The sequence below is a fragment of the Rhinatrema bivittatum genome, chromosome 5 (genome assembly GCF_901001135.1).
Source record: "Rhinatrema bivittatum chromosome 5, aRhiBiv1.1, whole genome shotgun sequence".
Lineage (NCBI taxonomy): Eukaryota > Metazoa > Chordata > Amphibia > Gymnophiona > Rhinatrematidae > Rhinatrema > Rhinatrema bivittatum.
The window spans coordinates 109433316-109505404 of NC_042619.1; the positions used below are offsets into that span (position 1 = coordinate 109433316).

The 72089-nt window shown below is 46.8% G+C and overlaps 1 protein-coding gene across 1 annotated transcript; it reads left to right on the forward strand.

Annotated features, from left to right (window-relative positions):
- Nucleotides 1-1160: 1160 nt before the first annotated feature.
- RFXAP (regulatory factor X associated protein) lies at nucleotides 1161-42951 on the forward strand. The gene is made up of 3 exons (XM_029602722.1): nucleotides 1161-1679; nucleotides 39735-39845; nucleotides 42614-42951. Exons 1-3 carry the CDS (start codon nucleotides 1287-1289, stop codon nucleotides 42719-42721), a joined length of 612 nt encoding a protein of 203 aa, XP_029458582.1. The 5' UTR covers nucleotides 1161-1286; the 3' UTR covers nucleotides 42722-42951.
- Nucleotides 42952-72089: the final 29138 nt, after the last annotated feature.

Below are 72089 nucleotides of genomic sequence, written 5' to 3' on the forward strand. Positions count from 1 at the left end.
CCCCAAAACTCACAGATCCAAAAAGGCAAAAATTGGCATTTCTTAGACTTTTTTACTTGAACAGAACAAAAGCGATTAGAAAATCTCCTCAGTTATTTGTCTCTTATTCACCAGCAACACTGGGTAATCCTATTTCAAAGTAGACACTTTCTAACTGGATAGCCAGATGCTAATATCAAATGCACTCCAAAACATTGAAATCCAAAGTATCAGCCCATTCTTTAAAGGCTAAGGCAACTTCTCTGGTGTTTTTAAATGGTGTCAACTCTACTGAAATTTGCAGAGCTGTCACTCGGTCCTCTTTTACCAGTTCTTAAAACATTATGGTACCACTTCTTGTTAGGAACCCAATGAGAACTTTGATACAGCAATACTTAATGCTGCACTTCCTACAAATCAACTACCTTGTTTTAAGGTGTGTCTGCGCTTTGTAGTCTGGGCATGTGGAGCTGTTTTGTGCGCCTCCACAGAGAAATCAGAGTTGCATACCTGTGACTGGAGTTCTCTCTGGACAGTAACACAAAATAGCCACACAGTCCCTCCCTCTTCCTAATAGTTGATATCTGGGTATTATTTGTTTGTATATTAACATTGTTTCAGCATTTCACTACCTGAGGTAACTTTTAGGCGGTAACTAGCTGTGGGTACCACAGCCCATGCTCCGAAGTGTAGTCTAGATTCTTCGGAGCTAGAGAAGGATTGGTCTGCACTCGGCGTCTTCAGTGAGGTCACCCAGCATGTAGGGCTGCTTTGTGCTACTGTCCAAGGAGAACTCCAGTCACAGATATGCAAGTTTGCTTTTTTAGTCACCGCGCGGTTGAAAGCAGCACTTGAATAATTCCAAAAGTTTTTCCCGGTGAGCAATTCGTGACGTCTCTAGATGCACAGGAGTACCAGTTCCTTCCCCACTCTTCCATCGCCCCGCAACCTGCCTTTCTGCAGCGTTGGACAGAACTGAATAGAAGGGGGAAAAGTTGTAACTCTTTGTAAACTACAGCATAGTGAAAACCCGGCTGCAAAGAAGGAAAAAAAAAAAACAAACCCTGTCTATAAATTTAAAACCCAGCCAAATTTGGCGGGAAAAGCGTCTACTCTGAAACATTGGCTACAAGTTCTTGGCGCGCGCTCTTCCTGCAGACTGTAATAGGAAGTAAACATCAGTGGCGCATGCGCAATACTGTCTTTCTTGGGCGAGCCTCACGGGCAGCATCTGTTGTTGCCCGAGCCTGGGATTGCAAGGAAGAGAAGAGCCGGTGGGTCTCACGGGTGGCCGGGTGTTGTTACTCATGCAGCCCTGCGAGGAGGAGGTGGGTGTCGGGCAGCGGCTAGGGGAGCTTTCCCCGGCGGAAGAGGATGGCGGCGGGGTGCGGGTGTTGTGTAGCTTGCTCCCCGTCGGGCCCGAGGAAGAGGCCGAGCTGTTGGACACGTCCGACCCCTTGGATAGCACGGCCAGCCCCGAGGAGCTGGAGGAGGAGGAGAACTCTGGTGACAGCGGAAGCGGCGGCGGGAGCAGCCGAACATGCACCTACGAGGGTTGCCGGGAGACGGGTGGCGGTGGGGCACAAAACGCCAAACAGCGTAAGCCCTGGATGTGCAAGAAGCATCGCAACAAAGTGTACAAGGACAAGTACAAGCGCAAGAAGAGCGACCAGGCCACGGCTAGTGGCGCCAGAGCAGCGGTAAGGAGTCTCTCACCTGCTGCCCGGTTCAGAGGGGAAAGCTGTACTGGTACTGGGGATCGAGGGTCTCACGAGGAATTCCTGGAAATGAGGGCATGTGGGTTTGGGTACAAAGCCGTGATCCTAGCACAGGGTCCTATGTAATCTCGATTCTGTGTCCCCTGATGAGTGAGTTAGGCCACTCGGGCAAGTGATGGACTCTTTTCTTCCGCCAACAACTTGGGACGATTCCTGCCAGCAGGTGTTTTGCAGTAGATTTTGGAATTTGCGGTACCGTTATTAGTAGTTGGCACTTAGTAGTTGTATGTCACTTATCGTTTCTGGACTCTCTAAGCAGCGCTCTTGTAGTTCTGGCTACTACCAGTGTTGCCAGATGCCAAAAAATGTTATAGCCCAACTAATCACAAAATCTAGTCCAAAAATATCCCACGTTATAGCTCCTATTAAACATAGAGGTCGATATTCAAATGCTAGATAGCCGGATAAGTAGAACTTGTTTGACTATGTAGCAGCTGCTGAATATATGATTATATTCAGTGGCTGCTACCTAGCTGGATAAGTCACTTATCTAGTTAACCGGACAAGTTATGGGTGGAATGGGGCAGCGCTACTTAGCCGGATAAGGGAATAGCAATATTCAGCCTTAGATGGATAACTTATTTGTCTAAGTTAGACACATAAGACTTATCCATCTAAGTAGCTGCTGAATATCCCATCAAAGTTAGCCAGATATGTCTATCTGGCCTACTTAGCTGAACGACTAGGTTTTCAATGTTGACCTCTATAATTGTATCCCTGGTACTAGCTGCCCTTGTTGCAAACAATACTTTTATGTACTGTAATTCTTTAAAGGACAATTTATAACTTAAAATGTAATTTTATAATTTATAAGCCCCCTCTTATGCATGCACATGGTAGTAGTAGTAGTAGCAGCATCTACTGAAAAAGCAGATCAAGTGACAACCACAGCTATCTCCAGCCGCAGAAGAGCAAAAAAATGAACGTGCCACCTTCCTTTTAGACACACTACTCCCTTCTCCCTCCCCACCTTCTCACCGTTATAGAGCATTTAACTCAAGATAGACAGACATAAACCACACGCATTAAATATTCGCCTTAAGTTTCTCTCCCCCTAATGCCTTAGCCTCAAACCACACTTAGTAGGGCACAAGCCTCTCCCAGACAGCAAACTTCCACGCAAAGCAGCCGTGTTGCTCAAAGGGACCTGGATGAACTGTGTGCACACCCAAGCCAAGGTAGTAAAGAGAGAGAACAGCAGGGTTGCCAGGTTTTCATGAAAGAACAAGCACTTTTTTCCAAAAAAACACAAGCCAAAAAAAAGTCCAAAACACGTGAAATTGAAACACCAATGTTTGTGAGTTGCATAGATGACAAAGGTGCTTAACTTTTTGCATGTTTCTCTGTTTTAGCATGTGCAGAAGGTCTGCATGATGTGCACGAATGTCACACTTACAAAATTTGCACATAACCTTACTCTCATTCCTGAAAACAGGCTGAATCCATGCTTTTAGTTCACGTTCCTCTTCCCACACTTTGAAGTACTTTTTACCGTACTTAGCCCAGTTCTTTACTTTAGCCATAGTAGATCAAAACCATTAAGTAGTGTAGCAGCCAAGGACAGAAACAGTAGGTATGGCTTTCAGACAGGCCGATATAGTAAAAATCGCGGGAGAGCAGGCGAGCGCCCGCTCTCCCGGCGCACGCACAGGGCGCACTCCTGTGCACGCGATACAGTAAAGTAATTTATTTAAATTAGGGTCCACGGCAAAAAGAGGCGCTAGTGTGTCCCTAGCGCCTCTTTTTGGACAGGAGCGGCGGCTGTCAGTGGGTTTGATAGCCGATGGTCAATTTTGCCGGTGTCGGTTCTTGAGCCCGCTGACAGCCACGGGTTCGGAAACCAGACGCTGGCAAAATTGAGCATCTGGTTTTCAAGCCGCGGGCCCATTTTAAATTTTGTTTTTTATTTTTTACATTTAACTTTTGGGGCCTCCGACTTAATATCGCCATGATATTAAGTCGGAGGGTGCACAGAAAAGCAGTTTTTACTGCTTTTCTATGCACTTCCCTGGCGCCAGCAGAAATTAACGCCAAACGCCTACCTACCTTTGGGTAGGCGCTAATTTCTTAAAGTAAAATGTGCGGCTTGGCTGCACATTTTACTTACTGTATCGCGCGGGAATACCTAATAGGGCCATCAACATGCATTTGCACTATTAGGTTTGGGGGGAGGGGGGGGTTGGACGCGCGTTTTCGACGCGCTATTACCCCTTACTGAATAAGGGGTAAAGCTAGTGCGTCAAAAATGCGCGTCCAATCGTGGGTTAACAGTGCGCTCCACACAGGAGTGTGTCCACCGGAGCGCACTGTACTGTATCGGCCTGTTACAGAGGTGATCTGCTGCAGGAAGAAGAAATGAAAGAAAAAAAGTAAAATTTGATGAAAGCAAAAGTGGTGTAGAATAAAAGAAAATAGCATTACAAGTTTCCATGTCACATTTTTTACCTGTAGTCAGCGGGTATGGACAAGGTTTCTTTTTTCAAAATAAGGATTTTTTATAAAGGTGATCTGCTGCAGGGAGAAGAAATGAGAAAAAAAAATAGATGAAATCAAGTGGAGTAGAACAAATTAAAAAAAACACATGCCCCTCACACTCATTCCCTCCTCTGAGCACATCTGTGGCTCCCACATTCTCATTCCCCCCTCCCAACATACTAATTCCTCCCCACCTGATACCTGGCTGAAGTTGCACAGTCAGAATATTCCTTCTCTGTTGCTTGCTGCAAAGCCGTGCTGGCCTTCCAGGTCTTGCCACGTGCGATGCTTGTGCATGCTGTGCTGGTGCTGGGTCTGACCAGAAATGTATCCTGTGAAGGTTTGCAGCTCTGATTGGTTTACTGCTGCAATAATTTAGGGTGATAAATTATTATTGCTGCTGTGATAAAGCCTGCTATGGACAGGCTTTATCACAGCAGCAGCCAATCACTGCAACATCAGAGCACAAGTCCCGCCCAACAAGCCCAAAAAAACGAGACTGGCAGGAAAAATAGCCCAATTAAAAGCAACCCGCGAATCGGAAAAAAAAATGCGAATGATTAGGAAAAGAAGCCAACTCTCGCAGTAAATAAGCAAGGTTGGCAATACTGGAGAGCAGGTTGTTGCCTTCTACTGAGTTAATTGTTACAATTGCTTCTGATTGGCTGATGCCTGATGAGTCATTACTCTACAACTGCTGGCACAGGAAGGACTTCCTCAGACAGACAAAAATGACTTGCATTACTATGGTAACTCAGCCATCCTATCGCCCAGATCAAAACTAGCCTAATCCGTATAACAGATTTATTTCCTGCACAACAGAGAAAAACTAGCCCAATTGGGCATGAAATCCACCCAACTGGCAACACAGTACTAGATGCTATAGTTAGGCAGGGGGATTTATGACATCAATTACATCACACAAACAGCATGAGATAGTATACCAGCGTGTGATGTATTTTGCAATACTGATGTAACCCCTGGGCAAATAGTCCCAAGGGTCAACATCTCATATACCATCATCAATCCTTTAACTTCCCATGTTCAATTATCTTAATATCCAGGATTCCCCGAGCAGGGAAAAATAGGTCTTTTAGACCCTGTGCATTGCCATTTCATCAAATCCCATTTCACAGTTTTTGTAAACAGCATTGATGATCCTTCTGAAATTCAAATTGCAGAAATAAGTATGCTGGAAGCTATGATTGTTTCCAGCATAATATTTTCTGAAGTATACTGCCTTCATTAAGATGTTCTTTACAGCTGTATTTCCCAGTTATGATATTACACATTTAACTCTTAATAAATTTGTGACTTGTTTTCTGTCTTTAAATTAAGAAATTTCAATAGTCATTTCCCAGTCCTTTATTTAATCTTCCTCCCTTCCATCATGGTTTAGGGCCAGTCTTAGCTTCCCTCCCCTGTGGTTGGAAATTTGAGTTTATAATCTAATGTAGATGTTTCCAAATAAACAGTCACATATCTCCTACCTCTCCAGTACTTTTCCCATCTTTTCCTTTTTCATTGGGAAAACTGATCAAATCTGGTTTCTACAAACTGTGAATCCTGAGCTGATTGAAGCCCCTACTAAGCAAAGCAGATTTCAGAACAGTATTACAATCTCTAATATTCTCAGACCTTGATAACTGTAATTCCTTACTACTAGGACTTCCTGCTAGTCACTTAAAACCACTACAAATTCCACAAAATGCTGCAGCCAGACTATTGTCTGGTAAAAGGAAATACGATCACATAACCAACTCTGATCACATTGCATTAGCTCCCTGTACAGTCAAGAATATTATACAAAGTACTTCAATAATTTTCAACAACATTTATCCGAACAAAGATCTGATGGGAATAACATTTAACCGCATATCCCCCTTGAGCATTCAGATCCCAAGACAAAGGCCTTCTAGAAATCCCGACCATAAGAAACACTCATCTAATGCAAACAAGAGACTGAGTGATATCAATTGCTGGCCCAAAGCTATGGGGCCATGCCTGAGGACCTTAGAACAATATCAGATAATAAGAAATTTTAAGAAAGAGTTGAAAACCTGGCTATTCAGAAATGTCTACTGTCTGTCTGTCAAACCACCAACTCTCCTTAACTCAAATAACCTAAATAGGCCTGAACCATACCCCCACACTTCTTTTTTTTTTTTTTCTTTTTTCTTTTCTTTTTATAATTTTCACACAAAAATCCTCTTGTACAGCAATAGGGAGAATATCATATAGAAATACACATCTTTAAATCACATACCATCACAAAGTTGTAGAAAATATCAAACATGAATTCTCCAAGTAAAGAAAGGAAAAGGGAGAGACAAGTATAATCATAGCGGTTACAATGTACAAGGAAAAAAAGAAAATATCCCATGAGTACCCCGCCACATAATTCTAGTACCTAACCCAAATACAAGGGAGTTCTTCAGGAGTGAGCGTCAAGAAATACTCGTAATTGTGTAGGTTCAAAAAACACATTTTAAATCTGAATAATAAACTAAACATTTATATGGATATCTCAACAGAAATTTAGCTCCTCGAGATAACACCTCCAATCTCATTTCAAGAAACGTTTTCCTCCGTAACTGAGTGGCCCTTGCTAAGTTGGGGTAGATCCATATTTTTTGGCCATAAAACAAAGAAGAACGCTTCCGCAAGAAAAACCTTAATACAGCATTTTTATCAGACATAAAGGTAAATGAAACTAACAAAGTAGCGCAGTTAGTTACCACAGTATCTACAGACATTTCTAAGATATCAGAAAGATTTAAAGACTGCTCAGATTGTTGCTGATCAGCAAGTGGCACTTGATTCTGTTGATTTGTAGGTAAATAATACACTTTTGAAATAGCCAGCACGTTATCTAGAGGGAATCCCAATACCCGAGTTAAGTAAGATTTTAAACAAATCAGTAGGTGAAATCATTTTGACACATGGAAAATTAAGTACGTGAACATTTAAAGTATTCAGAGTATTTTCAATGTTTTCTATCTTCCTTATATGAACCAGTTCAGATTGTACTAAACCATGCTGAAGACTCTCCACAGATGTTAAACAGGTATCTATCTGCCCCACTTTTTCTTCAAGAATGTTAACAGCTTTATCCATAGTTGGTATCCGGTGATTAATATCCAAAGCTATATTCGTTAGAGTAGAGATTGCCAACTCCAAAGTAATCACTGGAGGTTTTATCAAGGAGATTCTAGGCACAGAGCATACTTTCAAGACGAAATCTCCTGCTCCCGGGGAGATGGTATCACCATCCCCAACTCCAGAGGGGCCGACTGAGGCCCAGCCAGGGCTCTCAAGCAGCGTTGCTGAAGGCTCCACCCTTCCACCTCCAGGGCCTTCCAGCTCGAGATCTTTCTCTGACTTCGGGGCAGCACTCTGGTCAAGATTGTAAGGTTGGATCGTTAGCCCAAACGGTAGAGTATCAAATGGTGGGGAGGGTGTTAAAGGTGCACTGGGGCTCAACAACACTCCTTCAGCCAGCAATGTTGATGCATCGTCAGTTGCAGCGACTGCTCCTTCCAACAGCATTGTTAGCGGGGCTGCAAAAAAGCTATCAATCTGCGGCTGGTGATCATCAGATATGGGAGAGAAGACTAAATTCTCCCTTATCATAGCTTTACTTTTTGTATGAGGCAGGACTAAGGAAATATATCTCCCAGGATAAAGAAAAGATTGAGAGAGCTCTTTAGTGTGTTTCACAGGTAGCAGCCACCCTCACACTTTTTATCCCCCTAAAATCAGGTCATGTTCTTCCTTTTGTGTCTGTCGTTGAAGTGCCCCCTTGTCCCTGAATGTTTACCTTGTTTACTACCTGTATGAATACCTACTTCAGTATCCCATTATTTTCCTATGAGTGTCAAACCTACCGTATTTATCATTTATTTATCTCATCATTTATTTATGAGTGTCCTGTAAACTGTTATGAACTAGTGATTCTCATATGGAATGGCGGTATATAAAACATTTAAATAAAATAAATCCCTAAGTCCCTCAGAAGCTGTACCCCTCAAACAAAATAAAATGAGGGACAGCCATGACATGCTGCCCCTGGAAGGGTAACACTAAATTTACACAAGGTAAAATGGTTGCAGTGGGGCTTCACATTTACCCTCTTCCACATGGTAGTCCTGGGGAAATTCTGTGCTACTGTGGAGCACAGACTTCCCCAGCTATGCAAAAATTCAGTTTTCTGCACAGAATTTGGCAGGCCCTGGCATACCAAGAGCGGAGCCTGTCCCGCTCGCAGCAAAGGTGAAGCAGGCCCCAGCATGTCCCGCTCGTGGTGAAGATGAAGCAGGCCCAGATGTGCCGGAAGTGGAGGCTGTCCTGCTTATGGCAAAGATGGAGCAGGCCCTGGTGAGAGTGTGTGTGTGTGTGTGTGTGAAAGAGACTGCAAGCCTGGGGGGTGAGAGAGAGAGCATGGGTGTTGGTGCCAGAGAGAGGAAGCCTTTGTGAAGGAGTGTATATGTGTGTGAGACAGGTGTATGTGAAGGTGCTTGTTTGTGAGAGAGGGAGCCTGTGTGAGGATGTGTGTATGTTAAGAAAGAGCCTGTGTGAAGGGATGTGCATGTGTATGAGAGCCTGTGTGGGGGGGATGTGTGTGAGCGAGAGGGAACCTGTGTTGGGGGGGGGGGGGGAGTGTGCGTGCAAGAGGGTGCCTGTGTGTGTGTGGGGGGGGTGCACTAGAGAGAGGGAGCCCGTGTGAGCGAGAGGGACAGAGGGGAATCTGTGTGAGGGGCAGTACTGAGAGACGGGTCAAACTCTGGGAGTGGAGGTAGAGTGCAAGGGATTGAGCCTAGAGGGAGAGGGGGGAAGAGAGTGGCAGGTGGAGGAGGGCCTTAGATGGTAAAGTGAAAGAAGACTAAGTAGGGAAGAAGGGAAAGAGGGTGAAAGAGACACTTTTACAATGAACTAGGGAAATCCTGCACAAAATATTTAAAACTCTGTATCTTTAAGTAATAACTTTTTTCTGTATTACATTTTAAATTAATTACTTAGTGTCATGTATATTGTTATTTTGACCAATATAAAGTACGCAGAACTTTGCAGATTTTTTTTTTTTTTTTTTTTGTTGCGCAGAATTCCCCCCCTGGAATGACATGGGGATTTAACCACTCACACTACTGTACCTCCCCAAAACATGAGCTGGATCAGTCCTTTCTGGTATAGATTTTCTAGGTCTCTACACTGATACAAGCATGCCTGCAGTTATCTGATGGCATTGGACAAGTGTAATTTCAGTTTGCCTCATTTTAGGAACGGCAGGTCCATGTTTAGTAATCTAGTTAGTAGACGATATCCGACTAAAGTTAGCTAACTTGTCCAATATTAGCAGGGTAAATATCCCACTGAATATAACAAGTCTAAAGTTATCTGGCTACATATAGCCATAAGAACATAAGAAAATGCCATACTGAGTCAGACCAAGGGTCCATCAAGCCCAGCATCCTGTTTCCAACAGTGGCCAATCCAGGCCATAAGAACCTGGCAAGTACCCAAAAACTAGGTCTATTCCATGTTACCATTGCTAATGGCAGTGGCAACATGGAAGATATAACCAGATAACAAAACCCTAACCGGCTGTGTTTGAATATAGCCAAGTAATTTTTTGTTGTCCAGCCTTGTGTGGTTGGATATTGAGCTACTTAATCCCCCATCCCTCTACCCCTCTCTATCCTGGTCTATACCTCTTATTTCTGTGCCAGGAACGAGGGACTCTGCCCGCTTCTGGCTCCTCCAGAAGGTGCTGGCAGCAGGCCAGATACCTAGTAAAATAGCGCATTATTGGGCTACACAAGGCTGGATAACTTTTAGACTTGCTCAGAAGCAGGTCTAAAATTCCCAGGCTAACCTAGCCGAATATACCCAATATTCGGCTAGGTTAGCCAGATATCTCAGCCCCTCCCTGGAACTTCCCCAAAATGTTCCTATTTTATCCAGCTAAATTATAGCCAGATAGTTACTTATCCATCTGTAATTTAGATGGGTAAGTGACTGAATATGACACATTTGCTATTTAGATGGATAACTTTTGAGTTATCCATCTAAATGGCTTTTGAATATGTTCCTTGGCATCTGTACTGTTCCAAACTGCTATTATTGTAGTATATAAAGCAATAACAAACAACTGTATACTGTCTTGGGTTTTTTGTTTTTTTAATCTGGCAATTTCTTCTTATTCATTTTGGGTTTCTAGCTCATTTGGAACCAGGACTGGGATTTGGTGCCATGAGCCTTCATTTGCAGCTACCTGGGGCATTATTTTGCCTATTTTTTATATTACTCTCTTTATTAGATTTTTAGAATACATAAATCAAGAAAACTTGAATTAGAGCCAAACAAGTGATCATATAAGCAACAAAAATATAAAACAAAGAAAATGAGTTCAATATGTGCACTAGTAATAGCCCATAATAGGGGCAGCGAATTATAAAGAAGAAACAAATCCAACCCAAACAAAATGTATTTATTTATTTATTTAAAAATGTCTATATATACCGCCTTTATAACGATTGTTGGTCAAAACAGTTTACAGTAATTAAAATATGCATAATAAAATAACATAAAAATAGACATATCAAATCACAAAAATAAACATACAAAACAAACAGTAAACATTAAAACCTGGAGGGAGGACTGTCTCAATGTACATTAATGAGCATATGGATTAACCTTATTGAGAAGTTGAAATAAAAGGCATCCTGTTAAATAGTCTATGGATTAACTGTTCTGTTCTAGAGAAATTTCTCAAGCTGCTCAGGATCATCATAAAGGTATTTTACATTCCCTAATATAATATGACACTTGCATGAAAATTTTAATTAAAAAACAAATTGCTCTCAAATACAAGGTTTGTTTGGTGTTTTTTTTTGGGGGGGGGAGGGTTTATTAAAGAAACCGCTTATACCTATGCTGAGTTGCTCTGGACATCATCAGGAAAAATGGCCAATTTATTATCAAGAAAAAACTTTTCTTTAAGTCTAAGGAACTGTTTTAGTGTTCAGTCTTTATCAAACACCTGCACATAGGTAACTAACAATATTGCACTCTGAAACTTCTTCCTGAGAGTCCAGAAAAGGGCAGGTAAATTAGTACTTTCAGCTGGTACATCAGCTCCAGCTAAAGAGCTAGCAACAGGTACTTCAATCCCCTTAGTTGGAAGATAAAAAGCTTTAACCATAAAGGGAACAAACTCAGGTGAAATCTTTAATAATTCAAGATAAAATGTATTTATTATGCTTATAGCAGAAATTGATGACTTGAAAATTTAGAAAGTGCAAATTGAACCATCAAGAACAAGGGTGAGCAAACAGACAGTTTGGCCTGCAGGCCAAACTGGCCCATCAGTATCTATCTTCTGGCCTACCTAATACTTCCAGAATAGAATTAGGTGCCAGTCCAACATCATTGAAGGCTCAAAATGTCACCTTTGATGACGCACTGAAAAGCTTGATTTTGGGACCTTTGATAACAGCAGGCATGCGGGTGAGCAGGCAGGTCAGTATAAATGCAGCAAGGCAGCCTGGGCTGGAGATGCGATTGGCTCTTTTATCTTCAGTAAGCCAATCGAAACAAGTTGCCTTCTTATGCTTGCCGCAGCAGAGGTGTATCAGCATTGCAGCTTGCACTGAAGAAAAGATAGTAGCAGCCACAGGGCTGATTGAAGTGGAGCCAAAGTAAAGGATGTTACTAGGCCCAGAGTATTCTCCGGCACAGATGGTGTGACCAGCTGTAGCCGTTCTAGCCTCCAGTGCTGTTCCTCCCCTGCTGTGCAATTGATGCCTCAGCTGTTTGGGCTCTGTGGGCTCCGTAGATTCAGGGGCTGCATGGTTCAAGCGATTAGGGTGTGGGCCATGTAGAAGGGGGAGGAGCAGTGCCAGTGGCTGGAGGAGCTGCAGTTACACACACTATCTACCAGTGCAGGGATGCTGAATGGGAAGGTGGGTGGAGAAGTGGGGACTTGGTTTGGAGGATGTGGAAACTCAGGGGGACAGTGAAAACTTGAGGATTGGGTGGGCGACAGTGATAATTAATTTAGTTGTGTATTTTATAAGTGTTTTGTTTTATATTGATATTATGAATGTTATCTGTAAACCGTTGTGATCTAAATATGGAATGACTGTATATAAAATGTTTAAATAAATAACATGGAAACTGATATGACTGGTGAGAGAGTGTGGAGCTGGATTGGGTGAGACTTTGGGGGAAGAGTAGGAACTCAGATTGGGGATATGGGAATTGGGTGGGCTTGGTGGCAAAGTGGAGACTTAGGGATTGAGTGAGGCTTTCCAGGAGGTGAGTGGGGAAATTCATGGATTGGGGGAATGGGAACAGAAATAGAAAAAGGATTGAGAGTGGAGACTTGGATTGGATGGATGGGGATAGGGTGGGAAAGTAGTAAGTTAGTGAGGACTTGAGTGGAATGGGGAAGAGTGCAGACGGAGATTGGAGAGAGATGCAGGGATGGAGAGATGTAGGAACTCTGGGATGGGGAGAGCAGGGACTTGATGGATTAGTGAGATATTGAGTAGTTGACATTTGATTCGGGGGGGTATGCATGGGAGATTTGCTGTGAGCTCTATGTAAATGAGATGTTGTAAGGGAAGGGGGATTCAGAATAGGGGGAGAGGCAGTGGAAAGGGATGGGGAAAGGGCTGAGGAGGGGTGAAAGGCAGTGCAAACATGGGTCTGAAGTGGGTAAGAGTGGAAAAGTGGCTGGGAAGGAGGTAAAAGGTATAATGAGAGGCTGGATGGAGAATAAAATAAGAGGGGATAGAGGGCATTAGCATCAAGGAAGGGACTGGTGAGGATATGAGAGCAGAAGAAAGTTGAGAGGCTGGGGAAGAAGTGAGTACAGAAGAATTTAGAGACTAGGGAACGGGTAAAAGGGGAATAAGGCTGGGAAGAAGTGAGAGGTGGGGGGAAAAGGATCACTGGGTAGGGGGTGTCAGCATGGAGAGAGGGGCTGGGAAGGGGGCATAACAGATGAAAAACTGGTAAGTAAAAGGGAGACTGAGGACTACAGGGAAGGGAGGGTAAAGTATAGTTATAAGTAGAAAAAGAAATGAGAGAGATGTTGGAGACAGAGGAGAAAAAAATAGAAATTGTAAAGGAGACCCTGGAAAAGGACTTACAAAAAGACAGGGGAAAGTTGAAGAAAGATGACATGATTAGAAAATTAAGATGCCCAGACAATAAAGGTAGAAAAAAGCTTTTTATTTTCTTACATCTTTCTTTATTCACTACTGAAAGATACAGTTTTATGTTTCTGTATTATCAATTTTCTTGTCTTTCATTACTAAAAGATGCACAACCATACAACTGTATTACAAATTTTCTTCAGCCTCTATTTCAATTCTGAAAGATGCTCAGCCATAAAACTGCATTATTCATGGCTTCTGCATTTTTCAGTATTGAAATAGACTTAAGAAATTGTGTAATTTCTAGCAAACATTCTTCGTTATAACTGTCTGTATGCCATATACTGCAACTAATATGCATACAATGTGAATAAGAAAATCTAATTTTCCTTTACAAAAAAATACTTATCCTATCAAACAAATTCTGTGTATATCATAAATATCCCCCATCCATACTCCAACCATTAAACTGAATATTAATTTTTCTTGCTCTCTCTCAAAAAGATCCAAGAAGGATCACCCCCTCCTAGCCCCAGATGTAGACAAGAACTTGTGGCCACAGTAAAACAAACGTTTCCTCACCCCTGGTTTAGAATCGATCTCCCTTTCTCAAGTTTGCATTGCAAAATCTAAGTCTCTAATCAAAGCCAACAAAGAATTCTGTAATGTAATAATTTGTTTATCAACTTCCATCTTTCTTTCGGGTTCTTGAAATAGCTAAGAATGAGTACCAACTTGAGAATGCAGTTCCTCAAAAGACAATATAGTTCTATCAGTCCTGTTCACAAAAGACTGCTCCTGAACTATAATGGCATTCCATAGAGTCTTTAGCATAATGAGGGGATGAACATGTTAGGCCCTGGATTCCAGGTACACTTGCCACATGGGTAAACCCAGTTTCCAAGCCACTCATCCCCACAGTACTGGACACAATTTGGGGAGTAGAATCTGAAAACTGCCTCTGGTATCTGACTACTTCCCTCCAGGACCAAATGCTTCTCCACATCTGGAGAAGGTGGAGACCAAGAGACTGGGCTGAGAGAAATAGTTAGCTCAGAGGGAATAGAAGTCGAGTCCTCAAGTTCCTCAATCCCCAAAACTTGATACTGGTTGGAAGAAAACATCCAGACTTGCCTGGGAAGCCAAGGAAGGAACAGTTGCCTTCATTGGGAGAGTATGAATTGTTTCCTTCCTTTTCTTCCCCATGGATTCAGGCAAACGGGAGTGGGCTGAAAACTGATCCTAGAGGTACACCCTTTTGGTGTGCATGCCGGCAGCTGTATGTCACAGACTTGAATTTAAGATGCATGGGGATGCCCTCTGATATCACTTGCCATTTTGAGCTGATGCCCAGTTTCAGTGCTTTACAAGGCAAATACAGCCTCTCGCTCTGGGATCCCCCTGTTTTGCTTGTTATGTATGATACAAACTCTCATTTATTTTAGTCCAGTCATTGCAGTGACTGTCCTTGGTGGAGGGTCCATGGGCGATGCACCATGCCTCATTTTTGGAATCCTGCGGTCATGGGCCTTAAATCCAGCAGGGGCTGTGACTGCTGCCTTTGTAGCATCATCTACCAACCCAGAGAACCAAAAACCTGAGCTTGGTATTGGAACTCCAGGTCCCCCTGGATGGCAGTGTGCAGCTCTGCCACCGAGGTAGCCCTAGAAGTTGTGTATTCCAACACAAAACGGTTTCCTTCTTTTATCCTTAAGTTTCTGATAATTTCTCAAATGGCATATTATTTTTATGCAAGATAAATATAACATATTAAATAGTAAATGATGACAGATAAAGACCAAATGATCCATTCAATCTGCCCAGCATTGCTTATGGTAGTAACTGGTGCTCTGTGCAGGTTACCCCCCATGTAGAAATGTTAACACAAAGTATATAATTCTGCATTTCAGCAATCATAGGAACAGTTATTTAGAAGAGTTGTTGCTAATGTGCTTATATCTGGAAAGCTGCATATGACAACAGGGATTGAAGTAAGTTTTAAAAAAAAAATTCTGATTTTATGTTCCATATGCCATTGGCGGTATGGCTGTTTAAATGAGCTCACACACGGAGACCAATAAACAAAACCATTTCCATGGGTAAAACAGTACTATACCTCAGAAATGGAGTGTCTGAAAATTGCCCACACATTGTGCACATGACATGTAAGTTTACTTGCATTATTTGAAGATCTTTGCAAGAATGTATTTGTCATGAGAGGGAAATAATGTACAAAGATAATATTTTCAAGTCTAGGCTGGTTATTTCCAAGAGGAAAAACACCCACAGAAAAAGCAATAATTAAAGCAGAACTGTGCACTTAATTTTGCTTTGGTGCAAACCCAATGGATAAAAAGTATCTTTTTGCATCAATATGGATGGCTTGTCTAATTTTTGCCCCCTTGGGGGAACAGATGCATCCCCAGAGGTTTGGGCCTCTTGGAGATGAGTAGCAGCTGAATATCTGTTTGTCCCAAATATGTACTGTATGTAAAATGGATTTCCTCTTTGTCCTGCCAGACCAGTTGTCACAGAGGGTTTCATCCCCCTTCCAGCAGATGAGGGCAGAGTTCCAGACCCCTTCCCTGAGTCACTCTCCTATATAGGCTGGTTCAGCAGGGAAGAAGTCAATAGTGCTTTGCCTCCAGCAGATGGTAGGTGGAGCTGGTTTGGCAGGGGCAGCAACCTCCCTGAGGTTGCTTTCTCCAGGGAAGCACCAGGGCAAGGTTGGGGAACTCCTCCTCGGGACAACGGCTCTCCTAGGGTCGTCTTTCCCTCCCCCGCACCGGGTGATGAGGCCAACGGCCTCACATTTCCCGAGCAGCAGAAAATGAAAGGAAGCGACGGCAGTAAGTAGGCCTAGTGCCTAACACTGCGGATCTTCTGCCCCGAAGGTAAGAGAGAGAAAGTGATAGGAGGTATCTTGACTGCGGTGTGCGGCAAGTCCCCACCATCGTGGGCTCCTTCTGCTGCAATTGTGATGGTTCAGTGAAGAATGCCGCAGTAGAGGACAGCGGGGGGCGCTTAGCGGGTCCTCTTTCCCCTAGCTAGCCCAAAGTTGCCTATAGCTGAAACAGAGATCGCTGCCGGTCAGAAAGAAGAATATTCCCTTAGGGCAGCCATAAGGGAGAATTCCGGGTAAGCCGCGCCTCTACAATTTAGTCAGCCCCCTCACTGCGAGGGGCAAGAGTCTGCCCAGTTTCTGTCCCCTCTCCAGCTGTCTTTTAAGGAGGAAACTACGGATAGGGAGGAGGTCTCTACAGGTTTGTGCTATTAATGCACAAATCCTATAGGGAGATAAAGGGGAAGCATATGGACTCAGGAGACCCCCAAATAGAAACCCACCTAAAATGATCCCTTCAGCATGGAAGAAGCAGACGCTGTAAGCCAGAGAGGGGGAGAGGCCCAGGCCCTCACAGGAGTCTGTTTCGGAGTAATCAGCAGGCTCCTCACAGGGAGAGTCCTTGGAGGAGACAGAGAAAGGAGGAGCTGGGGCCAGAGCAAGATGACTTGGCGGGCCGATTATTCAGGGCGGATGAACTGGGAGCCCTTATCTCCAAGTTCTCTCAAGTCCTCAGGCTCTCAGATGAACAGCCTAGAGACCCTAGGCCGAAGGGCAACTCTATCCTCACTGGCATTAAGAAGCCAGCAAAGGCTTTTCCTATATACTCTGCAATCCCGGACATGATCGCAGTGGAGTGGACCACTCCAGACATAAGAGTACGGAGTAGAAAGAATATGGAGAAACTGTACGCGATGGACCAAGCAGAGAGAGAGTCTATTTGCCCTCCCTAGAGTAGATGCAGCAATGGTGGCAGTCTCCAGAAAGACCACCATCCCAGTGGACAGGGGTGCGGCCCTCAGGGACCTGCAGGACAGAAGGATTGAGATGCTCTGCAATCGGGTGGTGGGGGGGGGGGGGGTTGTACACAGCAAGGGCATTGCTCTGTACACTGCAGCCACCCCCACAGACAGGTAAGTCGGAAGAGTCCAGTAACCAAGAAATGGCGCAAGCAGAGTTGGTGGCAGCCTATATGGCTGATGCCCTCTATGATCTCATTAGGATCACGGCCAAGTAGGCTGCCACAGCATAATGGCCAGGCGCCTGCTATAGCTAAAAAAAAACTGGGCAGCAGAATCTGCACAAAGGCCAAGCTGAGTGAACATCCCTCCAAGGGGAAACTATTCTTCGGAGAGGACCTAGAAACACTCATGAAGAGCCTAGAATCTAAACCTCTGAGACTCCCAGAAGCAGGAGACCGTAGAGAGGTGGCATTATCAAGCTAGACAGCCCAGATGGTTAAGGTTTCAGCCCAGTAGGGAGGGCAGGTCATACGGATAACCCTTTCATGGGGCTACGGCATGGCTTCAGAGACTCTGGCAACAGAGGTCCAGCTCTCCAACAAGGAACACAATGATGGTTAGAAGGTCCATTCGGTGATCCCACAGATCGGAAGCAGATTGAGAAGGTTTAATCACGAGTGGGCCTCAATAATAATAGACCGGTGGGTACACAGTGTTATAGGAGAAGGTTATTACCCAGAGCTAAAGAGTATCATAAAGGAGACGTTCATCCTGTCACCATGCAGCAGGGCAAAAAGACAGGCAGTCCAAGACTCTGAGACCAGGCTGCTAGACCTGAAAGCGATTATCCCAGTCCCCAGCCAGGAGATAGGAAGAGGCACTTATTCTATATTCTTCACAATACCAAAAAAGGATGGGTCACACTGCCCAGTATTGGACCTCAAAAAAGTAAACCAGGTGCTGAAGGTCCTGCATTTAAGAATGGAATCTTTGGGGACGGTCAAAGCAGCATTAAGAAAGGGCAGGTTTCTCTCCTCTCTGGACCTGATGGAAGCTTATCTACTCCTATGCAGGAAAGCTTCCAAAAGTTCTTATTTTTCAGCACTACCAGTTTCAGGCTCTGCCTTTTGTGCTGGCAACAACACCAAGAACCTTCACAAAGGTCCTAGTGGCAGCCTCTTTATGCAAGGAAAGAATCTGGGTCCATTCTTATCTGGACGACTAACTAATAAGAGCAGACACAAGGCAGGAAGGGGTTTTGGCAACAGAAAGAGTCTTACAACAGCTAGAAAGCTTGGGATGGATGGTAAACAAACTCAAAAGCCATCTGTGCTCATCCCAGACACTCGAGTATCTGGGAGCTCTCTTTGACACAAGTAAGGGGATACTGGTCCTACCAAAAGAGAGAATAGCCAATTTATAGCAACAGATGGAAGTATTGCTTTCCACCAAAGATCTCAGGGCAAAATCCTACCTATAGGTACCAGGGTCGATGGCAGCAGCTATTGAAGCAGTACCTTAGGCAAAAGTGTACAAGGCCACTCCAGGAGTATCTCCTGGCCAGCAGAGCTCTACAAAATCTGGATTTCAAGCAAAGGCTTCTCCTGCTGCCCCACATAAAGGAAAACCTCCAATGGTGGCAAGTGAAGGGCATCCTGGCCAAAGGCTCCAGTTTAGAACCCCCCCCCCCCCCAATAGATCCTACTGATAATGGACGCTAGCAACAAGAGCTGGGGGGACACACTGCAACGGACAAGTGACACCGGGTTTCTGATTCCAACAGGAGAGAAAATTCTCCATAAATAGGTTGGAGACCAGGGCGGTCTACCTAATCTGCTTCAGAGCATGGTTGGAAGGCACCCAATCAGTGGTCCCCTCAGACAATGCTACGACAGTACCCTATATCAGCAGGCAAGGAGGAACCAGGAGTCCGCAGGTGGCGATAAAAGTAGCCCGGCTAATAATATGGGCGAAATGCCACCTCCAAGATATCTTGGCAGCCAACATAACAGGTATGGACAACATACAAGCAGACTCCCTAAGCTGACAAAAGCTTGACTTGGGGGAGTGGGATCTGTCGGAGGAAGCTATTCAGCAAATAGCCCACTGGTGACTCCCCCAGTGGGACCTAATGGCCCAGAGAAGCAATACCAAGGCAACCAACTTCTTCAGCAGGAGAAGAGAATGGCAGTCCAAGGGAATCTGTGCGTTAATCCAGGAATGGCCCACTGAGTTCCTTATCTGTGGTTTTTTCCCCTCTGACCTATGATAGGAAGAATCCTAAACAGAATTGTGAACCACCAGAGACAAGTAATCCTGGTAGCACCAGGCTGGCCAAGATGTCCATGTTTTGCAGACCTAAGTAAGTTAAGGGCAGAGGAGCCAATCAGGTTTTGCCCAGCTCCAGGCCTCCTAAAGCAAGGACCAGTCAAAATGGAAAATCCAGCACAATTCTCTTGTGGCATGACTATTGGGCCAGGTTCAAGAAAAGATATTATTTTCTTATGTACATATAGAATGTACATAACTCCTGCCGTTTTGTAAATAAACCCCCATTCCCCCCCCCTTTTCCCAGCTTACCCTCTTAGTTCCAACTTACTGCCCTGCCCCGTCCCTTCCCTCCCCCCCCTGTTATAATATCAGTTACAATGTAAAGCCCTGTTGGCTGAATTTGCTGTTATCTGGAAACCGATGTGATGTCTCGTGCGAATGTCGGTATAGAAAAATGTTAAATAAATAAAATAAATAAATATTCCACAAGGGTTTCAAAATTACTATTTTAGCAAGAAAAAGATTCAACTTCTTTAGCTTATGCAAGGACTTGGAGACATTTTGAGCACTGATGCTCCCAGAGGGATATTTGCCCAAGGAAGGCTGATACAGCAGCAATACTGCAGTTCTTATAGAATGGCCTGGATAAGGGTCTGGTGGTAAGTTCTGAGAGTCCAGAGAACTTACCACATGCTACAGGGGGTGGATCAGAGGCTCCTCCATTGCGTCACTCCCGAATATTGTCACGATTCCTCCAAAGAGCAAAGCACATATGGCTGCAATGCAAGACGGTAGTTCCAGTGAGGGACCTGAACATGGTATTGAGGGCACTAGCTAAAGCTCCCCACGAACTGCTCAAGAAGATCTAATTAAATGATCTTACCTGGAAGGCAGCCTTTTTGGTAGCAATATGCTCAGCAAGAAGAGTATCGGAAATCCAAGCCCTGTCTTGCCAAGAACCATATTGCTCCTTTTCAAGAGAAAAGGTGACGATTAGACCAGCCCCCCCCCCCCCCCTTCCAAAGGTGGTGTAGGAATTCCACCTTAGCTAACCAGTCTCCCTGCTGGGGTTTTAGAAAGAGAGATTGTGCAGATAAGAGGAAGAACTTTCACTTTCTGGATGTCAGAAAAATTCTTTTGAAGTATTTAAAGGCCACAAACAAGTTTAGAAGGTCAGACAGACTGTTCATTCTGTACACAGGGGTCTGGAAGGGGGAGGCAGCCTCCAAGTTCTCAGTTGTGAGATGGATCAGGGAGGCTTTCACCTCGGCATACAAAATGTGTGCCAAGGAGGTATCGCGTGGTCTGAAAGCATACTCAACAAGGACGCAAGCCGCCTCCTGGGTAGAATGTAGATCAGTGGCAACAATCAACAGCTGCAGGGCAGCCATGTGGGCCTTGGTGCCACATTTACAAAATATTATAGGCTGCATCTCCAGGAGAGAGAAGCAAGGTTTGCAGTAGGAGTCCTGGAAGCAGCCCTGGGGTCTTTCCCACCTGGGATGACGACAGCTTAGGTACATCCCACTGTGAAGATTGGTCTGGCAGGATGAAGAGGAAGGTACCATTTTCTTTCCTCAAGTCCTGGCAGGACCAGTCCAAAATCTCACCCCAAGTGGTATAAAAAAAAAAGATAGAAGAATATTCCCTTAGGACAGCCATAAGGGAGAATTCCGGGTAAGCCACACCTCCACGATTTAGTCAGCCCCCTCACTGCGAGGGGCAAGAGTCTGCCCCAGTTTCTGCCTCTTCTCTCTCTTTTTTTTTTTTCAGGCCATAGGGCAGGCCACAGTTTAATTTGCAATTTACGTTCAGGCTACCCTTTTCCTGCAGATAAGCAGGCTGTATTAGCCAAACTGTCTGGGATGTCCCTCCAGGGCAGCTGAGGCAGAGCTTCTCAAAGATCACAGAGCTTGCACTCTTCAATCCAAATTTATTTTTCAGCTAAAAACAACACTTTTCAGTGGTCTAGCATGGCTCCAAGACTGCCTGGCTTTAAATTCTGCCAGTGCGGGAAAACTTTGTCCGGTACAGTCAGATGTCGCTCTGGACCCAGCACCAATGTGTGCTGAAAATCACCTGCCTGAGAGAAGAAAATTTGGGGTTCTATGCCTGCCATCAGAGCGCTTGTCGGCCCACTCATCACCAAGCCGTGCTCGGATCACCCAGAGAAAGCTAAGAGGGCATCCTCCCTCTAGCCACCTGAGAAAAAACTAGGCCAGGAGGGTCAACCCCCCACGGTGTCCACACGCACCCATGCCTCCCTACAGAAGAAGGCATCAGGAGACATGCAGCCAAAGCCCGCTCACAAGTCCGTGGTGGCCATTGACAGAGGATCGATGCCACGGTCAAAGCACAGTGCCCGCATGGCGTTGCCGCCAACTGACACAGACATCGAAACACCGATGTCTGTGTCAGTTGGCGGCAACTCCCACTTGAAACGAGAAAGAGAGTCGGCCACGCCATTAGCAACTCCAGGCATGCGTCGGGCCCATATTGTCACGTTTAACGACATACAATGCATGATTAGTTCCCGCAAAAGTTCGGATACCATTAAGCACCGTGCCGCCCCGTTTGTTGATAACCTTGACCACCCCCTGTAACCGCAAACCCCAAATATGAAGGGCCACCACAATGGGAAACAATTCAAGGAACGTGATATTTCTTGTGGCCCCAGAAGTCACCCACTCTTCTGGCCACCTAGCCGCGCACCACGAGCCCTGAAAATAAGCACCAAATCCCATTGAACCGGCCGCATCCGTAAACAATTCCAAATCATGGTTGGAAAACGGGCTCGATTGCCAAAACGCCGTCCCGTTGAAGGCAACTAGAAAATCGTCCCAAGTCTGCACGCATCGGTACGGACACGCGAATCCGGTGATGCCGCTTCCGAACCCCAGCCATCGCATGCGACAACCTCCGCAGAAAGACCATGCCCATAGGTATCACCCGACATGCAAAGTTGAGACTGCCCACTAGGGATTGTAGCTCCAAAAGTGACAGCTTGGGCCGACTCAACGCCTCCCGCACCAAACCACGCAATCGTTCCACCTTATCCGCCGGTAACCGTGAAACCCTAGCCACCGAGTCCAACTCGATCCCCAGGAAAACCAACTCAGTGCTCGGACCTTCCGTCTTGTCCGCCGACAGAGGGATCCCAAACTCGTCGGCCACCCGTTGAAAACAGCTCAGTAATCCCAAGCAATCACCCGAATCGGCCCGTCCGACGAACAAAAAGTCATCCAGGTAATGCACTATGTCCCGGGTACCAGTTCGCTCCTTCATCACCCAATGGAGGAACGAACTGAACACCTCGAAATAGGCATACGCGATAGAACAACCCATCGGCATGCATTTGTCGAAATAAAACGCCCGCTGAAAGCGAAAACCCAACAAATGAAAACTTTCCGGATGAACCGGCAATAACCGAAACGCCGCCTCTATATCAGCTTTAGCCAACAAGGCACCCTGACCGCATCGCTTAAGCACACGCACCACTGAATCAAAAGAAGCATACCGAATCGTGCACATTTCTCTGGGAATACCATCATTTACGGACCCGCCCTCCGGATACGAGAAATTGTGGATCAGCCGAAATTTCCCCGCCTCCCTCTTCGGGATTACTGCCAAAGGCGATAGGACCAAGTCCGGGAATGGTGCCACCTCGAATGGACCCGCTATTCGGCTGAGCGCAGTCTCCGCTTGCAGCTTGTCCCTCACCACCGAAACCAACCGTTTCACGGACGGACAATTAATCCCACCCCCCACCATACCCCGCACCGAACACGGAATCTGGAAACCCGCATTAAAACCCTGAGTCAAAAGCGCAGCTGCCCGCCCAGCCGGGTAACGCCACAGCCACGGAAGCATTGCCATTAACCTGACCGGAGTGTCCGCCACCCTAGACCAATCACTTGCTCGGGCCCTTGGCAACCGGGGCGGGAGCCAGACCCTCTCCCTGTCGCTTGCCGCATCTGGCTGCGGGATGGCCTGCCCCGCAAGAGGAACAGGCGTGCCGGAATTTACAATCTGGGAAGAGGCATGTGGCCCAATTAAATCGCCAACACACGTCGCTGCGCCCCGCGCTACCCTTAACCGCACCGCCCGCGGGTAGCTCCTTCTGAAAGGGCCGCTCTGCACTGCTACCCGGATATGCCCCCAACCCCGCACTACCCGTAGAGACCTTAGCGGCCATCTGCCATAATCCGACGTCCTGGGTACCCCACAACATGAATTTGTTACCTTCCATGCGGTCCCGAAAACGCTCGTCGTAGTTTAACCACGACCAGCCTTCATAAGTTTTACTCGCCGCCAAAATTGCATCCGCGTACGATAACAAGGGCCCATACTGAGTCGGGTTCCAATGTCCCACTACACTCGCCAAACACAAAAAGGCTCGCATCCAGTTATGGACGTTCCGCGCCACCTGCTGTGCCCCTGGGAACCGCTCGCCCTTCCCACGCTTCTTCTTCCCCTTTCTCTTGCCCCGGCGACCCTCCAATAATTGGAAAATGTCAATAAACTGTCGCCGCCGAATCCGCCTCCGGATTGAGCGCGGTACCTCCTCCCATAATTCAGTAAGGGCTACCAATGCAGGGGCCCCATGCGCGGCCTCCCCCCCACCAGCGCTGCCCTTCACGGACGCCGCTGGGTCGGAAGAGGTGGAAGAGGAAGACGATGATGACGAATCCGACGAACTAGACCGTGCCCTCTTCCTTTTCTTCTTGAGCGTACTCTGCTTCGCCGCCCCCCCGAAACCCCCTCAGCCAAAGGGTCCCTGACGCGCAAGTCACCGGGTCCCCGCACTTGCCCCCCACTGGTACCAACTCCTACCCCCCCTGCCCAGCACCGATCGCCCCCAACGCTTCACCCGGCGGGAAAATGACGAACTCACCTGGCAAAGGCAAGTCCCTTGCCATTGCTCCAGCGGCCATCCCCCGCTCCGTCTGCCCTCTTTGATTAGTCCTGGGGGCCACGTTCCGCCATTCTTCAAACCGAGACGAACTCGGCTGCTCCCCCTCCTCAGCTGCCCATGCCTCCTGCAAGGAAACCACAGCCGACGAGGGAGAAGGCACCAAACCTGGTCCCCAGGCCCACCCCCGGGTCGGCCTACCCCCTCTGGCCCGCCCCTCGCCTCCCCTGTCATACCCAAACGCTCCCTACCGGCCGGCCCCCAGCTGGCAAGTTAGCCGTGGCACCCCCCAACTCCGCACAAGGTCCGAACAACAGACCACCCCCCCCCCAATCCCCGACTCAGCTTGCAAGTGCTGCCCTGCCGTGCGCTGCTCGCACTCGCCCCCCAAAGCCCCACCCCGCCGGGAAGCAAAGGCCCCAGGCCCCGAAAGCCCTCCCTCCAGGAGGCCCTGAGTACGGGTCCAGCGTCCCTGGCCTGTCCCCTCAGCCTGCTTGCCACTGAAATGAGAAGCCAGCGATTCGAAACCCTCCCCCAAAAGCGCCCCGACCCCTCCTGCACCAGACTGCCACCCACGCCTGCACCAGCCACTCTTGGCCCTCCCACCGGCCCTTCTCGCCCCACATTCGACCCCACAATGGGCTCACCCCTCGCAATTGCTGCCCCCCCCCCCCCCCGCGAACAGGACCGAGTCACCCTCGCACCTCTCCCCCTGCCCACCCCTCGCAATGGGGCAGAAGGCCCCGACCCCGACGGCGCAATGAACCCACCTCCGCTGCTGCTCCACGGCATCCCCCGATCGCCGCCCGTCCCTTCTCTAACAACCCCGCCCTCCTCCTGTTCAGCGTCCCTGCTCACCCGCTCCAAGACAGCTAGCCCGCAACGCAGCACTGCCAGGCCGCTCCTCTCGTCCTCAGACTCCGCCGCCGCCGCATCGCCTTCCCCGGGGACCCAAGCTGCCTCCTCTGAATCAGGCCCACACAGGAACCCACGATCCCGCTCCGCTTCATCCAGCCTCCGCAACTCCGCCATCGTGCCCCGCACCGCCAGGACCACGAACAGGAGCAAGCAGCAAATCGGCCGCACGACACCAGCAGCCACCGCGCAATCCCCTTGCCTGCGCTGCGCGACCCCGACGGACCCCCTCGCCCGGGATTCCCACTGGCCAATCAGGGCCGGACGGCGCTATGGCAACGCGTCCGTCCCTCCAATCCCTACTCCTCTTGCACTGACCTGCTATTTCCCAGCTCTGACCCCCTCCTCTCGCCTCCTGCCCTCCCGGTGACCCCAACCGCCGCTCTCCTATCCCCCCCCCCCCCCTCTCAACCACGGTCCAAGGCCCGCTCCCTGTGTGGGCCTGGGCCCACATTATCCTGTCCAACCGGACACTAGGTCCAGTCGGCCTTCCAGATTCACCCCTCTGAATATGTTTATTCTAGCTCAGAGCAGGAGTAAATCTAGCCTGCCTTCTGTTTCCCCCCCCCCCCCCCCCCCAACATTGCCTCCATTGTTCCCTATCAAAAGAAACATTTTTTTTATTTTATTTTTCTCCTATGAAGAATCATAGAAGCTAAACTGTACCATACTATTTCCTTTAATTCTGTCTGTCATTTGAGTGCAAGTGGAGACCAGTCTAGTTTGGAGTTTTCTGGCTACTTTTAAAGTATGTCATGATTTTAGCAGCAATTCATGGCATTAGTCTTTAAAAAATGACTTTGTTAGACCCTACCTATTGCACAAGCCTCCAACACTATTCACACAAGGCTCCCTCTCCCATTCCTATCTTTCTCACAATTGCAAGTACCGTATATACCATCTAGACCTACTCTATACAATGAACACTCCATGAGGCCTATTGGAAAAAAACACAAAAGATACCAAATGTTTATATAAAAAAAAGTGTTTATGCTGTTTAAGTACTGCTGATGGGTATTATGTGCCCTCTGGTGAATCAAAACAATACACTTTAGAAGAGGGTGAGTGGTGACAGTCTCTCTTTTGCTTCCAGATAGGTCCATTACTTTTTTACATGACATGGTTTTATCCATGAATACCAATGTGCATACCTGTTCAGAGTAGTATCATGGGGTGTGCAAGGCACTCTAGTCTAGAAAGCATCAAGCCAGCCAATATGTATGATGACTTTGTTGTAGAAAGCGGCAGGATGCTTGCAGGACAGAACTCCTTCTGTTCTAGCATGAATATGTGATAGATTTGATTCCAGCGCACTTAAGACTTTCTTATCTGGAAGTGGGTTGTAAGTTTGTGAGGTCATGACAGCAATGCAGGGGTTGAGGATTGCATGGTATGTATAAGGGAAAAGTGTTGGCTAGCCTATTGTGGACAGAACAGCACAACTGAAGGATGAAGATTACAGATTTTGTAGATGTGAAATAGTGTTTGTGTTGAGCGTGAGGGGAGGTGGTTACACTTGGATGCTTGCTGGTCTTACATGCCTGCAGGAACTCATGCCATGTTTGAGGCTTTAATGGTTTGCTTTCTAACTAGTGGAGTGGAGTAGCAGTCTAGTGCTTAGAGAAGTGAGCTGAGAACCAGGTAAGCCAGGTTTCAAATCCCACTGACCTACCTTGTGACCTTGGGCAAGGTATTTCACCTTCCATTGCCTCGGATACAAACAGATTGACAGTTCTCAGAGGAAGGGACTTCCTACTATATATGAATTGTAACTCATCTTGATCATGGTTTGGGAAAGTGCTTAATTAACTGAGAATTTTTTTTTTTTTTTTTGTATCTGTGAATACTGAGTTTTCTCACATTGATTCCTGTGAAGCTAGGGCAAATTGTTTTTCATAGCATAAAAAAATGATGTGGTGTGTAGATTGACTGACTGGGCAGGTATTTTTAGCTGCTTGCTCTAAGATTGTTCTGACATTGGGCCCGAGCATGCTTAGTGAGATTTCTCTGCCTTTTCTACTGGGACAGACTTCACCTGAGTAACTTTGCATGTCTGAAAATGGATAATGAGGCTCATGCATAGGAAAAGTCATTTTTATACTGATATTTTTTGTTATAATTTTGAAATTCCCAGGGGAAAAAAATCAGAAAAATGACTCTTCCACTCATTTTTCTCCTGTTTATTATAACAGTCATTTTTCCACTGATATTTTTTCTTCTAACATTGAAATTCCCAGGAAAAATAAAAATAAAAACTGAAAACGAAGGTGCCTAGATATGAGGCAGCTAATGTGCCGGTTCTAAGCAGATAATAGTCATAAAACAGATAAACCTAAAACAATGAAAATGCACTAAAACATACAAAACATATAGGCACCAGTTCAATAAAAGTCATAAAAAGGGTAATTATATAAACCCAAAAATTAAAATGGGACTTCCTACATAGTTATATGATATTAACTCAGACTGTCTCATTAAAAGCCTTCCTAAAAAGATATGCTGTCATAGTTTTCTAAACTGGAATCATAGTGGTTTCAGCCTTCATTTTATCAGGTAACACATTCCAAAGCTTCAGGCCAGCCACACAGAACAAAAGTTCCTGAAATTCTGCTATTCTAATTTAGTTTACAGACAGTACATGTAATAGATTACTGTAAGAGGATAGTAAACTTTTAAAATGGAATTAAAACATCTTGGGACAGTCCACATACCAAAACCAATATAATTATTTAGAATATAAGAGGCCAGGTAATGAGTAGCCAGTGTAAATTGAATAAAACCAGTGGGCCGGATTTTAAAAGCCCTGCGCGCGTAAATCCGGCCCGGGCGTGGTGCCGGCCCGGGGACGTGGTCGAGGCCTCCGAACCAGCCCCCGGGTAGGGTGATGGCGCACCAGCAGCCCGCTGGCGCGCGCAGATTTATGCCTGCTTCCAGCAGGCGTAAATCTGCCAACAAAGGTAGGGGGGGTTTAGATAAGGCCGGGGAGGTGGGTTAGGTAGGGGACGGGAGGGGAAGGTGAGGGGAGGCGGGAGGGAACAGGCAGCGCGCATCGGGCTCGGCTCATGCGCCGACCCTGGATTTTATACTTTTGTTCATGCGCGCGTAAATTTATAAAATCTACCCCAGCATGTGAAGGAGTCTATAGGAAATTCCCTCAGACTACCTTAAGGGATCGGGCACAGATCTCTTCGCCCAGTCCTCCTTACGATCCAGACCCACAAGGAATCCTGGATGAAGAATTCTAAAAATTCAGGGCCTTGAAGGATTAAACAGGCCCTGTGGAGCAGAGAGGAAACCATCCTTTCGAGAAGACATGTTATGTTTGCTATCAGAACTGCAAGATGAGCTGCATTTGCTTTTTGCTTTGCTTTCACTTTAAATAAAAGTGCACATAAGGAAACAGCCAGTCTGCCTCCTTTGTTTCCTGGCTGTTTTCCCAGGCCACTATCGCCCAAGTTACCACATGGTGTAATATGCTCACAAACCTGAACCTCTGATATAAGCTGAGTGGCTGCATTTTGAACCAGCTGTGAAGCCCTCAAAGTTGCAATAGTTAAGATGTAGCTAGAGCATGCAGCACAATTTTTTTTTAATAATTATTTTAAAGAAATGGCTTTAGATGGCATAATATACAAAGTTTGAAAAAAGCAATAACTGAATGAGTCTGTGTTTTCAGTAAGAGAGTGGTATCAAACTGGATTCCAAGAACTTGAACCTGCCGAGAGACAGGGATATGAACTTCATCAAAAAACAAAGTTGAAAGAGCATTATTGATGGAAATCTCTCCAGAAAAATAATGTTTTATTTTTATTTAAGGTCATTCTATTCAGGCATCTAGCTCTTAAACAGATGAAAAACACAAGAAATCGTAGATAATGCAACTTCAGTGGATGTTGAAATTGATAGGTAAAACTGTATCATTGACATAAAGCCAGTAGCCAATACAAGATTAGCAAGTAGTTGACAAACCAGAAAATGTAAATGTTAAAGTTGCCAAGAATGCGGATCCCTGAGGTGCTCCAGTATTGAATGCAACCTTTGAGGATACAATTTCCTCATTGCCACTCTCTGAAAACAGTCAGTTACTTATGATGCAAACCAGATTGACAGTAGAAGTAATCCCAATTTATTTCAAGCCATCTAACAAGATACAATGATTCAGAGTGCTGAACGCAGTAACACAAAATGGAAGTTTTATATTAACGTCAAAACCCAGTCTAAAAACACCCAGAGTAGATAAAAGGAGAGTCTCTGTACTGTGAACTTTATGAAACCCAAATTGAAAATCAGGTAAATTCAGATGATCAATAAAATCTTGTTACACTACAATCTCAATGATCTCGGATTAAAAAAAAAGGTAATGAAGAAATTGGACAGTAGTTACTCAAGTCTTGGTTCTAAACTGTATGATTTTCCCTAGGACTTTCATAAGCACATTAGAACAGGAATTAAGAGTGCAAAAAATATCATTCAAATTTTCAATAACCTTTGAATCTTCATTAGTGGAAACCAAACTAAAATGTTCACCCTTCTTGTCATTTTAAGGAATCACTTGGGATGATAAACTCTCTAGAAAAGGATGTTGTAAGCCACATAATCTTATCCTGGAAAAACTGAGCAAATTTCTCACAGCTGTCTGCTCCTTCCTCACCATGTCTACCTGATGGATGACAAGTTAAGAATCTTACAATATAAAACAATTCTCTGGGCATGTTAACTGAAGCCTGGATATGTGCCGAATAATTTACTTTCTTGTGCTGATCAACATGTGCTGATAAAAATGTAAAGCATTTGCAGATTTGATTTTACGTCAAGCATGTAAGCTTATCTGAGGCTACGTTTAGCTTCCTCCAAGCCAGCAGTAAATTGTGGAGCCTTCGTATTTCTATGAATAGCATTACATTTTGAAGGAGTAATTTGAATCTAAAACAGTTGTTCACAATCTAGGGTCTGCAAAAAGTGAGCTGTGGAAGGAGATAAGAAATCCCACACCAAGGGAGAGACCCAACAGGCCACCACGGACCCTATCCTGCGGTGGTTGTGAAAGAGGAGACCCGGCAGGTTGCCAGTGCACCCCGTCCCACTAGTGCCTGAAGATTAAAGAAGGATGCGGGCCTACTGGTGCATCCTAACCCACTGTTAGCCTGAGTGAGGAAGATGCTGCAGGACCCCTCCTCCTACAGACTCCAGGAAAAAGAGTGGCCTGGGTGTGAGCATGTGTGTGTGAATGAAAGAGAGAGCATATGTGTATAAGAAAGGGGGGGGAGTGTATGTGTGTGTGTGTGTGAAAGCATATGTGTCTGAGAAGGATTGTGTGTGCATGTATGAGAGAGAGGAAGCGTGTGTGTGTGTGTGTGAGAGGAGAAAGTTTGTGCACCACCCTCCCCACCTCTACTAATCCACAACAATCTCAGGATGACTGGATATCAAAGGTTCCTTGGCGGGGGGGAGGAGATTTTTTTAAATCTGTTTTAGTTTTAATTATTGGCTATTATCTGATGTCTGATTTTTTTTGAAACATTGGGAAATTTAAAAATAATTTATGAGTTTTAATTATTGAGAGGCCGATAGCTGAATATCCAGCTAGGTTCTGCGGCCGCTATTTAGCCAGATAAGTCACTTATCCAGCTAAGTAGTTAGCCAGATATCAAGTGGACGGGTAGTGGACAGATCAGGGCGGCACTACTTGTCTGAATAACTTAACTGAAAAAGTAGCGATATTCATATCTATCCAGTTAAGTTAATCAGAAAAGTAAGACCTGCCACAGAGTTGGTCTAACTTAGCTGGATATAACTTATCCAGCTAAGTCACCCCAAATTCGTGCATATTCAGTAGCATAGACGTGCTGCTGAATATCCCATGTAAGTTAGCCGGATATGTTTTATCTGGCTAACTTACTTACCTGTTTTCTTCTGAATATCAATGTCGGTTGTCCTGAAATGCAAAAAATATAGGTGGAGTAAATAATTCACACACAAAGCAGCAAAACAAAGGGGAATGTGCGAAGTAAGGTGTGACCTGTTCACTTGATTACAAACTTGTAACACAGATATATCATATATCATAATTAAACATCTTTGATGGACTTTGAAGTTGTTTGAAATAACTTATTGGTATGGTTTTACTATTGATATTTTTATATTTCTTGATTGTATTGTTTGATATTTAGGGGTAGATTTTCAAACTATGCGAATAGGCCTACTTTTGCTGGCGCATCAGGCGCCAGCAAAAGTACGCTGGATTTTAGTAGATACGCGCGGAGCCGCGCGTATCCACTAAAATCCTGGATTGGCGCGCGCAAGGCTATCAATTCTGTATAGCTGGCGCGCGCCGAGCCACACAGCCTACCCCCGTTCCCTCCCCTCACCTTCCCCTCCCTTCCCCTACCTAACCCACCCACCCGGCCCTGTCTAAGCCCCCCCCTTACCTTTGTCGGGGGATTTACGCCTCCCAGAGGGAGGCGTAAATCCCCGCGCGTCAGCGGGCCTCCTGCGCGCCGGGACGCGACCTGGGGGCGGGTCCGGAGGGCGCGGCCACGCCCCCGGGCCGCCCCGGGCTGTAACCACGCCTCAGGGTCCGCCCCCTAAACGCCGCGTGGTTCGGGCCCGCCCCCGACACACCCCTCGGAGAACCCCGGGACTTACGCGAGTCCCGGGGTCTGCGCGCGCCGGAGAGCCTATGTAAAATAGGCTCACCGGCGCGCAGGGCCCTGCTCGCCTAAATCCGCCCGGATTTGGGCGGATTTAGGCGAGCAGGGCTCTTAAAATCCGCCCCTTAATGAGGAATGGTGATGTTTCTGTTTTTCCATTGTTGCTATGCATATTTATTTATTTATTTATTTAAAATTTTTATATACCGGCATTCATGTTGCAAACACATCATGCCGGTTTACATATAACAGGGGTGTACAGTGAACAATTCAATAACCTATTAGTGTAGAAGGAAGCAGTTACAAATAACAAGGTAATAGAACTGGGAGGAGAGAAGAAAAGGGAGAGAATAACATTAGGTATAGGTATTTACATTGTAGTTTCCAGTTCAGTTTTTGTCTGCACTTTTGTATTTATACTTTATGATCACTTTATGCTGTATTTAGCGAGGTTCTATATGTGTGACTTAGGTGAGGTATTCTGCTTGCATTCTGTTTCTAGATAGGGATCTATAGCAGCCTGACCTGTTTTCATAATAGGAGATGCATTGGTGTTTTAGGACCTGCTGTAATATTTTCAGTGTTGCTTTTTCATAGATGTGGTTGATACAGTTTTGAGTTTGATAGTTTGGGAGTTATGGTATATAATCAAATCATTGCTAAAATTAATCCTGCTACTCACCTTCATAACCCAATTCCAGCCAGTTCTTTGAAACAAATGTATGGAATTATCGCTCCAACAATCACAACTGTAACCATTCTCTCTCAGAAGGAATTGATCCTCATGGGTTAAAAAAAAGCTGTGATAAAGCTGATTCTAAAAAATAAAGCAGGAAGAATAGACGATTGGGATAACTATTGACCAATATGCTATCTGTCTTTTCTCTCAAAAGTTCTTGAAAAAGCAGTGTTATCCCAACATGTAAATCACTTGGAGGAACAAGACATTCTCTTCCCTAATCAATTTGGATTTAGGAAACATCGCTCTACTAAGACTTTACTCCTTTCATTAATGGACTCTGTTGTACAAGGGTTTGAGGCTGATGAATCATATTTTCCTGTGCTAATCAACTTACCAGCCACCTTTGACACTGTGGGCCATACCCTGTTGTGCCATCAGCTCAGAAACATTGGGATCGATAGTAGTGTTCTCAGATGGTTCTCTTCCTTCCTATATAATAGAATATTTCTAAGTCAAACTGAGCACATATGTTACTTTCCATTTTGATACAGGAGTACCTCAAGGCTCAGTCCTCTCAGCAACACTATTCAATATTTATATGTTCCCGCTGTGTAAATTATTGAATGATCTGGGAATCACTTTCTTCTTGTATGCTGAGTTTTACATTCCATTCTCCAAATCATTTGAAAATACAGTGTTGACAGTGTCAACCTATATGAAAGCAGTACAGCTAGAACTATCACAACTTAAACTTAACATTAAACCCTAAAAAGACTGAAATCATTAGGTTAAGTAGAAACTCTTAGATAGTTAAACCACCGGCACTAGACCTGGGTAACTTTCAAATTACTCCTTCAAATCAAGTACAGGATTAGTTATCCAGCTAGATGAGAACCTTACTATGAAAAAGCATATCAGTAAATTAACACAGGTTACGCCAAGTTGCGTATACTACATTGTTTGAAACCTTTGTTAAACTTCGAAGACTTCCGTACTGTATTGCAAACTCTAATTTTCTCAGATCTAAACTATTGTAACTCCTTATTACTCTGTCTTCAGCATGTATCTTAAAACCATTGCAATTACTACAAAATGCCTTCAGCAAGACTTTTGTTAAGAACAAGGAAATTTGATCACATTGCACCCTCATTGATTTCACTGCACTGGGCTGCCAATACAATCCCAAATCTACTATAAAGTACTAACCTTAATATTCAAAATCATTCATTCCAGTAACACAGGTATGACAGGCATGACATTACAACCATACACACCTCAGCAAACTCTTAAGATCTCAAAATAAAGGACTACTGGCTGTTCGCGACATTAGAGAGCACACATCTGACGCAAGTGTTTTCCATAGCGGGTGCAAAGCTTTGGAATTCTGTACCTGAGATGTTAATGTTTTGATACCAGATAGAGATTTAAATGCGAGCTAAAAACATGGCTATTTAAAAATGCTTATAACATAACTTAAAAACATCATGAAATAAAGAATCATTATAACAAGGACAAAAGATACAAAATGAAGCATGAGGAAAAGAATTAACAAGAGAATATAAGAATCTCAACACAATGTACTAACTAAGAAGTGAAATTTGTTAAACTATTTTATGTCCTAAATTCTTTAGTTAAAATGTAGCAGAACATGTCATCAGATAGATATTATTCATAAATAGACATTCAACTATGAAACATGCTATTATTTGTAAATTTATAGATATTAATGTTACTTTTGTAAACCATTGTGATCTTTACATGGAGCAACAGTATATAAAATGTCTAAATAAGATTCTGAGTGCATGGTTTGCAGGTAGTGGAAGGAGTTTGTGTTGCTATTACTGAGGTGACACCAGAATTTGAATATTTTTTTGGTAAGGAGAAATGACCTTGTTCTGCTTTCCACCCTTTGTTGGGGGAGTTTCTATGAATGCAGGGTATTGTAGAATTTGAGGTGCAGGTTTTATATTGGGATTCTGTCTCATTCCTGCATAGAAGAACTTTTGTTTGCTCTTAAATAATTTTAGTGGTAGTTTTACTAGACAGTTGGAACTTTCCAGGGGTTTCTTTGTTACTTAGAAGGTTCTTTGCCACTGACATGCTTGCCTAGGACCTTGCTATAATGGTGCAAAATGTTTGTAACAGTGCTTCTTGCTTTATGATCAAAGAAATCTCATCTCTCTATATATGGAGTTTGCTAACAGGCAGGCGTGGAAAGAGCCATTGGACCCCCACAAAGGTCAAACTAATAGGGTGGTTTTCCTGTCACAGATGAATTTCTAAAATTTAAAAAAAAAGTTTTTATGTGGTGGGATGGGGACTTAAGAGTGAAATAAGTGCACCAAACCTCTCTCCACACCTCCCTTTTAGTGATGTGGTTCTGTGACAAACATCCCTCCTTCCACCTTCCTTTTCAGTCTCTCACTCAGTCTCTTCTCCACAGTCCATCCCTACAAGTCTCTCTCTCTCTCTTTGCCAGTTGCTCTCTCCACCTGCATCAGTCCATCTCTGCCAGTTGCTCTGTCTCTCCCTCCATCCCCACTGGTTTCTCTCTCCTCCACTAGTCCATTTTTACCAGTCTCTCTCCCACCATCAGTCCAACCCTGCCAGTTTCTCACTCTCTCTCTTCCTCCAGCAATCCCATTCTTCTCGGTCTCTCTCTCCCTCCACCAGTCCATTCCTCCCAGTCACTCCAGATCCAGCTATGTGGCTGGCTGGCTGTTATAAGTTACTGAATATGAGTACATTCTTGCACATTTACTGCTGTTTGGCAATTATATGTATTCCCTCTAAAACTGTAAGCATCTATTAGATAAATGAGGCTTGACCGACGTGCCGCAAATGCGCAGTAGAGAGCAGCTCTACTGCGCATGTGCGAGCGAACACGTCGGTCAGAGCAGAGCGTCAGCTCTTTGAAAACATGGCGGTGGTGGCGAGGAGCGGTGGCGGCGGCGCGCGCGAGGGAGGGAGGGAGGGAGGGACTTCCCCCGGAGATCTTCCGTTTGTGCCATCCGAAGGGGTTGTGAATGAGCTGAGAGAGGGGGAGTGACTGAGGGGGGAGGGAGGAGGGAGTGACTGAGGGGATGGGGGAGGAGAAAGGGAGGGAGACTAGAGGGGGGAGGGGATAATGAGGGGGAGGGGGAAGGAAATGGACTGAAAAAATTTTTTTTAATGTAGCCCGTTGTTACGGGCTTAACAGCTAGTTATTAAATAAGTTTCATATATTATGAATGTCTGGTATGCATATAATTTATTACATTAATAACTTTTCTGTATATGGCACATAACTGCAGGTAAAACTGAAAAAAGTATGTGGAGGTCCGCAAACATTTTGGAGGTTGAAAAGGGGTCCAAGCTTCCAAAAAAAGGTTGGGAGCTGCTAAAGCATCCTGTAAAGTTGACTGCTAGTCAACAACAGCAGAATTGGTGTCTGACCCACTACATCTTTTAAGCTTAGACAGTAGAGAATGTAGCTTCTCAACATCAGTATGTCCCCATTTATGAGAGAACAGCTAGCCTTCAACAATTCTCGTGGAGTTACCTTCATTTGTATTAGAAAGTGATCAGAGAATGGAACCTCTGTACAAGCATATCCAGAACGATCAGGTTCAGGCCAGTAATCTGTCAAAAACACTCATGTGTATGGCCAGGTTTCTGTGTGGGTTGATAAATTGATTGTACCCAACCTAAAGCTGCCATAGAGTTCAGGAGATCCACATAACTATTAGGTGAAGGGAGAACATCAAAATGCAAAATTAAATCACAAACACCAAAAACATTTTTATATCTGTTTTAGTGTAGCCAGCACATTAATAAGAATAGAAAGATAGGGGTTCAAAAATCCCAGAGACTATAAACTAAACATACTCCCAGGAAGTAGTAAGCACTAATATCTTGAGATGGAGAATAAATTCTAGAGGAATTACCACCATCTTCAAAGCTTCCTTGACTAAAAAATAATCCAGCACCACCTTCTACTTAGATGTGGCTACAAAAAAATGTTAAAGGAATAAGAAGGCACGCAAAGTTGATTCAATAAAATGGTATCTGTTTCTTGAATCAACTTTCGGTGATACATAATAAATACGGCTTACTATCTTTCAGAAAAAAATCAATGATAACTGGAAGCTCCTCATTTAATAACTTTTATATACAGACATTCATTAGCATATCACATTGGTTTACAAATAACAGGATTAAAATAACACATGAAATTTGGAAAGAGAAAAAATAAAGTTACATGAAACAGGGATGAAGGAACAAGTTGGGAGAGAAGAGGAAGTGGACTAGAGTAGAGCATTAGAAAGATATATAGTTTAATTCACTCTTGTGTAAATAGTTTAAACAATGTTCAAAAATTGATTGTTAATCTGCTTAGGTTTCAAGGTCCCTTTTGGGGGGGGGGGAGAGGAAGTTCAAGGTTCCTTTGGGAGGGGGATAGGATGCTTTAGGGGGAACATAGGCAGGAGGTGCAGTTATGAATAGGCCCGTTTAAATAGCCAAGTTTTTAGGGGTTTTTTGTTTTTTTTAAGGTTTTTGTACAGTGTTCTAGGCATAATTCGGGGGGCATGGAGTTCCATAGAGTGGGGCCCACTATGGACAAAGCATGTTCTTTGGTGGAAATGTGTTGGGTGACGGGGATCCTTTATAGGCCGCTCTGGTGGGTCTGTTGGATGTGTGATAGTGCAGAGTCATTAAGCCAATGAATATTCTGGCTGTGTAGCATTTTGTGGATAATTGTGAGGGTCTTGTGGAGTATTCTAGAGGGGATCGGAAGCCAATGGAGATCTCTGAGGATTGGCGTAATATGATCTGTTCTGCGGGAGTTGGAGAGGATTCTAGCAGCTGCGTTTTGCAGCATTTGAAGAGGTTTGATGGAGGTTGCAGGAAGGCCTAAAAGTAAGGTGTTGCAATAGTCGATCTTGCTAAATAAGGTGGCTTGGAGGACAGTTCAGAAGTCATAGTGATGGAGGAGGGGTCTTAGTTTCTTAAGGACCTGCAGTTTGTAGAAACAATCTTTAGTAGTATTGTTGATACATTTTTTTTTAAGTTCAAATGGCTGTCAAGAATGACACCTAAGTCCCTGATGTGCTGGGGAAAGGGAGAAGGCTGATCAGAGGGAAGGAGGTTGTGGTGGCCTGGGGATATGAGAAGTAGCTCTGTTTTTGTAGTGTTTAGGGCGAGGTTGAGGTTAGTTAGGAGGCAGTTGATGGAGGTGAGGCAGTTGTCCCATTAAGGATACAGAGATAGTTAACTCTGATTGGACAGCAGAATAGCTTCTAATTAAGGTAACACCCTCTAATGAAGATCAGTTTTGGGAGGTAAATGGCACGGAATCGCAAAAATCATAGGACTCACCTCAGCCATATCCATACAACTGAACAAAACAAGTGAAGTAAAGCAAGTCATGCAAGAAAAATTAACCTAATAAAAACAATGCTGCCTCTTTTACCGTCTGTTACACACGGAACACGCGATGGAGCAGATATTTGCACCACAGAGGCACAAGGCACCTCTGACATTAGGCCAAGCTGTTTAAATCTTATTGCGCCACTGGTGTCATCAAGGGGGAAGTGGGGCTACTTACAGACACTGCGAGGTGGAGGCAGGAACAAGCCAGCAGTCAAACTAATGTCCTCAAACAGCAGGGAGGCACTGGCTCAGGCAAGAGGAAAATCCTGACTCTGTTGCTGGGGTGCTCTGGTGGAAATCAGCAGGTGGGCAGAGCTTATCTCTCTGGCATTGGGCTGAGCTATTTAAATCATAGCATATCACGGATTTCATCAATGGGGTAGGGCCACTGACAGACACCAGGAAGCACCTTACACCTGTGATTGCCCGTCTGCCCCCCTTTGGCATTTTGAACAGCCTGTGCTCCAGCTTTGATTAGTGGTTTTTTTATTTGATACCCAAATGGTGCTTCACCTCAGCCTCCGTTCCATCCTCAAAATGCTTGAATTGCCCTCCATTTTTATAGAGAGAGGTTCACCTTTGGTGCTTAATAGTCTTAAAGCCTCCTGCAGTCAAAAATGTTCAGTCAATTTAAAGGTTTGTATAAGTTTCTAACAGACAGGTTCATTAACATCTATTTTGCTGTATAGCCTCAGGTATTTTAGGGGTGAGCAACATGGAATGGATTTTCCTGTTTGGGATTTGACAGGTGCTTCCACCTGTCAAATCCCTATGGTCTGACCCAGCATGACACTTAGTTCTTACTGTAGTATGCACATGGTATCTGCTGTAAAGGACAGTAGCAGCAAGCTGTTACTGAAAGAGTTTTCAGACGTTTCAGAGATTGCGCTTGACTGGACTTTAGTTGACAAGTGATGTGGCTTATGAATTCTCAAGATACAATTAAAATTAAATCTCTCTCACTTTAAACTTTTTTTCATCCTGAAAATTCAAATCAAAATGTTTGTGAAAGTCCTTCATATACAGAACCAATTGCTCGGTCTTTGTATTGGTTTCTCGGTTCTAATCATGGGTCCAAACTTTTCACAAACCTGTTTATAAAAAGAAATATATATATATATATATCTGTAAAAATGTGATTGATGATTAGAACCGAGAAACCAATACAGACTGTGAGCATTTGGTTCAGTGAATTTTAGACTTGAAAAGTTTAAAGTGGTAAGGATTGAAATCTGATTGTATCTTTTGGATTTGGTAGCTGTTCTTCCCTAACAGGTGAACCCTGCGGTTAGTTCTTATGAGTTCCCAGCAGCAAATATGGCAGTTACTGTTTCAAATCAGCAAATCACTCTCTAAACCCTTCCCTGTTCTCCCCAGTGATATTGAGGCTCTGTAGAAGCAGAATGGTAAATCAGCACTTGATGAACAGTTCTGCAAAGCAAAATATTTATAGCTGTTTTTGCTCCCATAGCAGATCATTGTGGCTCAAGCAAGAGGAGAGCATGACATCCCAGAGGCATTATTGCTTGATACCAAATAATCCCCAGTTGTCTCTCTTGCCTTTTGTGGGATAGTAGATTTCTGCTACAAGACTTATTTGCAGCCCTTACTTGCCATATTTGTTACATGACATTTGTGTTATTTTAAGATTTTAATGTAATCGGTGTATCTTTAAACTTTATAAATTATATTTAGGACTGTACAGAAGGTGCTATTCCTTCAGTGACAAAGCAAAGAACAAGTTCTGTCGGAGACCGTCCTGCAAGACCTTCTCTGTTGGAGCAAGTCTTAAACCAAAAAAGACTGGTAAGTAATGCACCCACAAGATCACCTCTGTTATGGGGAAAAATCCAGCTGTGGTCAGTAGTGTCTCATAGATTCTTAGTCTGAAAGCATTTTGTGGCCTGTGTAAAATGAATTGGTAGTGTCAGTTTAGGATGTCCGCATCACTAAGAACATGAGGCTGAGTACTGAATGAGTATGAAGACTGAACTCCCATTCTCATCCTAGGGTTGAGGCATCTTGGTAGGGTAAAAAAGCTTGTATCTTTCTGTTGATTGACCAAAGTGAAAACTGAAGTGTCTATCAAGTATATTTCACAAGCAGTAAATTCACTAGAAAAATTATTAAAAATAAAGACTAGAGTGTTATATCTGAGAAGTCTCAAACCAATAAGTAAAGAATCAACAACACACATGCAGAAATCCAAACAAAGCAGTGTGTGTTAAACAGAAGTAAAAGCAATCTGTAGACACAATCACCTCAATGATGTAGGCCACAAAGTTAATTTTAAGATTTTTATTTCTGTAAAATTTGGAAAAGACAGTCATTAAGGCTTAGAATAGAGTTATAATCCACTTCAAGATGCAGAATCAGTCCCTTAACATGGGCCATGTTTCGTGAGAAACTGCATCGGGAGGGACTATTAAGATCACAAAGATCTTTTTACATGTAATTCATGATTTACAGTCTTTAAATCAACATGACAATCATTCAAAATGACCGCCGATACAGCTTCCTGCGAAACACAGCACGTGTTGGGGGACTGGCTCTGCACCTTGAAGTGGATTATAACTCTATTCTAAGCCTTGATGACTGTCTTTTCCAAATTTTACAGAAACAAAAATCTTAAAATGATCTTTGTGGACCTACATCATTGAGGCATTTGTGCCTACAGATTTCTTTACTGTTATCTAACACATCCTGCTTTGTTTGCATATCTAAGAAGTCTGATACTTTTTTTGTTGGAGCAACAGTGGAAGAGGATGGGATACAAATGCTTTTAAATAAATATAATTCAGGAGGTTTTACATACATTTTGTTTTTAAGCACCTCAGTGGACTTGGAATGCAATTTTAAATTTAGCCATCGCTAGCAAATTGAATGTATCTGATCTCACAGTCAAGTTGCCTTTACAGTGGGCAATGATATCATAAAATTACTGAATGGTACATTCAATGTTTCACATCCAGAAACAGGTTGATAGGACTTAATTTAAACTGAGACTGTTCACTGCCTTAGCAGTTCAGGGTGCTTGTAAACTGCTTTTTATAAATATCAAGGAAAGAAAATTCTAACATCACCAAAACGTTTTATCCTATGACATTGATACTCTCTAACAAGGTATTTATTTGCAGTCAATTCTTGTCTAGATTAAATGTCCAAGGTGAACTCTAGGGAGGGCATTAGCTCCCTATAAATATCTTGTTCATTAGGGACTGTTGCTTAAAAGAGATGGCTTATTTTTGTTTAAAACCCTTTTTTTATGGTAGTTTTTGCTAATGCTGCCCTTGAAATAAAAGTTAAGATAGTAAAGTAATTTAAAATAAGCTGCCATGTAGCAGCTGAAGACACAAGTTACTGAGGGTTATGATGTGAGTTTGCCTGTGTCAGGAGTGCTTCCTGTTCTTTCAGTGCAGTTCCAGTCGTGAACCCAGCAAAGTGAAGTGGATTCATGGCTGGAATTAGCTGCAATCTAACTCCTTGTGCCTATTTCTTTGTTAGATAACATTTTAATTGTGTTTTATTTATCTGCTAGTAGTAAAAACCTGCCCAAGGATGGGGAAATACTGTGAAGCATAGTAAGTGTGTAATTGAATATATATGATAATAGAGAGGGTACACTGTACTTGGGTGTGTACTGTGTGGTGGTAGAGACTGGATTCACTATTCAGAGAGATGGGAGGGAGCTGGAGAATACAGCAAGAGGGGTGCAGTGCAATTTCCATATCTGATGATAGAGAGTGAATTGGAAAATATAGAGAGAGATGGGCGGCACTGAAGAATACAAGGAAAAAGAGGGGCAGAGCTCAATTTGCATACCAGGTATGCAGGTTCAGGGCAACTTTTCTCTTTATTATAAGATTTGCTGTCATTTCAAGGCCAGTATTAGCTAGGCCTCAATGTAGAGAACTTTTAAACAGAAGTTAATAAAACAAAAACAAAAAAAAAGTAAAAACATTTTGGCATGTCCAACATGAAAAGTCTCAGTGTTTTTGAACAAAAAGCCTTTTATGTATAGCATAAACAAAATGCTTAGCGGGTATCCATTAGATAAAGGTTTTATTCTCCTTGATATTGGCAAAGCCAGCAGGAAGAGAGAACCCTGTCGTCCCAAGTGAACAGCACAAATCATTAAATATTCTGTTTGATATTTTTGCTATTTTCTTTAAAAATATTAATGTAGCTTTTTCAGTCAATGGGAGCTGGCCAGAGATGGCTTGTTACATCAGTGTAATGTAGAAGTTTGCTTAATAGTTATTCAAATAAAGATTACGTGATTGGTGTGATCCCATATATATGTGACTTTATAAAGGACCATCTAAAAAGATGATGTGCATGACCTTTTGAGACCTCACAGGTCCATTCTTTAGAAGTATGCCATAACTGTGCTGCATATGTTATATAGAATCTTTATGCAGTGTTTACCACAAGAATATCCTGGGCTCAAATAAAATGATTAAGCATGATTTTCCATATCTAATTTGGGATTATTTTAATCAAACCGAGCAGGTTTTAAAGAACTTCATTTTCTAATGTTTGGATATATGTATCACATGTTTTTCCTCTTCTAGTCATTATTAAGAAGTCCAGAGGTAGTACAGTTTTTGAAGACACAACAGCAATTGCTAAGTCAACAAGCTTTTGAGCAAAGACAGCCATTTCCTGGAGCATCTGTGTAACAGAGTCAAGTTAAAGATCAACATCCCAGACTGATGGCTGGAAATATTTGTTCATTGAATTCATGTTGAACTTTTCAAGTGTTGATGTCTTAAAATTTGTTGGTATGTTTAATAGCAAAAATGTGATGCACTTTTTGGATTCTGAGCTATTCAGTTTTTTACCAATATTGTAAAGAAATATGGAGAAGTAACAATCCTTTTATGCAAATAATGAAAACACATATTGCCAATGTCTTCCCTAATATTTTCATATAGGTCCACTAAAGTAAATATTTGTCTAAAATATTAACTAAACATTCAAAACAAAAATATCTTGTAAGGTAAGATAGGCCTTCTATTTATCACAGGAAAAAATGAAACCTTTATATTTGTAAAAAGTGAGAAATCAAATATTTGAGCTGCTAGATTAATTATGACAGTACCTTACTATTTTGAAACTGTAGAGAAGAGACCAGAAATCATTAGAAAGCTCAGAACTTTCTGTATGCAGCTTGTAATTTGTGAGCCCTGTGGCTACCTTGGGGTTTCAGCCAGTATAACTGACTGTTCACTCACCTCTCATAAGCATTCTGTCCCCACATCCAGTTTACAGATGCAGATCTTTGAAAGACTTTGAGCCACAAGAAAGTTGCAAGGTAACATGGAGATAGTTTTAAGGTTAAGGAAGATGCCGCAATATTGCATTCTGATTGGTGAAGAAAGGGCTGGAAGTGGGGACAGGAAGTGGAAGAAAGATAACATGGGGAGAGAAAAATGCTGGAAGAATAGAGTATAAGGTGCCTCAGAAAAGAGGTTAAAACAATGTACTTACCCCTACACATTATGGGGCAGATTCCCCCTGCGCACGCCCGAGCCTATGTTGAATAGGCTCGGTAGCGCATATAAGTCCCGGGGCTTTCCTGGGGGGGGGGGGGGGCATGTCGTGGCAGCGCATCATCTGGGGGCGGGGCTGCGGGCGTGGTTCCGGCCCGGGGGCATGGCTGAGGCCTCCGAAACTGCTCCCGGGCCGAGAAATCTCGTGGCCGGCGCGCGCGAATAACTTTTCAAACAAAGGTAGGGAGGGGAAGGTGCGGGGAGGTGGAAGGAAAGTTCCCTCCGAGGCTGCTCCGATTTCTGAACGGCCTCGGTGGGAACTGAGGCAGGCTGCGCGGCTCAGCACGCGCAGGCTGCCAATTTTGCGCAGCTTTGCACGCGCCGACCCTGGATTTTAAAAGATACGCGCGGCTACGCGCATATCTATCAAAATCCGGCGTACTCTTGTTTGCGCCGGTCGCGCGAACAAAAGTACGCGCGGGCATACTTTTTAAAAATCTGCCCCTATATCTAAACTTCTTGTTCCAGCCATTCTACTTCTTTAGTCCTGAAGTTTCAAACTGTTCTGCTACTATCTGCCCAATATATAGCATGAAATTTTCAAAGCAGACAGAGACTTCATTTATTCTGGCCTATTTTTTTTGGCCAATTTATTTTTCTTCTTTTGGGCTTCCAGCCTCTGTTAGGCTATGGTGCCAGGAGCCTTTATTAATAACTGCCCACTGATTTTACCCTATTTTATGTTCTACCCCTAACTCAGCCCAGCCATTATAGCGGCAGTCCTCAACCAGGGATTCACAAACCATGGTGTCATCCAGAACCGGGCTCTCATGGACTCTAAATCTGGTTGCCAGGTGTTACTGTTCCATGATAACTAATGCTCCCCCCCCCCCCCCCCTGCATCCCCCACCCTTCACCAGAGATAGTGAATGCTGCCTCTGTAAAATCTCCAGCTGGTTCAGGGAGTAGAAGACTGACCTTGGAATCAAACCCAAGTCCTCCATATAACAGTGCACAATACTGCCACAACTATTGAGCCAGCCCCTATCATGCCATTTACTCAGTTGGGAAGAGGAATCTGATTCAGATAATTTATGAATGAGATGGCTTTACTAGAGAGAGGGAAAGGCATTTCATGGTTTGCCTCTGTCCCTATGAAGATTATTATAGAGAGAGGCTGGTTACATGGGTTCATAGTGTTAAAATATATTAAAATAGCAGTTGCTCATGTGTACACAGTGATAACATCTGGAATCCTTTTTGTAGACCATGCTAGTCTTTATTTCTTTTCCAGTTCCAGCCATTTTGCTATACTGGGTATCAAATATATTGGGGGAAAAAAAAAAGAACTTTTAATTAGTCACTTGAGTTTGAGTTGTGGCATTTTGTTTGTGCTGATATTTCTCACAGGACAAGCAGGATGGTAGTCCTCACATATGGGTGACGTCAGTGGACGGAGCTCTGCTACGGAAAACTTTTCTGTCAAAGTTTCTATAAAGCTTTGACTGATCCTGGCACACTGAGTGCACTGAGCATGCTCAGCCTGCACTTATCCCTGTGACCACAGGTATCTCCCCTCAGTCTTCTTTTTTTCCGCTCTGCAGTAAGCATAGCGGTTAGGAGCTCTGTGAGAAATTCTCACAATTTTTCCTCACGAACGCTTTTTCCCTGTGCGGGTCTCCCTTTGCGTACTTTTAATTGATGCTCGGTGAGTACTATGCCCTGTTTTTCGGTCGGTTCCTGTCACCTCACTAAGGTTTCCCCGGCCTACCAACCGAATTGCGGCCTTCCCTCTCCCTATGTTTTCACAGTTAGCCCCACATAGCCTGTGAGTATCCTCCTGTGACCCTCTGCCTGGTTATTAGCGCTAGTGGGATAGAGACTTCCACGGTTACCGTTGCCACCAGGGCCTCTGTCGAATTCATACCTCGGTTCCTTCGTGCAGTCAATGCCCCCATCACTACCGTTGCTAGCTCCTACCATCCTACCTTTTTCGACACCATCGACACCCCTCCCCCTGCGATCCGTCGATCGCATCGATTCTTTCAGTGCCATCAATGTTTTCATCCATGGCGCTGATTTTTCCATTGATGTCATAGATGCCTGGGCGGATGCCATTGATGCACACCTTGGTGCCATCGATGCCATTGATGCACACCTTGGTGCCATCGACGTCCGGGTCGAGGCCGTCGATGTCTATTCGATCCTTCGATGCCACATCGTTTCCATCGAGACCTATACCGATGTTGTCTGTGCCTCCATCATTGTTATCGTTGCTCTGCCCGGGCCTTTGACATTTTTTCATATATATTTTTGACGATACCCTCGAGGCCACTCCATGCCGCCATCGATACCGTCAATACTGACATAGCACCTACACGCAATGCCCTCGCCTAAACATAGTGCTCCATGCTTTGGGTTCTTTACTAAAGCTCCATATTAACCTACGACACTACATAGTACCAGGAGCAGTGCAGGCATGCTGACAGTCCGTCATCATTCGCCATTCAAGACAGCAAGGGCATCCACCTCTGTGCTGGGGAAAGACCGGGCCAAGCACCGTGGCACTCATTGTCACCGGCACGGTGACCGTCTGATACCGACACCATCCAGCACATCGGTGCTATCCTACTCGGTGCTGGAGAATGTCCGGGCCGAGCAACATCGCTACTGCCACCACCACTGTTCCACACAGTGCTGGCAGTCCTCTGTGCTCCAGAATAACCAGACCGAGTTCCGAGGAATTCTGCACTGGCGTCATGATACATCTAGCCGCTGCAAAGAGGGCCGGGTTCATGAGTCATAATGGCTCCCCTGTACCCGAGGCGTTCACCACCGACACCGGTGCGGGGTTCTGAACCTCCACAAATTACTGTGGTAGCACCAGACACGCTCAGCCTGTCTCCTCTGTACCTGCGCTACCAAACCAGGTTACAGAGTTGAGTCGGACGTTTACGTTCTTCATCCCTCGATGACTCCTGAAATCCACGGAGCCATCACTCTTCGCCGGCTTGTCCTTCTGCAATTCACGACGGATGGTAAGTACTCTACTCTAATCCCGCTTCAGCGACAATCCCATTGAGACCTGTTCTCTAAATCGGGCCATATGGTTCGAAAGGTTCTAGGTCGTCTGGTCTTCCAAGAACCGTATTAGTGTCACATATCGCTATTGCCAGCTATGTCGGACACAATACCAAGAGACCCTCTCTACCAATCATTTGGGATTACATCGGGATATCCTCCTGTTGTCAGCAATGGGACTCTGTACTGATTAATATTCTGATTTCTGGTTCCTAATTAAGGACCGAAATTCCAGATGCATTTGCTGATCTGCTAAACACAAGATTCGGCAAACACTGTCTCAATTGCAAGTCCACTTCGAGACCTGGCGACAGGTCTCGATGTTTTCTTGTATAGCACACACAAATGCGGGTAAGACTTTTACTGCTCACGCTCCCGTGGAAGATTACATGATATCCAGATTACTTCAGCCCCGCCAGTTGGACACCACCTGGTCTCTCAACTTGCCAGATATCAGAGCGGCCACCCCACTTTGTACCAAGGTTCAGGGTACAGTCCCCTGGACGCTACAAAGCGCAGGCGGGGGGGGAGTTTTAATTTCACTATTCTTTCTTTCAACAGAAAGTAGTTACTCTCCGCCCATCCTGGACCTCAGAAATATCAATTTTCTCTGGTCACCATGCTTCCATACCACAGTAAGTAGGTTGCCTCTCTCCTCTAATCTTTCTATGTGCTTCATGGTAAGTCAACAATATTACCATTCCAAGCTCTACCGGTTGCACCAGCTTCGGCAACTTGGGTATTTCATTAAATCACTAGCAGTGACTGCTGTTTCTCTACGGAGTAAAACATCATTCACGCTTTTCCTTGCATGGACAGCTGCATAACAACTGTCAATCCAAGCAAGGAGCTCTATTTTCTTCATGACTCACTATAAATCTACTACCTGGGATTGCTGTTAACTACATAAATCCCATATGGCACACTTCTGGACACCACAGTCTCAACGAACTTCCTGTCCAACAACCGCGCAGACATTCTGACAAATTCCTGTATGTCTCTGCGCGCATATAACATAACTTCAGCCCCTCAATTCTTTCATTGTTGGGCCACGGCATTTTTTCACCATGCACTTGCTCAAAGGTCCAAAACTTGCTGTGAGTAAGATTCAGTGAAATTCAATTATCAGTGGACCTAAGCTGTTCAACCACTTTCGTCCCTGATCCATATTGCAGATCTAGAACCAAAACCTAGACTGGTCCTGCTCATGCTCGCATTTACTCAGGGTTGCAGAGTTCGCACTAACATGTTCTCACCCCAATATGGGTCTATTCTGCTCCATGCAGAGTTTCACATCAACTTCCTGGAGCTTTGAGCCATGAGTTATGCCTTTATGCTTCACAATACTGCCTATGCAACAAACCTTTGAGCATACAGACAGACAGCATAGTGACAATGTGGTATTTCCAACACAAGCACGCACACCCTCTTAGCTGCTCTGCTAGGAAGCTGCGCAGGTCTGCTCTTGGCCCTTGCTCACTCCATGCATCCCCGGGCCACTTATCTAACAGAATTACTGAACGCACTAGCAGACCTCCTCATAAGTTTCCATCCTCTTGGATGGTCTTGGATTATATGTGTAGCGAGGAAAATCTTCTAGCGCTGAGGTCAACCAAACTTGCCCTCTGCGTCTGAATCAAATCAAACGGTGGACAGATTCTACTCCCTACACATGTCTCCAATGCGTTCCCATGGACGCCTTTGCTGCAACAAAGGCCTCTTATATGTGTGTCTTTCGATGCCTCTCATAGCCAGTACCCTTATTATGCTGCACCGGGACAGAGTTCACTGTTCTCAGGCCCATGTCCTGGCCCACACCAGTATGCTTTCCCATACTTCTCAATCTATCACACCAGTAACCAACTTGCCTTCTCACAGGTCAGTCATATCATGAACTCACTGATGTTCTCTGGTACTGGTAGCGTCTCAAAAACCTTCTACACATAAATCTTACCATTCAAAATGGCATAATTTACCACATGTATAAAAAAAAAAGAAGGGTTTTACCCCCTTTATTTCTACACCACGTCTTACTCCCTTGGATTCTGCTCCCCAGACATCCTCCACGTGGGTATGCCTCTGTTCCAATTGGCGTACCACTTGGGAGTGGGGATACCCGATTAATGGTTCAACCCCTTCCGAGTCAGCTTACTATGGGTTATCCACTGATTAAGCCGCCTCTATTTTTACTAGTTACGGAATGGGGCCTATATATTAGTGCTTACAAGACTCGTGCATTCCCCGTTCGAGCCTTGCCATTCCTCTCACTTAACAGTCTGCAATGGGAAATTCTTTCCCTCGTAGTCATCACTTCTGCCAACAGGGTCAGTGAGTTCCACACCTTGTTACTTACTCACCCGACCCTCCGTTCCTCCGTGACAGAGTGGTTTTACGTACTCAACTTCATATCCTTCTTAAGGTAGACGCAGCACCTCACCTTACTCAGGATATATTACCCACTTTTTCCCAACACCTGTTTCTCACCAGAGCGAGAGGGTTTTCCACTCCTTGGACTGTAAAAGTGCACTTGCATTCTATCCAGACCTCACTACACGCCATAGGAATTACACCCAACTCTTTCCTCCTGTGGCAAAAGCCAAGCTGCGAGTTCCAGTGGGCAAACAGACCTATTCCTCCTAATTGACGGTCTGTATCTATTTTTTCCTACTAATAAGCAGGCATTTCACTACAACACAGTGTGTAACCACACTCTGTTAGGGCCGTACCAGCCTCAATAACTCACCTTCGGCCGGTGCCGCTTGTACATATTTGTAAAGCTGCGACCTGGAGCTCTCTCCATACCTTCGCAGCCCATTATCGCTTAGATAAGACTGGCCGGCATGCTTCCATGTTTGGCCAGTCCGTCTACTCCTCTTCTTTTCGGTTTAACTACCCAATATCCTTCCACCAACCCGTTAAGGGTTTCAGGATGCCCTCCTTACCAAATTCCACCCCCGACGTTGCGCCTTTTGCACGTCTTGGGTGCATTGGGTACACTCTCGGGCATCCTCAGCTCGGTACTCCTCCATATGTGAGGACTACCATCCTGCTTGTCCTGTGAGAAAGCAAGTGTTGCTTACCTGTAACAGGTATTCTCATAGGACAGCAGGATGTTAGTCCTCACGAAACCCACCTGCCACCCTGTGGAGTTGGGTCTACATACGTTTTATTATTTCAGTTTCACTTGCGCTATTTGCTATAAGATGAGACTGAGGGGAGACACCTGTGGTCACAGGGATAATTGCAGGCTGAGCATGCTCAGTGCACTCAGTGTGCCAGAATCAGTCAAAGCTTTATAGAAACTTTGACAGAAAAGTTTTCCGTAGCAGGGCTCCGTCCACTGCCATCACCCATATGTGAGGACTAACATCCTGCTGTCCTGTGAGAACACCTGTTACAGATAAGCAACACTTGCTATCACTTTTGCTATGAAGTAGTATATATATTGTATTACCTCTTGCTTTTGATCCAGAAGTAATGCCAGCTCATTGACTATCCATGATTTTATTTAATAGAAGAGAAACAGCTAAAAAGCAATATTCAAAATCTTAGGAATTCAAACTATAATACTTTTTTCTGTTTTAGATTAATTTCATTTTATTACCCCTAAAGTGTTCACATATACATTCATAAAGTGGTTTAAATGGGTGATACATGGAAACATGACGGCAGAAAAAGACCATATGGCACATCTAGTCTGTCCAATTTATGTAGCCTTTACAATTTCCATCACTCCCTCAGAGATCCCCTGCTTTCTTGAATTCAGTTACTGTTTTGGTATCCACCACCTGCACTGGGAGGCCATTCCATGTATCCACCATTCTCTCCGTAAAGAAGTATTTCCAAGGATTACTCCTGAATCTGCCCCCTTTCACTCTCATCCCATGAAGTCTTGTTCTAGAGCAAGGCTTCCCAAACCTGTCATGGAGACAGTATATATAGAGTTATCTCATGCCTATTTATTGTTGATATCCTGAAAACCCATCTGGCTGTGAGGTGCCCAGGCGCAGCTTGGGAAGTCCTGTTCTAGAGCCTCCATTAGGATAGCATCCTGTGATTATGTACTAATTTAGCAGCTACATTCTCATGGGTACAGATTTATTAATTCAGTTTACATGGTATAAAATAATTGAGGCATTGCAAGATTTGTAATGTACAATCAATTGTTTTCCCTAGTATTAACACTGATTTACTTTAATGTCTTATGATATGGAAGTTATGAGCTTGTCTATCAGCTGTCCCAAAAATAATTAGTGAGTAGTGTTAGTACTAAGATATGTTACATTGATAGCTGTCCATGCAGATATTTAAATATTTTATATTTGTTTGCATAAATGATGTATATACCAGTCCATTAAAATCTAAATGTTTACATTTTCATTGCTTTGGCTCTGTTTTTTTGGTCTGATGTGGAATGTTTTGTGTGCATGTGTGTGTTCTGTTTTTTTGGTATTGACATGGCTTTGAATTATTAAAATATATTAAAAGTAATCTTGCTATGATGGTCTGTTAGTATACAAACTCCTCTCCTTTTAGGGTTGTAGATTCTGTAGACTGCATGTCTTAGTTATTTTGTTTCCCAACAGATTTGGGGCAATAACTGCTAGAAAATGCAATTGTTTTATCAGTTTCCCGATCCATGACGATTTAGGAAATATCATATGAATTTCCTAATTGTCAAAAAAACAATTGCACATCCCTTATAACTGCTACTGATTAACCACTTGACCTTCATGCACAATTACCAGCAGCTTGAAATAGAGGTAAAAATGAAGAGGATGAGAGCATATGGCAAGCCAAATGGAAGCAAGAGCAATCAGCAGCCATATCACACACCATCTACTCAATTACTACAGGGGCGGATTTTCAGAGCCCTGCTCGCGTAAATCCGCCCAAAACCGGGCGGATTTACGCGAGCAGGGCCCTGCGCGCCGGGAAGCCTATTTTACATAGGCCTCCCGGCGCGCGCAGAGCCCCGGGACTCACGTAAGTCCCGGGGTTCTCGGAGGGGGGCGTGTCGGGGGCGTGTCGGGGGGCGGGCCCGGTCGTCGCGGCGTTCCGGGGGCGTGTCGGCAGCGTTTTGGGGGCGGGTACGGGGGCGTGGCTACGGCCCGGGGGCGTGGCCGCGCCCTCCGTACCCGCCCCCAGGTCGCGGCCCGGCGCGCAGCAGGCCCGCTGGCGCGCGGGGATTTACGTCTCCCTCCGGGAGGCGTAAATCCCCCGACAAAGGTAAGGGGGGGGTGTAGACAGGGCCGGGTGGGTGGGTTAGGTAGGGGAAGGGAGGGTAAGGTGAGGGGAGGGCAAAGGAAAGTTCCCTCCGAGGCCGCTCCGATTTCGGAGCGGCCTTGGAGGGAACGGGGGGAGGCAGCGCGGCTCGGCGCGCGCAGGCTATACAAAATCGATAGCCTTGCGCGCGCCGATCCAGGATTTTAGTGGATACGCGCGGCTCCGCGCGTATCTACTAAAATCCAGCGTACTTTTGCTTGAGTCTGATGCGCAAGCAAAAGTAGGCTGATCGCGCTTCTTTTAAAATCTACCCCACAGTGAAGAAAACCATCACCAAAGAAGAAATAGCATCTTAAGAAAACACACTCATTACCTTTTAGCAGACCAGGCCACATCGGTGCAAGGATTGAAAAACTAACCTAATATAGTAATGATGGCATAAAAAGACCAAATGATCTATTTACTCTTCCTATCAAGCTTGTGAGGGGTAGTAACTGCTATTCCATGCAGGTTACCCCCAAGCTTTATATTAAGGGAGTAGTATAGAAGACTGGAAGAGAGGAAGGATGGTAGTTGATCTTATCCTGTGATGAATCAACTTGCTTCTCTCCCCAAAAGGGGAGCAAAATACAAGATAACATGGACTTAGTACCCCAATAATGGGGTAGCTAATAGCAATCATACTGGAAATCTAGAAGGATGGTAACAGTGCTCAACCCTTGAGAATTACAAAATATCTACTCTCTACCATCTGCTTCCTTTTCAAACAAGAAGTCCATGGAGGAAATGGGGTTATTGCAAGCATCATGGGCACATGCTGTCTTGGAGTCCTGTAATCTGTGACATGGTTCAACCCGGGGCTTTAAAAAAAAAAATCTCAGGTGTTTAAAATGTAGTGCTGGCTCAGGCTTAAAAGTCTGGCCGGTCCCCTACTGTGTAGAAATAGAGAGGGGACAAGGAGCAATTGACTGGAAGGGAGGGAAGGGAGAGCCAGGAGAGGGATGTGAAGGCATGAGCAAAGAAAAGCAAAAAGACTAAAGATAAAGCACAATGAGCAGAAAACAAACAAAAACAACAAAGCAGCCAAAAAAAGAACAAAACCAAAATTAGTTAATTGCAATATAAGTGAAACTCCAGCCCCATAAACTCTCTCATCCCGTCTCTTTTAACTATTATTTAAAATATTTATATTCTGCTACTTCTTAAGAGTCTGTTCAGCATGCAATACAGAAAAACAATTATAAAATCAGCATTGTAACATATTATATACACAACATGAAAATACATGTATATCAGTACAGTAAAAGGACATTCCCTGTACATACCCGGATCAGTCCAGACTCCTGGGTTTGGGCCCCCCCCCCCCCCTCTAGCAGATGGAGACAGAAGTTTACTAAACAAACTCTGCCTCATATAGGCTGGTGCCACCTACAGTCTGGCAGTATTCTTCTGTCTCCAGCAGGTGGAGGGCGTGCCAAACCTACAGTCTGGTGGGGCCTAGCCTAGGGTTTCAGAGTTAGGCAAGACTTTAAACAAAAATTAAACAAAATTTAAAAAAATGTTTGAGACAAGTTAGTTTGAGACCGACTGCAGTGTGTTCCTGCAGGTCAAGGTCTCTTGCCTCCCGGGGGTTTGCAAGGTCCTGAGGGGACCATCCTCCCCTGTTACAGAGGCTGGGTGTTGGGGGCTGAGGACCCGTTTTTGCCAACCCATCCTACCACTGGGGGTGATACCGGGGAGCCCGGCTCACTCCCCCCAGTGGATTCAGGACCCAGGTGGCTGGACAGGTACTTTTTTTTTTTTTAAGTTTTTCTTCTTTCCTGCATTTCATCCCCCGTTGTCCTTCCATTCGTGGGGGGTATTTAGGCGCCGTGTTTTCAGGGGGGGGGGGGGTAGGTGTTAATTTAGTTTGCCTGCCCGGCCATGCCGCGTCCGGCCGCATATCGGGCCTGTGGCGCGGCTATCACGCGATGGTATTTGTACTTCCTGCGTCTCTGGGAGTGAAGGTGTCTCCGCACCGCCAAAACGGGTGGTCCTACAGGTACAGACGCTGATGGAAGCATATGGGGAGCTGCCTGCCATGATCCCTGGCCCATTCCCGGGAAGCGCAGGAATGGGTGCCATTTTGGGTTCCTCGGGGTCGGCAATCCAGATGGCAGCCGCCATTTTATCTTCAGGGATAGGGGACGCTGCAGCGCAGGCAGTTACAGGGGAGGATGACCTTCCCCCGAGTTTGTCTCCTCAACGCAGAGTCCCCAAGGGGGGCAGACCTGCGCCTAGTGACAGAGTGACTGTGGATGCTCCAGTGGCACAGGACACGGATGATACGTCTTCCGAGTCCTCTTTTTCTTCGGATTTCGTCCTGCTAATGCCTTTAAGGCCCAGAGGGCGCATAAGAGAAAACCCCCTCCCCCTGGAATCCCAGCCCCTTCCTACAAAACGGCCTCGGGGCCCTCCTAATGCAGGGGCCTCGGCTGACCAGAGACCAAAGCCCCTAAGGACCACGGTGCCTGACCCTGAGCCTTCCTCAGATTCGGAGGAATCGGAGGACCCGGATGAACGGGAGTTACCTTCTCAGCCCCCTGGGGAGAGAGGCCAAAATACAGCAGGGCGGGCTCCGAGGGGTTCATGGGGCGGATGGGGATGATCCGAAGGTGGTCCGCCTGTTTCGCAGGGATGAGTTAGGGCCTCTCATTCCGGCTATTTTGGGGGAGCTAGGGATTCAGCTGCCTCAGGTGGAGTCACGCCCAGGAGCTATGGACCCTGTGGTCCTGGGCATCCGGGGGTCGCCTTCGTCTTTCCCTTTTCATTTTTCAGCCACACATTTGCTGTTTAAGGAGTGGGACACACCGCATTTGAGGCTTAAGGTGGCAAAGGCGATGGACAAGTTGTACTCCTTGCCCGAGGAGGCTTTGGAACTTTTGCGGGTTCCTACGGTGGATGCAGCAGTGGCGGTGGTCACAAAGACCATCATCTCGGTTACGGGGGGCACAGCCCTTAAGGACCTGCAGGATCGTAAACTGGAAGTTCAGCTTAAAAAGATTTTTGAGGTTTCTGCCGTGGGGATCTGGGCAGCAATGTGTAGCAATTTTTCATTGAGGGCAGGTCTACGCTGGGTACAGCAGCTACTGGCCAATGACTCTTTGTTACAGGAGGAAGCTCTTCAGGCGGGTCGCCTAGAGGCCGTCATTGCCTACAGCTTGGATGCTTTTTATGATTTGCTGCGCACATTGGCCAGGTCTATGGTGTCGGCTGTGTCCGCCCGACGTCTGTTGTGGTCACGCCACTGGGCAGCGGATGTTTCTTCCAAGGCTTGCCTGGGCTCTCTGCCGTTTAAGAGTAAGCTTATCTTTGGTAAGGAACTAGAGGATCTGATTCAGTCCTTGGGAGAGAATAAGGTACATCGGCTGCCGGAGGATAAACCAAAGTCGAGAGGAACTTTTTCTTCCAAGCCTCAGTTTCGCGGGGGAAGGAAGCCCCGGACTTCTCGGGGATCGGGTTCTTCCTTTTGTCACAATGCCAGCAGGCAGCAGTCCCTCACTCTGGCCTTTCGTGGGCGGCGTTTCGGTAGACCTGGCTCCGGACAGAGTGTACCGAGTGCAAAGACTTCACAATGATGGGCAGCCGGCTCAGTCCTCGGTCCCAGTGGTGTGAGGCAGATTGACTCTGTACTTCAAGGAGTGGGCCAAAATAACGTCAGACCAGTGGGTCCTTTCGGTGATAAAACACAGTTACGCGTTAGATTTTGCACGCAGGCCTCGCCCGCAATTCCTAGTTTCTCCCTGCGGTCAGGAACCAAAACGCACAGTGATACAAGAGACACTTCAGCGGCTTCTCGCCCTCGGACCCATCGTGCTGGTGCCATCAGGAGAGGTCTGGACGGGCCGGTACTCCATTTACTTCGTGGTACCCAAGAAGGAAGGAACCTTTCATCCTATTCTCGATCTCAAGTGGGTCAACAGATGCCTACGGATTCCTCGATTCCGAATGGAAACTCTATGGTCCGTCGGTGCAACGGGGGGAATTTCTAGCCTCGCTGGATCTCACCGAAGCCTACCTGCACATCGCCATCCACGCAGATCATCAACGTTACTTAAGGTTCTTCGTATTGGGGCGCCACTATCAATTCCGCGCTCTGCCGTTCGGGCTCCCTACGGCACCCAGGACTTTCACCAAGGTCATGGTAGTGGTGGCGGCGCAGCTCCACAAGGAGGGATACCTAGTACATCCGTATTTGGACGATTGGCTGATCAGGGCAAAGTCGGAATTGCGGTGCCAGGAGGCAATCACTCGTGTACTACAGTTGCTAAAGTCGCTGGGTTGGGTAGTCAACCCAGCAAAGAATCACCTGTTCCCCTCCCAATCATTGGAGTTTTTGGGAGCTCTGTTCGATACTCGGCAGGGTACGATGTCCCACATGGAGGAATGCCAGGTCAAACTTCAGCGGCAAGTACGGGCTCTGCTAACCAATCCCTCTCCGATTGTTTGGGATTATTTACAGTTACTGGGTTCCATGACTTCGACTCTGGAGTTAGTTCCTTGGGCCTTCGCTCATATGTATCCTTTACAGTCAGCTTTACTCTCCCGCTGGAACCCTGTCTCAGAACAGTTCCATATTGGGTTGATTCTGACCAGTTCAGCTCGTTCCAGCCTGACCTGGTGGCTCAATCTGGACAACTTACGGCGGGAAGTACCTCTGGTCATTCTGGACTGGACAGTGGTCACCACGGATTCCAGCCTTTATGGTTGGGGAGTGGTCTGTCAGAGGACGTCCGTGCAGGTCAGGTGGTCCGCAAAGGAGGCTTGGTGGTCTATCAATCAGCTAGAGACCAGAGCGGTGAGGTTGGCACTGCAGGCGTTCCTGCCGATTCTCCGCGGCAAGTCGGTGCGCATTCTATCCGACAATGTGACCACGGTGGCATACATCAACCGTCAGGGGGGAACCAGAAGTCAGCCAGAAGCATTGAAAGCTCGGTTACTGATCGCTTGGGCGGAACACAATCTGTTCAGCATAGCGGCCTCTCACATTGCCGGGATCGACAACGTTCAAGCAGAGTACCTCAGTCGTCATTACCTAGATCCCGGAGAATGGGAACTCGCAGACGAAGCCTTTCATCGCATTTGTACCCATTGGGGAACACCTTGGATGGACCTAATGGCAACGTTTCGGAATACCAAGGCGCCGCAATTCTTTGCCTGTCGGGAGCCATGCGTGGAGGGCGTGGATGAGTTGGTTCTCCCCTGGCTGCAGAAAATGCTACTGTATGTGTTTCCTCCTTGGCCTCTCATCGGATAAACTTTTTGCAGGATAGAAGTGCATCCATCGGAGGTCATTCTCGTCGCTCCCGAATGGCCGAGGCATCCATGGTTCGCGGATCTGATCAATCTGGCCATCGACGGTCCCCTGAGGTTCCCAGGCCTACCGGACCTACTCCACCAGGGTCCTGTTTATTTCGATCAGGTCGAATGCTTTTGTCTAGCGGCATGGCTTTTGAGAGGAAACGTTTGACATCCCAGGGGTATTCGGATGCGGTGATATCTACCATATTACAGTCCCGTAAGGTTTCCACTTCCTTATCTTATGTCAGGGTCTGGAAGGTTTTCGATACTTGGTGTCTCGCCAGAGGAGTTCAGTCTACCTAGGCAGGAGTCTCGGAGGTGCTGAGCTTCCTTCAAGAGGGTTTATCCAAAGGATTGTCCTGGAGTTCATTATGAGTGCAGGCAGCCGCGATTGGTTCCCTGCGCGGTAACATACATGGACTGAGCCTGGCGGCGCACCCGGATGTTTCCCGTTTTTTATGCGGGGTAAAGCATTTGAGACCTCCTGTACGGGATCCATGTCCATCTTGGAATTTAAATTTGGTCCTCAAAGCCTTGTGTTCAGCACCCTTTGAGTCTTTGCGTCGGGTGACGTTGAAAGGTCTCACCTTGAAGGTTGTATTTTTGGTGGCTATTGCCTCCACTCGCCTTCTGTCGGAGCTTCAAGCGTTGTCGTGTAGGGAGCCCTTTTTGAGGATTTCTGATTCAGGCATTTCCTTGCGTACTGTTCTGTCCTTTCTACCCAAGGTGGTGTCTTCTTTCCATTTGAATCAGTCAGTGGAACTGCCAGCTTTCTCTGAACAAGACCGGTCGGACCCCGCGTATAATGAGTTAAAGAAGTTGGATGTTCGCCAAGCTTTGCTCCGCTACCTGGAACTTACAAATGAGTTCAGGGTATCTGATCACCTATTTGTACTCTGGAGTGGACCTCGTCAGGGTAATATGGCTTCTAAAACCACGATAGCTCGTTGGTTAAAGGAAACCATTAATTCAACTTATCTGTTAAGTGGTCGACCATTGCTGGTGGGGCTTTGGGCGCACTCTACTCGATCTCAGGCTGCTTCCTGGGCGGAAAGTCATCAGGTGTCACCAGAGGAAATCTGTAGGGCGGCTACGTGGAAGTCGCTTCACACCTTTGCTAGACATTACCGTTTGGATGTTCAGGCACCTGGGACAGGGACATTCGGATCTGGGGTACTGCGTGTGGGCCTCTCCGGATTCCATCCCAAGTAGATAACGCTCTGGTACATCCCAGGAGTCTGGACTGATCCGGGTACGTACAGGGAAAGGAAAATTAGTATCCTTACCTGATAATTTTCATACCTGTAGTACCAAGGATCAGTCCAGAGTCCCGCCCTGATTTGGGGTTTTATCACATTGGAGAGTTCCCACTATTGTACTTCTGTCGCCTTTATTGCAGATCGATTTTGTTGTTCGACAGCACGTGGGTTCTGATCCCCGCTGGGGGTTCCATGAGCCCATTTTTTCCGGTTGTTCGGTTACTGTATATAGTTAGTTGGGGTCCGTTCTGCTTTGACATTAAGTAATACTGCCAGACTGTAGGTGGCACCAGCCTATATGAGGCGGAGTTTGTTTAGTAAACTTCTGTCTCCATCTGCTAGAGGAGGGGCCAAACCCAGGAGTCTGGACTGATACGTGGTACTACAGGAACGAACATTGTCAGGTAAGGATACTAATTTTCCTTTTAAAATAAAAATGATATAACATTTAACTAAGATGTACAATGAATAGATGAGTGAGCTGAAAGCCCATCACCACTGTGAAGGCTGCATAACCAGTCACCTTTAACAGAAAGTTTAAAGATTTTTGCAAAGAACAAATATGAGCAGCTGCTTTCTTTACTGATTCCTTAAGTTTGAGTAATATGCTCTGTCATCCTAAACTGATATTCTGGTTCCAGCTACAGTTCTGCAATCCTAAACAATTCTTGTGAAATAAATGTTAGGGGAAAATATTGTTAAAGAAAATACACAATTGCCTGCTGAAAATGATTAACATAGGGATTCGAGACCTTCGTTCGGCAACCTCGCTCCTCCCCCCCTTAACAAATAAACCACATAACAACGGTATGGTGATAAACAAAAGGCCGCAGTTTATTAAACCTAACCCGAGCCAACATATGAACATAAATGCAAATAACATCACCTCCTCCCCCTCCTCCACCGTTTCCCAATCTTCACTTACACCGCGACCCGGTGATAAGCTAGCATTTTTCCCCCACTTACCCCGCCGCGTCACCAGCGAGGGTAAGCTTGCGGCCTGAGCATCGGCCCCCCCCCTTGCTCTTTAGGCCTTCCCATGTAGCAGCCCCAAGCTACACGGGCATTCCTCCCCCCCCTCCAAACAGTCCATTACAATGCAACAATATACAATACAATAAATGGCTCGGGTTTTCCGCCACCACTGCAACATGAGTACAACCACACAACCAATTACAAAGCATCGAAGGGAGGGAGGGCGGGAAAACCCTCTGCTTACCACGCTGCCTGGATTGCAACTGACCCAGTCCCTGATTTCCCTGCTTGTGCTCTGCCTATCCTCCAATGGGAGAGCAGCGTTTGAATTCACTGCCTCCCATTGGTGCACTTCCTTGTCGCTACTTCTTCCCCCCCCTTTAATCCCGCCCCTGCTCGCTGCCTACCGATGCTCGCCCCCTTGTTATCGTCAGCGACCCCGGACTAGCCGGGATCGCCTCCCCTAACATAGGGATTCGAGACCTTCGTTCGGCAACCTCGCTCCTCCCCCCCTTAACAAATAAACCACATAACAACGGTATGGTGATAAACAAAAGGCCGCAGTTTATTAAACCTAACCCGAGCCAACATATGAACATAAATGCAAATAACATCACCTCCTCCCCCTCCTCCACCGTTTCCCAATCTTCACTTACACCGCGACCCGGTGATAAGCTAGCATTTTTCCCCCTTTTCCCCCACTTACCCCGCCGCGTCACCAGCGAGGGTAAGCTTGCGGCCTGAGCATCGGCCCCCCCCTTGCTCTTTAGGCCTTCCCATGTAGCAGCCCCAAGCTACACGGGCATTCCTCCCCCCCCTCCAAACAGTCCATTACAATGCAACAATATACAATACAATAAATGGCTCGGGTTTTCCGCCACCGTCAAAGACCCATCTGCTGTCTTTGTACCCCCACTGCGGCCCCTTTCAACCCAACTGCAGCCGAAGGCCATCTTCCAAGGCATTATTAAACAGGTCAATGCCCACGTCAGACAGGTGGACCCCATCCCCTAAAAAATAACCTCCCAAGATCTCCCAAGACCACTGGTGCCGAATCCAAAATCCCCCTTCCCGCACAAGCCATTTACCAATTTGGCGATTCAATTTTTTAACGCCGTTGCGCCAAATAGGCTCACGGTGGTGCTTGAATCGAATGATCATATCCGACCAACCCAATTTAGTGTGGGGCAACCTATTCAGAAGAGAGGCGAAATCCTTGCGCATAATGGTGAGTAAGTCCCGACAGGACATCCTGCCGACATCGTTGCCGCCCAGATGAACGATAAGCCAGCGCGGGACACCCCATCTGTCAATATTGCCTTGCAAAATGTCACATAATTGTCCCCAACGCATCCCTCCATGGCCGATCCAGCGCACACGGACACGACGGCGATCAAGATTCAAATTGTCGCCATAAGGTCTCTTCAGGGCACGCCGATAAGCACGATGGATAAAGGAATGACCCACTATCCAGGCACATTCCCCGCTCGACGCCTCCCAGACCCGATCTGCAAAACAAACAAGCCCGTTACTATGCAGCCATGGCGAAGCAACCCATGACGAATCACCGCCGCACGTAAGCCCGGAACACATCGGACTTCCATCTCCCCAACGCCTGAATCCCCGCCGCAGACCAACCCAGCTCCGCCGCCGTCGTAGCCGCACCGATGCGAAAGGAATGCGACGTGTACCGGCTCGCATCCCACCCTAAAGACCCCACGACTCTCCGCAAAACTGTGACAAATTGATACCGAGTGAGGGGAGAGCCATCCGCATGCACTAAGAAACAGCCCCCCACACCCGGCCGAACCGAGACGTACGCCAGCGCCAGACGCACTGGACATACAGTCGCACACGCCGCCTGGATGAAGGAAATCCAAGCGCCTTTGCCCGCCTGATCCGTTTTGGACGTGCGAAGCCGCAGCGTTACCCGCTCCGCATACACGCACACATCGCTAACGTGTAACCCCGACCACCCGCCTGCCGCCCGGGACGCCGCAACCAATTCCCCAATGCGAAGGGCACCGAAAAAGGCCCAGGAAAAGGCCAAACGAAACAGCGCCAGCTCAAAGTCGGAGCTGCAAACTCCCCGCAAGCCGGCGGCCAAGGCAATCAAATCCCCGTACCGAATCGGTCTCCTTCTATCCACCCGGACCCCCTCCCCCCTACCCCAACCAACCAATAACTTTTTAACTAAAAAACTGGACAACGGGTTATCATGGCCCCCCAACTTATGAAAGAATACAAAACCTGCCAAGTGGCCCTTGACGGAGGCTCGGGAGAAACCCGCGCCTTTTGCCCACAGGATAAACTGAGCGACCGCAGCATCCCGCACCCTCCCCCCTCGCCATCCCGTAGAGAATAAAAAACGAGTCACAACGGCATGGCCAGCCAGGTAAGATCTCCAGGTCGCTGGAGCCACAGAACGCCGGATCAAGTCCCATGCTTCGCCAAGCCGATGTTCCACAAGTGCGCAGGGACTCGCTCTCCCAGCAGGTCCGCCTGAGGCGCCGCCGCCCGGAAGGTGTCCCACTTGAAACGAGAGAGAGCATCAGCTATAAGGTTCAACGACCCAGGGACATGTCGCGCTCGCAGCTTCACATTCAACTTGAGGCATAACAAGACCATCATTCGCAAGAGAACAGAGACCCTGGGGCACTTAGCCGACTGCCGATTCACCACCTGGACAACTGCTAAATTATCGCATCACCATACGATTTGCTTATTAGCCAGGTCCGTTCCCCATACGGTAAATGCCACGACGATCGGGAAAAGCTCGAGGAAAGTAATATTTTTGACAAGACCCTCGTCCACCCAGGTGACCAGCCAGGGCTCCGCACACCACCGGCCCTGAAAATAGAGGCCGAAACCAGCCGCCCCTGCAGCATCCGAATACAATTCCAGCTGCTCGGTGGACACTTCCGGCTCCATCATCATACAAATCCCGTTAAAAGATTGCAGAAAGTCCTCCCAAATTGCCAATTCCTCCTTGACCGGCCGCGACACCCGAATGAAGTGATGACCCGAACGAATCCCGATTGTCCGAGCCGACAAGCGACGAATAAATGCTCGCCCCATAGGAATGACACGACACGCAAAATTTAAAGAACCGATCAACGATTGCATCTGCCGCAGGGTAACTTTAACCGCCCCTTTTACCGTGTGAACAATCTCCCGCAACTGGTGCACTTTATCCGCCGGCAAGCGACAAACCATTGCTACAGTATCCAATTCGATGCCCAGGAAAGTCAGCTAAGTTACTGGACCTTCCGTCTTGTCCCGGGCAATAGGCACACCAAAACGCGCAGCAGTACGCAGAAAACCCTCTAACTGCTGCTGACAAGCAGCCGAACCGCCCGGGCCAACAAAGAAAAAATCGTCCAAATAATGCAACGAATCCGCGCTCGCATTGTGGGCGATGGTAGCCCAGTGAATAAACGAACTGAAGGCCTCAAAAAAGGCGCACGACACCGCGCATCCCATCGGCAGACAACGATCGATGTAGTACCCCTTTTGGAAATAGAAGCCTAACAACGGGAAACAAGACGGGTGTATGGGAAGCAAGCGAAAGGCAGACTCGATGTCCGCCTTCGCCAGCAACGCTCCAGGCCCCGCCTTACGGACCAACGCCACGGCCTCATCAAAGGATGCATACTTCACCGCACACGCCGCTCGCGGGATGAAATCATTAACCGACCCCCCGTCAGGATGCGACAGATTCAGTATCAATCGAAATTTGCCTTCCACCTTTTTGGGAATGACCGCCAACGGGGATAAATGCATCCTCTCAAATGGCTTACCCGAAAAAGGCCCGATTATCCGCCCCAAATCAATTTCCTCCTTCAATTTTTCCTGAACAACATGGGCCAGTTGATAAACCGACCTGGAATTTCTTGCCCTGCCCCCGTGACCCGGACCCCTATATGGAATTCTAAAACCGTCACGGAACCCGTTCGACAACAGATCAGCGGCTACCCTATTCGGGTAAACACGCAGACCCACGAGCAATTCGGGCACCAGTATAGGGGAGTCCGCTTTGCACGTTAACAGGTACTCATTTGGGTCCCTTAGGGACCGCTCCTCCCGCTCCCTGTGAACACTTGAGGGCCGAGTGCCCCCCTCCGCAAGTGGCGCAGGCATGCCGGAACTTGCATTGGGGAAATAAACAAGTGAGTTTGTTGTATCGCCAACAAACATCCGCTGCCCCCCCCGCGCTCCGGGAGCTGGTGGTCCCCTGTCGGGGCCCTCCAACACGAAAGGAATGCGCGCTGCTACTGGCCACCGTCAATGCCCCCCCCTGGAATGGGTGCCCCACCGGCCATGCGACCCGAACGCACCGACCCGACACTCTTGTTAGTCATCTGTGTTAACCACAGATGAATGTCCTGCGAACCCCAGGACAGAAATTTATTGCCTGCCATCTTATCCCGGAATTTCTCATCGTAGTTGAGCCAAGCCCAACCATCGTAATCCCGGAAAGCACCCAAAATGCTGTCCGCGTAGGACAGCAAGGCCCCATGCTGGGATGGCTCAAAGTGAGTAACTACACTAGCTAACCGTAAGAAACCCCGCATCCAATTAACAATGTTTTTTGCGACGCGCGGGCCCGTACCAGATTTCCTCAGGCGTTTCTTTGCTTTCTTAGAAAGCTTTTTCCCTCCCCGTCTACCTTCAAGCAACTTAAATATATTAACGAACTTACGCTTTCGAATTCGTTTAACTAAACGAGTGGGGACCTCTTCCCACAATTCGGACAGAGGGGCCACCGCCGGGTGAGCCGCCTCGCATTTGGGACCGTCCCCTAAAACCACACGCCGGCTAGGCCGAACCTCACTAGACCGCGAGGACGAGGTGGAAGAGCTCCCGCTAGATTCCCCCCGGGATCTCCGTGTCTTACTCGGCCGGATACTGCCCACCCGCTGCAGCCCTTCCGTACCTGCTGGCCGCACTATGTCCTCCTGGAGTGCTGTGTCAGGTAACTCGCCTCCGGCATCCGTCGTCCTAGGCACGAACGCTGCACCGACGCCCGGTACCTCCCGGTCACGCCACGCTTCACGACTGGACGGGCCAGGGCGATCATCTTCTTCTGCAGCTGTGAACAAACCCCTCAGAACACTTTCCCCCCCTAGAAGATCGGCGCTGAGCGCTGAGCCCGCACCCGCGTACCCACGCTGCCCCGAGCGACTAACTGCGCTGGGGGAAACGCAGGCCTGGGCCGGACCGGCTGGGGAGAATTGTGCGCCCTGAGAGATGCCATACTCCGGCGGCCACCCACCGAAATTCTGGCGGCCCTGCGCACCACCTTCACTAGGTCCCTGGAGGAACTGATAACCCGATCGGGCCATGAGGTCTAAAACATCAGCAATCAACGCAGCTGATGCAACAGGGCCACACTGCTGGGAGGCCGAAGACTGCCGTGGGGGAGCAGGATGTGGGAGAGGGCGGGAAGCAGACTCCGTGGGAGGGAGTTGGTGCGCAGCGGGGGAGAGACGCCGGCCCCTGGGGGGGGGAACCGGGGAAACCGCAGGAGGGCACCTACGGGCCTCGCTCCTGCGCTGAACCTGCTGTCTGCTGCGGGGGCTACGGGCCTCACCCCTACGCCGAGCCGGCTGGCAGTCATGGGGGCTACAGGCCTTGCTCCGACGCCGGTCCGGCCAGCTGCTGCGGGGGTGGAGAGGACGCGCAGAAACGGGGCCAGGATGCGAGCCGGCCAGGGGGGGCCCTGACAGGCTCGGCTGTAACGGCTCCACGGCGAGAGACGAGGCAGGGGGGCTCCACGGGGCCGAGGAGGGGGCCTGGGGGCCGAGGGCAAGCGGCGCGGGAATAAAGTGCATAGGAGGAGGGGGGGGGGGCGCCACGTGGAGAAAGGAAGGCATGGCGGCAGAAGAGAGAGCAGGCAAGGCCGGGGGGGCTGGTGAGAGCACGGCCAGGCGCGGGGCAGCGGCAAGGACAAGACCAAAATGGGAACCAGGGCTGGCAGGCAAGGGGGGGTTGAGAGGACGGGGCGGAGAGTCCGGCTCTGGGCCGCTTTCCCCGGAATCGACCGGCAGGACAGGAGGGGGGGGGGGGCAGGAGGGGAAGGGAGGCAATAAGAGGCAGCGGGGGGGGGGGGGCAACGGCGGAGGGAGGAACGCAAACATGACTCACCGCAGGCACCAAGGGCTGAGGGGAAGGAACGCCGGAAGACGCAGGGGGGCACCGCCGGCCGCTCCCGGCTGCCGATGCAGGAGCGCGAGCGGGCCTAGCCCGCGATTTAGGAGCCGTCTGGGTCCTGGAACGCCGCATGGCGTGGTCGCTGCGCAAACTGGCCTGGAACACGGGAACCGCGAAGCAAGCGCGCCGGATCAGTTGAAAACCAAGTGCGCGGCAAACAGGAGAAAACCCTCTGCTTACCACGCTGCCTGGATTGCAACTGACCCAGTCCCTGATTTCCCTGCTTGTGCTCTGCCTATCCTCCAATGGGAGAGCAGCGTTTGAATTCACTGCCTCCCATTGGTGCACTTCCTTGTCGCTACTTCTTCCCCCCCCTTTAATCCCGCCCCTGCTCGCTGCCTACCGATGCTCGCCCCCTTGTTATCGTCAGCGACCCCGGACTAGCCGGGATCGCCTCCCCATGGTATTGACAACACACATGCAATTTCCTTATAAAGTCTTTAACAGAGTTTTCACAGAGCCCATGAATAGAGGAGTGAGAGAAGGAAGCCCATCAGCACTTCAATGTTCTATCATCGGCATTGAACCCAACTACCTGTACCTATATCACACTTAGCTTATTTCTTCCTAATCATGGTATGGCAGTTTTAACTTGAAACCTAGTATTTTTTTTTGTCTGGACTAGAGTGTAAGCTCTAAGGAGAAGGGACTAGTTCTTATGAGTCTCTGTGCAGCAATGCATATGACTGGTAGTGCTGTACAAATATTAATAAGACAGTTTATGGTTTGTGAGCTTGTGATTAGTATTCTTGAGGGCTGGTAGTGATCCACATGGGATTCAATAATGTGTAACAGAGGAAGGAAGCAGATATTAGTAGAAATTTTATGGAGCTAGAAAAAAGGATTTGAAGATTGGCATAAGGGTTATAATGTAAGAGATGCTACCAGTACTGAGAGCTTGGACAGGATCCAAAAAAAATCAACAAATTGGTAAGTAACTGGAGTAGAATAGAGGGGCTACTGTTTGCACAAGACAGACATACAAGAAGTTGCTGCATGCCTTTCTGAAATAGGGCTGAAGATAGTTTATTTTAATCATTGTTTTCTCATTGTCTAAATGTTTAGGCATGCCAACTTTTTTTTTTTAAAGAGTGAGAAGATATTGCTCAATGCTCATTAGAAAACAAGTTAGAAGATATTCATTGTTGTGTGAGTTTATTAGAGTTTAATTACAAGTGAGTGGCTAATGCAATAAGGGGTGCTAAACCTATTGTGGGTTTTTCAGCAATAATGTAGCCCTGCTATGTAAAAAGGGCTTTAATGCCAAAAAAACCACGACAGGGTTAGGGTGGGTGCATGCAAATTGCTAATTAGCTATTACCCAGAAAAGCAGCGCAATAAGCAAGAAACTGCCTAGCGCATCTCCTATTACCGCAAGAAATTTAACTCCTCAAAGGCAGGTGTTAAACTTCAAGTGGTTGGCTTGACCAAAGCTTCTCCCCCCCAGCGTCTAGCCCAGGGGTCAGGAACCTTTTTGGCTGAGAGAGCCATAAACGCCACATATTTTAAAATGTAATTCCATGAGAGCCATACAATATGTTTAAAACTAAATACAAGTAAATGTGTGCATTTTATGTAAGATCACACTTTTAAAGTACAATAAGTCTCTGAAAATATTACACCAGGCCTTAAGACACCAATACATCTCCTATTAGGAAAACGGACCAAGTCAGGCTGCTATAGAGTCCTACACAGAAACTACACGCCAGCAGAAAACCTCACCTGAATCACGTGCTGTCCCTCACCTAACATAGAATAAAGAGACCAAAACGCATAACAAGAAGCATGCAGACAAAAACTGAATTGGAAACTGCAACAAGCCAGAGTCTCTGTATGCAGTGTAACAAAGGAAAAAAGAAACATCACCCATCCTTATAAAACAAATCAAGAAATATAAAATCATCAGCAGTAAAACTGTACTAACAAAAAGAACAGATTTCGAAACAGCTGATGAGTGGAATATCCAATAATTAAAAACTCATATAAAACATTTCCAGATACCAACAAAATATTTCAAAATAGCAGACACAAAGATCCAGTAATGAAAAATAATAAGGATACAAAAATTTTTTTGCTCTGCATACCTGGGAACGTTTGATATCCAGGTGTCCTGAGATTGTTCTGAATTAGCAGGAGGTGGGGTGGTTTGCTTGGAACTTTCTCCTCTCTCAGTCACATACCAGCGCTCTCTCTCACACTGGCTCTCAATGACACACCTATACACACATGCTCTCAGTCACTCACATATACAAATGTTTTTTCTCTCTCACTTATATAGGCTCTTAATTACACATTTACACACATGCTGTCTATCTTTTCACGCTTACACACACACAGGCTTTCAATCACATAAATACATGCTGTCTTTTTCTCTCACACACAGACTCTCATTCACATGCTTACAAACATGTCCTCTCTTTCTCTCATTTACACACAGGCTCTCAATCACATACTCACATGCTCCCTCACCTAAATCAGCTCTCAATCACACACATACACACATGGTCTCTCTCTCTCATTTAAACACAGGCTCTCAATCACTCACATGCTCCCTCACCTAAATCAGCTCTCAATCACACAGACACACATGGTCTCTCTCTCTCATTTAAACACAGGCTCTCAATCACATACTCACATGCTCCATCACCTAAACCAGCTGTCAATCAGACACAGACACACATGATCTCTCTCTTACTTATACACACAGGCTCTTAATCATACATACACTTGATCTCTCTCACACACAAAGGATCTCAATCATACACACATACTCTTTCAAACAAACAGGTTTTCAATTACAAACTTACACATACAGGTTCCCAATGGTAAACTTACATTCATGCTCTCTCTCTCACAGGCAGGATCTCAATCACAGACATACTCTCTTTCACATATACAGGCTCTCAATCATTCACATACATGCAATCTCTCACTCACACACACAGGATCTCAAACACACATGCTTGCTCGCTCATTCATTCACTCTCTCTCTCCCCCTTCCCCCCCCCCCGGGAACTCGCGGCAGCAGCAGCCACCTCCCAACGCTAACCTCCTTCATTTTCAGCCCTCGCGGAGGCGAAGGCGGAGTCCCATCGGCCGCGGTTGAAGATTTTCATTTTCCTCCGAGCCGCGCTGCAGTCTTCTTCCCGTCGGACACTAGCGTGCCTGCGCGGGTCTTCCCGCGCAGGCACCCGATGCTCTCCACTTCCTCTTCCGGGCCGTGGGAAGAAGAGAGCACGCCGGTGCTCTCTTCTTCCCGCGGCCCGGAAGAGGAAGTGGAGAGCATCGGGTGCCTGCGCGGGAAGACCCGCGCAGGCACCCGATGACTCCAGCGCTGGCACCCGGCTGACACCCGATGACTCCCGCGCAGGCACCCGGATGACTCCAGTCGGCGTGCTCTCTTCTCCTCCCCCCCGCGGCCCGGAAGAGGAAGTGGTGAGCATCGGGTGCCTGCGCGGAAGAAGAGACCACGCTAGTGTGGTCTCTTCTTCCCGCGCAGGCACCCGATGCTCTCCACTTCCTCTTCCGGGCCGCGGGGGGGGGGGGGGGGAGAAGAGAGCACGCCGGTGCCGCTGACTCCAGCTGTCCTGCCGCGTTCCGCCCGGGCTGACAGCATTTTAAGCCCGGGCGGCGGAGGACCGGGGAGCAGCTGGGTCAGCGGGGAACCGCGAAGTATGGCGACACTTGTCTGCGAGCCAGATGCAGCCCTCAAAAGAGCCATATCTGGCTCGCGAGCCATGGGTTCCCGACCCCTGGTCTAGCCCGATGAACCAAATGGGCTGATTCTAGCTGAAATGGTACATTCTAAAGGTACATATCTTAAAACAAAGCTTGCCAGACCCCAAATTCCCCCTCGGCAATAACTGAAGGAGTGAAAAAATTCCTTACTGCTGCTTGATCAATTCACAGTCTATTGTCAAGGAGAGGACCAATCCCCTTTAAGAAGACTGTGCATCTTTGACAGGGTGTCAGCAGGATTTGAATCCTGGCTTCCCTTGTCCTCAACTTGATACTCTAACCACTAGGCTATTCCTCCACTCAATTTATGAGACTGGAAGGGAGCTGTCCTGGGGAGGATCTTGCACTTCCCTCCTGCATGTTGGAGAGGCATGATGGAGCTTGTACTGCTGCTCTTTTGCCTGCTTTCCTTGGTATAACTCCTGAATAGGCATCACTAAGGAAAGGCAAGTGCCACCCCAAAAAAATGGCTTCCCCCCCCCCCCCCCCCCCCCATCCCAGTGGATTAGATTTGGCCCACAGGGCTTGTGGAAGTACTAGTTGGCTTCCATACTGCTTTCAGTGGCCCTACTCCGATGTAGAAGTGGGATTTTTCATGGTGACAGGATCACAGCGATTGGGCCTCCTCCTTTCCACCTCTGGGGGGCTGGAAAAGGAAGTGTATCATGGGCCTGCACAGGTGAGAAGAAGGAGGCCCACTTGTGCTAGAATGAACATGAGGCCTGGGCCCCATGGGCCAAAAGAAAGTGGTAAACCTCGAAGGCATTTGGAAAGCAACACCAGCAGCCTGGACCTGGCCTAAAAGATCAGCAGGAGCAGTGGCCAGACCCTCCTCGCAGCGACCTGGCCCTGCAGCTGAAGAGAAAAACAGGAGCAGCAGCTGGGCCCTCAGATGGCTGAAAGACGAGGAAAGCAACTGCATCTAATTGATTCTGGCTAGCATGTTCGGTGACCCAAAAAACAGGAAAGGCAATCCACAGAGCTTATCCCGCCTGTCACCTAAAGCAGCGATTCTCAACTGGTGTGTCACCAAGCACCAGCAGGTGTGTCATGGCTCCCAGTGTCCCACTGCCCAACTTGTGCTTCCCTTCTCCCCAGTCACGGGGCCAAAGAATGGAGAGACCTGTGCGCCGCCACCGGAGGCCAGGCTGGCAGGGCCAAAGAGCGGAGAGACCCTATGCGCCGCTGCTGGAGGCCAGGCCGGCAGCAGCTGAAGAGACGCATGCCGCCGGAGTTCAGGCCAGTGGCAGCTGAAGCAGAGGCCAGGCTTATTGAGCCAAACAATGAGAAGAAACTAACTAGCCATTTGTGAAGAGGTCCTAAACCTGGGTGGATGAGTGGACTGCACCGAAGGCAGCAACACAGGGAGCAGAAGCAAAAGGGACGGCAAACAAGCTGTGCTCCAGGTATGCCACCTCATGCTGCTGACTCTGCCCCATGGCCCACCCCCAGTTGCAAATTGGCCAGTGGGCTCACTGGGTGATGACTAACCTGCCCTCCAGCCCTATCCACCCCCCCTCCCTCCCCATGGCATATCCTGTCTCCTGCCTGGCCCATCCCTCTCCTGGCCATTTGCAGCTGGGCCTGCTGACGCAAGGCTCTGCGCATGCTCCCGCTGCCAGCGGCATCATCGCACCTGGTGCCATCATCAAAGATACAATGCCATCGCACCAATGATGTCATACCGATGCCGACACTGCAATGCACCACCACGGTCACCATGTGCTGAGGCTGCCCGAGCCCAGAAGGGTGCATGCCCTGCCCATGCTCCCCTTGCTCTTGGTGCCGCACTGGGTTATCGGTGGCACCCGCACACTGGCCTAGCACTGCATCTTAACCTGGAAAGCCGCAACCAGCTCATAGTGAAAAAAAGGGGGGGGGCAATGGTACCACTCATTCACTGACTCTCCATAGCAAATAAAGACAGACCACAAATTGGTACAAATTGGCCGCAGCTTTATTGCAGGAAACAGATATACAATAAAGACCTAAGTACCTGAGTCATAACAGGTAAATCTATCAAATGCCCCTATGGCAGGCAGTACGTCACCTCAGGACCTGGGGCCTCCTGCAGCCAAGCAAAGCCTTGTCCTCTCAAGAGGTGTCCATCATGGGCATTCCTGGTCAACCTGTCTCACCCCAGCTGATGGGGGTATCTGGTCTGCCACCAAATCAGGGCCAACTGGCCCTGATGGCAGACAACCCCCCCCTAGCAGATTGAAGGATCGTGAACCACATATGATACACTGTATCCAAATAGAAACCCCCCTCCTGGCTCAAGTACTCCCACAATAGGGTCCGGGTAACCATAAGACTTGCCTAGGACCCTCCCCCCAACAAAAACTATGGCCCAAGGACTAACACCCAAACACCACCCTGTGAATGGCCTGTCTCAAGGTGTTCAAGAAAAGGTCCTGTGCCATGTCAGAAAGGTGTATCCCATCTCTTCGGAAAAGGTCCTCACATTTGATACAGAGCCAGTCACGCCTAATGTGCAGACCCCCATTACTTTCAGTGAAGTTCCCAATCTGCTTAGTAAGCTTCTGCATCCAACACCCCCACAGCTGCAAATCCAGAAACCAGCAACAATGGATGACCTCGGACCACATGACCTTCATGCGGGGCATTAAGAACGAGATGCCTACGATGTTGTTCCTCATGGTGACAAAGAGCATCTGGCCAAGAATGTCCCCCAGATCATTGCCTCCCAGGTGAATGATAAG

Coding starts and splice junctions, on each gene's coding strand:
- RFXAP (XM_029602722.1), top strand. CDS start 1,287: ATGCAGCCCTGCGAGGAGGAGGTGGGTGTCGGGCAGCGGCTAGGGGAG. Junction 1,680..39,734: donor CTAGTGGCGCCAGAGCAGCG/GTAAGGAGTCTC, acceptor AATTATATTTAG/GACTGTACAGAAGGTGCTAT. Junction 39,846..42,613: donor TCTTAAACCAAAAAAGACTG/GTAAGTAATGCA, acceptor TTCCTCTTCTAG/TCATTATTAAGAAGTCCAGA.